The sequence below is a fragment of the Arachis ipaensis genome, chromosome B10, assembly GCF_059453495.1.
Source record: "Arachis ipaensis isolate K30076 ecotype BB chromosome B10, ASM5945349v1, whole genome shotgun sequence".
NCBI lineage: Eukaryota > Viridiplantae > Streptophyta > Magnoliopsida > Fabales > Fabaceae > Arachis > Arachis ipaensis.
This window is the reverse complement of record NC_142435.1, coordinates 120,456,238-120,528,326: the sequence shown is the minus strand read 5'-3', so window position 1 is coordinate 120,528,326 and position 72,089 is coordinate 120,456,238. Positions and strand designations below refer to the sequence as shown.

At 36.8% G+C, this 72,089-nt stretch overlaps 1 protein-coding gene and 1 non-coding gene across 3 annotated transcripts; one reads left to right on the top strand and one right to left on the bottom strand.

Annotated features, from left to right (window-relative positions):
• Positions 1-29,399: 29,399 nt before the first annotated feature.
• Positions 29,400-32,015, bottom strand: LOC107623953 (ras-related protein RABC1). Of its 2 annotated transcripts, none has more exons than XM_016326365.3 (7): positions 31,833-32,015; positions 31,535-31,684; positions 31,370-31,438; positions 31,212-31,277; positions 30,771-30,892; positions 30,099-30,227; positions 29,400-29,778 (listed from the first exon to the last, which is right to left on the bottom strand). In XM_016326365.3, exons 2-7 carry the CDS (start codon positions 31,665-31,667, stop codon positions 29,671-29,673), a joined length of 627 nt encoding a protein of 208 aa, XP_016181851.1. In that variant the 5' UTR covers positions 31,668-31,684; positions 31,833-32,015; the 3' UTR covers positions 29,400-29,670. The 2 variants fall into 2 exon arrangements, with proteins under 2 accessions (XP_016181851.1, XP_016181852.1); XM_016326366.3 differs by having other exon boundaries at positions 31,535-31,677.
• A 4,665-nt stretch (positions 32,016-36,680) lies between these two features.
• Positions 36,681-36,788, top strand: LOC148581500 (small nucleolar RNA R71). The gene has a single exon (XR_015899535.1). It is a non-coding gene; the product is annotated as a small nucleolar RNA R71 (small nucleolar RNA).
• The last annotated feature ends 35,301 nt before the right edge of the window (positions 36,789-72,089 follow it).

Sequence of the window (72,089 nt, the reverse complement as noted above, 5' to 3'; positions counted from 1 at the left end):
AAAGCTACCTATTATGCGCCCCCCTCAATTTGTTTACAAAAATAATAAAAAATAAAAGAGTGCCCCCTTAAAAAAATGTATGGCCTCCCCCCTTTGGCTTTCTGTAATTGTCATTCAAAAAATGTGTGCCGCAAAGAATAATTGAAAAGTAGTGTGTTATTTGAGCTATGAGTCATATGTTTAATTAAAAAAAAAGTCCTAATCCATATTAGAAGTGAAAAATCTGAAACGGCAGCAACAACAAGCTAACAAATCACTTCTTCAATTCTTCCCTTTTTGTTCAATTAGAAAACAAAACATCACTCCATATTTCTATTATCATTACAACTTAGAAGATAATAAGTAGTCTTTGGTCTTCCATCATCATTTCTCATTCTTCTTTCTTTTGTAAGTTATTTTGAATAATTTATATATTTATTTATTTATCTAGTTTATAATCTTATAATAAAAAATTAGGTTTTTGAAAAAAATTGAAGATGATAATCATGTAATTATAATGTTATCTTAGCATGTATTATTTTTAATTTTTTTCTCATTATTAATTATTTGTGACATTGATATTATTGATTTGTAAAATATAAAATAAATTAAGTTTAGTTAAGTTGCATAATGTTTATCTTATTATCTATGTAAATTCTCAATTGTAGGAATTTAATTAGTTGAATCATCGGCAAGATGAAAACAATAGACACTTTTTTTAAAAGACTAGCTAGAAGAGTGAAAATGTTCCTAATGTTATTACATCAACACCAACCTCTTCAATACTTGAGGCATCAAACATGAATACTTTAACTCCTCAACAAGATAGTTCAAAGTCAAAGTGCCCATGACTTAATCCTGAACAAATGAAAGTATGTCATTTGGTAAGAGATCCAGGAATTCGACCAATGATTTGGAAGTTTCATCCAAGTAAAAGAGATGAAATTCGTCGAGCTTATCTTAAAGTTGGACTAAATCAACCAATACTTGATAATTATCGATTATCGAGCGATACAAGTCATCGTCGTCATTTTCAAACTTCTTTTGGTTTGAATTATACCCTTCATGGTTAGGGTATTCTATTGAAGATGATGATGTATATTGTTTACCATGCTACTTATTTACTATGAAATCTTCAATCAACATAGGTTCAAATGCTTTCATTGAAAACGACTTCAGGAATTGGAAGAAGGTAAATAGTGGAAAAGATTGTCCTCTTTTGAATAACATTGGCAAAGGTCTCAATTCATTCCATCACAGGGCAACGAAATCATCATGTGATGATTTGATGAAGCAATCACAACATGTTGATACACTTATGGAAAATTGAGAATAATCGACATAGACTTAGAGCATCTATTGATTGTATTAGATGGTTGACTTTTCAAGGTTGCGCTTATAAAGGATATGATGAAAGCTCGAGTTCAGATAATCGAGATAACTTTATTGAATTGTTAAAAATTGTTGGGTTCTTATAATAGTAGTGTTTAGAAGCTTGTTTTGGAAAATACTCCTAAATTTGCTAAATATACTTCAAGTGATATTCAGAAAGAAATTCTACATGTTCTTGAAAAAATAGTGAGAAACTCAAATAGAAAGGATATTGGAGATGCCAAATTTTGTATCATCATTGATGAAGCTCGTGATGAATCTAAAAAAGAGCAAATGGCTATTGTTTTGAGATTTGTTGATGTGGATGGTTTTGTTCGTGAACGCTTCTTTGATCTTGAACATGTTAGTGATATTAGTCCCTTGACTCTGAAAAAAGAATTGGTGTCTGTGCTTTCTATTTATAATCTCTAAATTGAAAACATTCGAGGCCAGGGGGTATGATGGTGCTATCAATATGAGAGAAAAATGGAATGATTTACAAGCTTTATTTCTCAATGATTCCCAAGAAGCACATTATGTCCATTGTTTTGCTCATAAATTGCAATTAGCACTGGTGGCTGCTTCAAGGGAAGTACTTCAAATTCATGAATTTTTCACACAATTGACTTCTATTGTCAATATTATTGGTGCATCTTGCAAACGACATGATCAACTACAAGAAGCTCAAGAAATTAAAAATGTAAAATTGATTGCCAATGATGAGCTAGAAACAGGTCAAGGTACAAATCAAATGGGCACTTTACAAAGAGCTAGAGATACAAGATGGAGTTCTCATTTTCATTCTATTTGTAGCTTGATAAGAATGTTTGCAGCTACTCATACCATTCTTAATAACATTATTGATGATGGTACAACTTCTTCTCAAAGAGGTGAGGCTTATAGTGTCAACAAAGTGCTATCCTCATTTGAATTTATTTTTTCGTTACATTTGATGAAGGAAATTACGGGGATTACTAATATTTTGTGCCAAACATTACAACAAAAATCTCAAGATATTTTGAATGTATTGCATGTTATTTCTACATCAAAACTACTCCTTCAAAAATTGAGGGATAATGGTTGGTGCAATTTACTTGAGATTATTAAGAAGTTTTGCGAGAAACATGAAATTGATATTTCTGATACGAGTACATAATACACGGTTGGAAGAGGTCGATCTCGTCATCCAAAGATAACAATTGAGCATCATTATCGAGTAGATGTGTTTTTGGCAGCAATTGACTCTCAAATACAAGAGTTAAATAGTAAATTCAATGAGGAAATCATGGAGCTTTTGACTTTAAGTACTGCTTTGGACCCTAAAGACAATTTTAAGTTGTTTAGTATTAAGAATATATGCAAGTTAGCTGAAAAATTTTATCCTTCAGATTTTTCTAATCATGAAAGGATTCTTTTGAATGCTCAATTACAACATTATGCATTTGATATACCGAATCATTTAAAAGATGTTAGGACACTTTTTAAGTTATGTCAAAGATTGAAAGAAACAGAAAAATCAAGAACTTATCATTTGGTTGATAGACTGATTTGTAATGTTTTGACTCATGCAGTATCTACAGCAACAATAGAAAGAACTTTTTCGGCAATGAAAATTGTTAAAACAAGGTTTCGGAGTAAAATGACAGACGAATTTTTTGCAGATAATTTAGTCATTTACATTGAGAAAGAAATTACAGCTACTTTTAGTACAGATTTAATAATAGATGACTTTGAATCAAGAAAAAAACGTCGAGCTCAATTATCTATATAAGTTGCAAATTTTAATTTATTTCAGCTCTAATAATATTATTATATTAATTTTTTCATTGCATAAGTTATGGTTGTGATTTAAATTATTTACATGAAGCATAATATATTTTTTAATAATTTTACAGAAAATGTCTAAAAAAGAATTGAATAGTATTTGAAGATTCTAAAAGCAAAAGTATGTAACAACCTATATTTACAATATTTAAAATTAGTTTTGACATATTTGTGTTTAATTATTTTAATATACGATATGTTCAGTTATCTTATAAAAAGTAAATTCTAAGTCTTAGTTGTTATTTTTAATTAAAATTATATATATAGTTATTTTTTATTTTTTTGTTAAAATAAAAAACTAAAAAAAATATTGGCCCTACTAAATATTGTCTAGTTTCGCCCCCTGTTGGGAGCGGGTAGGCAATCGACATATGGACTCATGGTCTGCGTAGGGCTAGAGATGCATCATGCTTGTTTGCGTATATCTCTGTGCTGTGTAATTCTGTGATTGTGTGTGTGCTATATATTTGTCTGACTTCCGTATTCTTTTATTTATTATATTCGTATGTGTCCCCTGTTGTTAGTTTTGTTGGCTATCTATTGAAGATTGTGTGTATTATGTTGTGGGATTGCTGTATAACAAAGAATAAAATGAACCTAATTATCCACCCCGACCCTACTAAGAACTCCCCAATTTTTACCCCCTCTTTTCGACCCTTTTAGCTACAGGTACGGAGACTTATCGTAAAATTGTGGAAGCATAGAAAGAGTTTGCTGCGAGTTGATGAGTTACTATTAGAACTTATTTCTTTTTCTTTACTTTGTCAGTTGAAGTTTTATTCGAAGGGGTAGGTTTTTGTAATTGGTTTTGTATGCATTACTATAATATATTATTAATATTAAATATGTCAGTATGTGTTATTTATTTTTGATGAAAAATTTTTAACTTTTTAGTAAAACCATCGATAAATTAATGCGTAAAAGCTTAATACTAAATAGATAATAGAATTAGGCTAATAATGCCTTACTTTTGGTACGATAATGACATATTGGAAATTGGCCGTTACAATTATGATCAAGAAGCGGGATGGAAGTGGTGTGATTCCTCTTCTAAAACTTATTCTTGCTTGAAGACATTTGCTTGCTCCTCTGGTTGGCGCTCCACGCTTGTCTCCCAACAAGAGATTTTTGCCACCACCATAACTTGGCATCGCTGTAATGAGCCTATTAAATCGGCCCTGCATTGCCTAAGGGATTGTAACTTTGCAAACCGGGTGTGGGTGTTATTAGGTTCCTTAGATGCTGTGTTTAGTGTATGTGGCTGAGTAAAAATGGAGCCATTTTCAGCCAACAACATTGCTCGGCGTTTGAAGGCTAATTAAGGACATGAAACCCATGACTAGACTCACTAATCACCATCTCTTCTTAGCTCCGATTGCATTATGGTCTTTCTCTCTGGAAAGTGGATTATTAGATGCTCTGGACTGATGTATGGCAACGATGTTTTGAAGGCTGAACTTTGGGTGAGAGGGCTTTGTATGGCACAACAATAATGGTTAATAGAGACTTGATTGAAAAGGTGTTTGAGTTGAAGATGAAGTGTAATTGGATTGTCCCATTCTCTTTGATTCAGAGAAACGTAAATCGGGCGACGGATTTGTTGCCAAAGCTTAGTGCTAGGAATTATGATACTGCACTTCATTGGATCTCTCCTCCTGATGGCTTAGAGGACATTCTTCTCCAGCTTCGTGGCTAACAAAGCATCCATTCTTTGCTCTATTTTTTTAACTTTTTTCTTGTTTTTTGTTTACTTTCCTTTTTCTTTTATTAGTTTCAAATCGCCAAAAATATAAAATATATGATATAATAAATTAAAATTTTAGTCAAATATATACACATTTATCACTCTCTCAAATACATATTTTAGTGTTGAAAATTAAATTTTATTAATTCAAATTAAAGTGACTAAAGTACATTTAAGAGATAGGAAAAGAGAAGGGATGTCAAGGAATAGGATTAGGGTAAATATTTTAAGAGTATTTATTCAAATTAATCCTCAAAAATTTTAAATTAGACTTATTAGTCCTTAATAAATTTTAATAGCTTTATAGATCCCGCGACAATCATTGACCTCAGTCAAATTAGACCCTTTATTACCTTGCTCCATCAAACCCTAATAATTTGTCTAATGTGACACGTTAGTTACATGAGTAGTTAAACATTAACAGACATATGACTTGATGGCAAATTAGTCCCTGATTAGCCACACACAAAAACAAAGTTGTTTTTGTTAAGGATAAAAGTCAGACAGCCCCCAATCTAATTTTTTTTCTTAAAAAGCTCAACCCCTCATAGCTTCACCATCACTAAAGAAATCCTTCTCTTCCCTGATTTTGCCAATATCGTCATCTATTATAGATTCTTTTTCTATCCCCATTAACGTTTCTCCTGAAATTCATTTTTGAACATGGCGATCAAACAAGGAGCTGTTGTGAAGGACTTCCTTGCGATTGATCAAGATTAGTAGGTCTTTCTGATTCATGAAAAATACGAAACATGGAGTTTGGGGAGGTGCAGTTCCAATTAAACATGGGGTTTGCTATCCTTGACCATTCAAGAGAGTTTGAAAGGATTACACAGTATTTGAAGAAAGGAGGAATTTTTATGTAGAAAACAACAAGAGAAGGGTATAGTTTAAAAGAAAGGGATAAAATATACTTTTTTTTTTCCTAATGTTTGTGATTTTTTTTAAATTATCTCTAACGTTTAGTTGCATTTAATTTTATCTCTAATATTTTTTATTTATATTAAAATTATCTTTGAATGTTAACTTCATGTAAAATATTAGGGACAAAATTAAAAATTTTTTAAAATAATTTTAACACAAATAAAAAATATTAAAAATAAAATTAAATGAATTAAAAATATTAGAGACTAAATTAAATAAAATTAAACATGAAATTTTTTTTAAAAAAAATCACAAACGTTAAAAACAAAAAGTATATTTTACCCTAAAAAAATACAAAACAAAGAAGGCTGCTATTGCCGAATCACAGGGAGCTAGTGTGATAGCCTCTAATAAGCCTACCAATACAACCACAATGAAGGGTATAGCTAAGAATTCTATTAGAGATTAATCTACCTAATAATGAATATATTTAGGGACTAATATGCTTAATAATATAAATTTTAGAGACCATATTGTCTTATTATGCATAAAAAATTCGCAGGAGATAGGGATTTCCGCGGGAATCGCTCCGAATGGGCCCTGATGGTGCGGAATTTTTTTCGTGGGGATGGAGATGAGGAGAAAAATTCTCCCGAGACAGGCGCGGGACCCGAGCGGGGATTCCCGCCCCAACCCTGATAATTTTCCGAATTGTTAATCTTACTTAAATACCCTTACTTTATTTCTAACATAAGGGGTATTTTAGTAATTTCACCCATTAAAAAACTCTAACCCTATCTTCCCTTCTCACCTTTGTTGCTGCGCCGTCTCTAACTCTCTATTCCCACCCAAACCCCAACTCTCCAAACTCCAGTCACTCACTCACTCTCCATTTTGTTCAAACTTCAAAACCCTCACAGCTCGCCACCAGTCACTCTTGCGCTGTCACCCTGGCAACTTCACCGCGTCGTTCTCTCTCTTCAGGTGCGGCGTCCTTCCCCTCTCTACTTCTGCGTCTGCATGTTTGCTTCCATTCTCGTTAATGTATGTTAACATATTTATGTCTCTGTTGTTTTAACAGAGAACATGGAGATGTTTGTTGGAAGTTGTATACTGACAATGAAAGAATATTTGATGTTAAAGATTTTATTTTATTGCTTTCTTTATAATGAAAGTTATATTTTAAGATTTTATTTTATGCACTATGATTTGCTATGTTGTATTTCTGAACTTATAATCTTATATAAGATATGTTTGTGTGTTTGTAATAATATTTTTTAGTTTATTTTTTGCTTTTTTTGATATTTTTTACTATAGTTTTCATATGAATGTTAAACATAAGGAGATGGAGAATGGGGTCCCGCGGAGAACGCGAGAAACGCGGATGGGGACAATTATCCCCCATGACGGAGAATGGGGCGAGAACAGAGATTAATTCTGGAGGCGGAGACGGGGAGCGCAGGGAGGCATCCCCCGTCCCCGCCCTACTCCATTGACATCCCTAAAATTAAATAAAATTAAACATTAAAAAAATTTTTGAGAAAATCACAAATGTTAGAAACAAAAAGTATACTTTACCCTTAAAAAATACAAAGCAAAGAAGGCTGCTATTGCCGAATCACAGGAGCTAGTGTGATAGCCTCTAATAAGCCTACCAACACAACCACAATGAAGAGTATAGCTAAGAATTCTATTAGAGATTAATCTACCTAATAATGAATATATTTAGGGACTAATATGCCTAATAATATAAATTTTAGAGACCATATTGTCTTATTATGCATATGTTCTATTGTTCTTTGTGATAGTGATGATGAGTATGCATGTTTAATTCTATTCTTGCTTTTCAAGAATTGCTGCTTGCATTGCAAGAGATCATGCCAAATGGAGTACACATTATAATAAAACTCTTAATTCATCAATGACATCTTTGATTTTGTCCTTTTTAAAACAATTTTTCACCTCACTTAACGCATTGCTAGCATTCTCACTCTCACCACTATCATTCATACCTTTACCTACGATATGCAGATGACGAGCTTCCATCGCTTTCCATATTTAAGAATTTTGGGTGAATTTTTTATATAGTTAAAAAAAGAGAGCTTCATTTGGTGTCTTTTTATGAATGGAAGGATGAGGATTATGTCACAAAGAAGATGATGGTCAAACGCAATGTTTTAGTGTTTAGGGACAAAATTAATTTTGTTTTTGTGCTTGGCTAATCAGGAATCAATTTGTCTAACAAGCCATGTGTCACGTTAGACAACACTGTTAGAATTTGACAGGATGAAATAATTTGAGAATTAATTTAACTGACATCAATGATTATTAAAGATCTAAAAAGTCATTAAAATTTATTGAAAAATAATATGGCTGATTTAGAATTTTTTTAGAGACTAATTCGAATAAATACTCATATTTTAAATACTTGCATGAGAACATGTGTGAGTTCTAAGATAAAATAGAGTCGAACAAAATTGAATAATACCGAAATTCGTTCCTATTCGTCTTGATGGCCGTTAAACTAAAAATACAAAAGAAATTTAAACTTAAAGAGTTATTTTGACTTAGCATCTCTCATGTTATAGTAGGATATTAGCTTCTTAACAGCTATATGTAATACAGCCTATTATAATTTCTTTAACCATAGAAATACCTTTTTCTTCTGTTGTATTTTTCATAATAGCATTTTTTTTTCATTTTTAAAGGGAAGTCACGTCATTATATAGAAAACTTGTTATGGAATAACGTTCACTTTTATAGGTATTCAGATGAGTAACAATAAAATTAAATTCAATATCGCCACTCTATTAAAATTAATCGATCAGATAAGTTAAATTAACTTTCTTAATTCATAATCTGATAGAAAGACAGTCACTTGATGAAAAAAAAATAGTCTATTTATGAAGAAGTTAGAATTTTATATTCTATATGTAATTTAATTTGTTAATATAAAAATTAATTTAAATAATATTATTAATTACTAAGTAAATATTCTTTGATTAATTGTATTGTCAGTTAATAGCAGTTAACTTAATTTTAGTTCTTTGATAGAGAGAAAATAATTAAAAAAATTAGGTCTCAAATTTTAAGAGTAACTCTAATAAAGTATTTTTGGAGTATATAAAATTTAATTGAATTAAGACTAAACATTACAGTAACAAATCTCACCTTTAGTTTTAAATTACTATTTATAATATATGGTTTCACAAATACTAATGTGGTTGTTACGATGGGTAACCGGAGATTATTGGGTTGGATTAGTTTGGCTGGCCCAATCGTCTGAATGAGGAAGTATCCACACGTATTGATGATCCAAGGCCCCCGTTCGACTTCGGTATGAGAAAATGGGGGGTGGTACCTGCAAGACACTCTGATGCCAAAGTCAGCAAAGGGAGCAAAACAGGTCTAGAGAGTATTGGGTCTTAGTGATACCTGAGGAATGTCAGTGTATTTATAGTGGTGACCCAATAACCACCGTTGGAGTAGTTCCGCCATTTAAGGTGGATAACCGTCCCTTTATCTTAGGGAAGTTGAGATATGGCTCCTGGAAGTGGGTAGAGAGATTTTAGGGGCAGTTACTCATTTGAATGAGTGCTTATCTGCCAGCTAATCCTTGTCCCCGACTTCTTTAGGAGAAGTCGTGGTAAGAACCGACTTCATAGGGAGAAGGTCGGTGTAGCGCGAGGCTCAATCCTTCGGATTGGGCCTTTCATCTGGACCTGGGCCTTATCATTGGGCCAAGGTATGAACAGTGCCCCTACTCGAGCCTAATTTCTTTTAAGATTTGGGTTCGAGTATTCTACTCGGGGTCATAGCCGACTTGTGAGGGAACCGACGTGATTGTTCAGAACCGATGTGACTTTCGTGACTTTTGGTTTTCACAGTTACATCTAATCAAACGTTGCGTCCGTTAGAGGTTTGCGTAGGTATTAATTACCTTGGTAACGGTGCACCCATTAATGACCGCTTCCCGTTTTTACCATTATGCCCCTAACGTATCTATAAATACTTTTCCTCTCTTTCGTTGTTTTGTTTCTGCGATTTTCTAAATTTTCTTCTCATCCGTTCGTGGAGCATTTTTGCTTGAAGATTTTCATTTTCTTCTACCTTTTTTCCAGGCAAAGGTTGGTTCTTTCTCCCCTTCTCTTTTACTAAGTGCTTCTGTTTGCATGCTTTTTATTATTTAGAGGGAGGGAAGGTGACGTCGTAGGCTTTCTGTTTGATTCCATGCCCCCTTAGGAACTCTCGTTTTTGATTCTTTCCCTTTTCCTTTGTAGGTTTTCATCATATCTTAGGAAAGAATGTCTTCTGTAGAAGTTCTTGCTCAATGAGTCAATGTCACGGTCTTAGGAGAGGAACCTTTGGCCGATACCGAGTTTATCACCAACCTTCGCACTCATCACCAAATTTGTACTTCTGAGGAGGATGAGCCGAAGTATGAATTGGTGGTCCCAGGTCCGGAAGACCGGGTTTGTTTCGGGAGGGCTTCTGAAGTAGCCCCTCATTTCTTTTATATGTATGAGAGTATAATCACCCGTCTGGGCGTTTTTCTCCCTTTTTCTGATTTTGAGGTTGCCATCTTACGTCACTGCCGAGTTGCTCCTACCCAACTTCACCCCAACTCTTGGGGCTTTCTGAAAATCTACCAGTTTATCAGCCATGCTTTAGACTTTTCGACTTCCTTGCGAATTTTCTTTTATCTCTTCCACATGACCAAGCCCTTCAGTGGGCAAAATAACAAGCAACAATGGGTGTCTTTCCGAGCTATACAAGATCGGAGAGTTTTCACCCTTTTTGATGAATCCTTCCATGACTTCAAAAATTATTTTTTCAAAGTTCAAGGTGTAGAGGGTCACCACCCTTTTTTCCTGGATGAGAATTCTTCTCCTCGCTTCCCTCTATACTGGTTGGAGGCCTCCCCCTGTGAGAAATATAGTTTGGATGATCTGGATGAAGTGGAGGTAGCCATTGTGGGGTTCCACCGAGAAGTGTGGGGGAGGGCCCCATATTTGGATACCAAAAAATTTCTTCAGTGGTCGCCGACCTTTGTCCAGGCACAAGTAGGTAGCTTTTATTTTTCTACTTTGTTTCCGACTTGCGATATGTTTTTACCGACTTGTCTGACTTTTTGGCTACTAATTGTTTGTTACAGAGATGGCGAAAAAGAACTCCAGTGAGTCTTACCAGAGAGTCCAGGAGGCCAAGGCGAGGTCCCGTGCCAGGACCGGCGGCGCCAGGGTAACTGGTCCTCCTCTTCCTCCTCCTCCTCCCCTTCTTTCCGAAGTTTGGGGACTCCTTCTCAACCCATCGTCATTTCCTCCTCGGCTTCTTCTCAGCCGCCCCCTCCTCCCCGATCTTCTCCTGAGCCAGAGAAGAAGAAGCGCAAGACTTTAGAGTCTAGCTCTTCTTTTGAAGGTGAGGCTAAGGTGGATGCTCCTGCATTTATCCGGAAATACATCTATCCCCATACTCGTATAGGTATGGATGATGTTTCTATCCGGAACCACCTCACTATTTTGGTTCAGGAGAATGTCAGGGCGGCGGCGGTGTGCACCAAGTTTCTTGATATTTTTGAGAAGACTCCTCTTAGCTCTCTGGGTTCAACTTCGAGGGTTGAAGAGTTGGAGGAAAGGCTTCTTATATATCAGAAACATGAGAAGGAGTTAAAGAAGGAGGTCGCTGAGTTGAAGGAGGAGAGCGATGTCCTTCGGGAGAAGGAGAGCAAGTTACAAGCCCAATGCAATATGGAGGAGGGCTTGAGGAAGAAGGCCCAGGAGATTTATTCGAGCTTGTTCGAGGACCTCGTGGCGGTGAGGAAGGACTTGTTGAATTCTCGGACTGCTTATGCCGAGTTGGAGGACTCTATTGCTGAGGGAGCCGAGGAGGCCTGGAGGATTTTTAAGGAGCAGGTCGGAGTCCTTGCTCCCGACCTTGATCTCACTCCTTTGGATCCTGACAAGGTTGTCATTGATGGTGCCATAGTTTATCCTCCTCCCTCTCCTAAGCTTGTCACCGATTCCGATCTGAAGACTCGGGGGCAGAGGATAATCGATTCCCCTCCTCGTTCAAAGGATGCTCCAAGATCCTCAAGGCCTCATTCAAAGGATGCTCCGAGTTCCTCAAGACCTCATGGAACCTCCTCTCTGTCTCCTATGGATACTTCTCTCCCTGGTACTGATGGCGCTCCGACTATTCTTCCTGGCTCTAGTGGTGATCCGACTACTCTTCCTGGCTCTGGTGGTGATAATCTCTGAAAATTTGTTGGCTATATGGGGGCCCGGCCTGTGGGTCCCCTCTTTTTAAACTCTTTTTATGTTTTATTTTGGTGATTTGGTTGACATTTCTCTTGGCCTTTTGAGGCCGTAAACAAAATATTTATAAATACCCTTTTTTGGATAAGGGTTTAAGTTACCTTTTGTGTGCATGCTTTTTCTATTTCTGATACTTTAGGGAATTTCTTCGACCTTTTTGAAAACCTTTTTTTTTTGGCTTGTCTGTCTTCCTGAGCTTTTTGCTTTTAGGACAGTCTTTTGGCTTTTTGATAGGTTTTTCGATCTCTTTTTCACTATTCCTTATACTCAACTTTGTGATTTATTGAGTTTCTATGACTTAGGTTATTTTTGCGATGCGTTTTCCTTTCTACTCGTCTTTTCACTCCAACTTATGAGTCGGTATGTTTTCGAGTCTCTTACCATCAACTTTTATAACCTCTTTACACCGACTTGTACCTCGTCGTTTTATCCTGACGAGACCATCTAGGTCGGTTCATGGGATTTTTACGCTTTGTCGAGCTTAAGTCGGCGCGTTTCGTAGAAAGAAAAAATAAACGAAAAGGAATTTATAAGAGATAATGTAAAAGATCTTTATTCATTTGGGAAGGTACTTTACTGCTACTAAGGGTTTTTAATAGTTTATTCCCCCTTAGCCTCTACTATGACGCCTCATTAAAAACCCTTCTTCAGAAAAAACCCTTTGACTTTTGGGAAAAAATCGTGAAGTTGGGAAAAGAGTACATCAGTGAGTAGAGTTTGCTTTTAACTATAGTACCTTTTCATGTTACAAGCATGCCACGATCTTGGTAACTCGGTGCCACTTAGGTCGGTCACCTTATAATAGCCTTTTCCTAAGACCTCGCTAATTTTGTAGGGTCCTTTCTAATTGGCAGCGAGCTTTCCTTCCCCCAATTTGTTGACTCCAATGTCGTTTCTGATCAAGACCAAGTCGTTTGGGGTGAAACTCCTTCGAATGACTTTTTTGTTATACCTGGTAGTCATCCTTTGTTTCAATGCTGCTTCTCTTATCTGGGCTTGTTCTCGGATTTCGGAGAGCAACTCAAGCTCCTCTTTGTGCCCCCTTATGTTCCCGATTTCATCATGGAGAATCACCCTTGGGCTTTGCTCACTGATTTCCACTGGTATCATAGCTTCTACGCCATAGACAAGTCGGAAGGGTGTTTCCCCAGTGGCAGATTGTGGCGTCGTCCGATAAGCCCATAACACTTGTGGGAGCTCTTCTGTCCAGGCTCCCTTTGCTTCTTGTAATCTTTTCTTTAGCCCTGCCAGTATGACTTTGTTGGCTGCCTCGGCTTGTCCATTGGCTTGTGGATGTTCCACCGAGGTGAACTGGTATTTGATATTCATACTGGCCACTAGGCTTCTGAAGGTAGAGTCGGTGAACTGAGTTCTGTTGTCTGTAGTAATAGAATAAAGTATTCCATACCTTGTGATGATATTTTTGTAGAGGAACCTCCTACTTCTTTGGGCTGTAATGGTGGCCAATGGTTCTGCTTCTATCCACTTTGTAAAGTAATCTATTCCCACGATCAAGTATTTGACTTGTCCTGGCGCCTGGGGAAAAGGACCTAACAAATTCATTCCCCATTTTGCGAAGGGCCATGGAGAAGTTATACTAATGAGCTCCTCGGGGGGAGCCACGTGGAAATTTGCATGCATTTGGAAAGGTTGGCATTTTTTCACAAATTCTGTGGCATCTTTTTGCAAGGTCGGCCAGTAGAATCCAGCTCGGATTACTTTTCTGGCTAGCGACCTGGCTCCGAGATGGTTTCTGTAGATCCCATTGTGGACCTCCTCTAGCACTTCAGTGGTCCTTGAGGTCGGTACGCACTTCAACAATGGCGTTGATATTCCTCTTTTATAAAGGATATTTTTCACCAGAGTGTAATATTGTGCTTCCCTCCGGACTTTCTTAGCCTCTTTTTCCTCCTTGGGGAGGATGTCGAATTTTAGGTATTCGACCAAAGGATTCATCCATCCGAGGTTTAGCCCGGATATCTCAAGGACATCTTGTTTGCCCTCTGCTTTCACTATAGAGGGCTCCTGGAGAGTTTCCTGGATCAGGCTTCTATTATTCCCTCCTGGCTTAGTACTTGCTAACTTGGAGAGGGCGTCTGCTCTGCTATTGAGATCCCGAGTTATATGCTTAACCTCGGTTTCAGCAAAGTGCCCGAGGTACTCCAGAGTTTTTTCCAGGTATTTCTTCATGTTTGGATCTTTGGCCTGATACTCTCCATTTATCTGGGAGGTCACCACTTGAGAGTCACTGTATATCATCACTTTCGTTGCACCGACCTCTTCTGCCAGTTTCAATCCTGCAATCAGGGCTTCATATTCTGCCTGATTATTTGAAGCTGGGAATTCAAATTTGAGGGATACCTCTATTTGAGTTTCCCTTTCATCCACCAGTATTATGCCTGCGCCGCTTCCTGCCTTGTTTGAGGATCCATCTACATAGAGTTCCCATATAGTTGGTTTTTCCTCTTGGTCTCCTGCGTACTCTGCTATGAAGTCGGTGAGGCATTGGGCTTTGATTGCTGTCCGAGTTTCATACTTCAAGTCGAACTCGGAGAGCTCTATTGCCCATTGGACCATTCTCCCTACAACATCCGTCTTCTGGAGGATTTGCTTCATGGGTTGGTTCGTTCGGACTCTTATTGTATGTGCTTGGAAGTAAGGCCGTAGCCTTCGTGAAGCTATTACTAAGGAGTAGGCAAACTTCTCTAGTTTGTGATACCTTAGCTCGGGACCCTGGAGAACTTTACTGATGAAGTAAATTGGATGCTGTCTGACCTCGTCCTCCCTTATCAGGGCTGATGCGACAGCTTTGTCTGCCACGGACAAATATAGGACGAGATCTTTCCCGACTAGAGGTCGGGTTAGGATTGGTGGTTGGCTCAAGAACCTTTTGAACTCCTGGAACGCTCCTTCGCATTCTGGAGTCCATTCGAACTGGCGTCCCTTTCTTAATAAAGAAAACAGTGGAAGGGATTTGAGTGCTGATCCTGCCAAGAACCTGGAGAGGGCTGCAAGTCGACCATTTAACTGTTGAACCTCTCTTAAGCAAGTTGGGCTCTTCATTTCCAGGATAGCTTTACACTTATCGGAATTTGCTTCAATCCCTCTCTGTGTTAGCATAAAACCTAGGAATTTTCTAGCCTCTACCGCGAAGGTACACTTTGCGGGATTTAGCCTCATCCCGTGTAACCTTAGGGTGTCGAAGACTTGCGAGAGGTCTGACAAAAGGTCGACTTCTTCCCTGGTTTTTACTAGCATGTCGTCGACGTAGACTTCCATTAAGCTCCCCAGGTGAGAAGCGAACACCTTATTCATCAGCCTTTGATATGTGGCCCCTGCATTTTTTAATCCAAATGGCATGACCACGTAGCAAAAATTGGCTCTGGGCGTGATGAATGATGTTTTCTCCTGGTCTGGCTTATACATCGGGATTTGGTTATATCCCGAGTAGGCATCCATGAACGACAGGTATCGATATCCCGAGCTAGAGTCTACTAGGGTATTGACGTTAGGATTTTTACCAGTAAAGAGATTCATAGAAACAGTTGCGTTGTAGATATAGTCTCTAAACCGACAAAAATCCCTTCATACAAACGTTTTGGGTGTCACAAGTGGCAAACCCCTTTAAAAATTGTTAACCGAGTATTCAAACTTCGGGTCGTCTTCTCAAGGAACTGCGAGGAAGTATGTTCTTATTATTGGTTATAAAGGTTGTAATCGGGGTTTAGAAGATGAGAAGCAAGAAATTTAAATGACAAGTAAAGTAAATGGCAATTAAAATAAATAAATACTGTAAAGCAGACTTTTGGCAAGGTAAGAGAAGTTGGAGGTCCAACGTAATTATCTCTCTCTACTAGAATGAAAGTTGAATCTAAACTCCACTTGGTCAACCTTTACTAGGGTAAAGGAAAGTCAAGGGACTAATTAAATTGACCTTTGAATCCTATTTATTTCCTAAGAAAAGGTTGGGATTACTTAAGTTCAACTCAATTAGCAAGATAACGATTATAAATTATATTGAGTTTAATAACTGTTGAGTTACTAAATTCTTAACCAGAACCAAAAGGGAAAAAAGTAAAATTGCTGGAATAATAAAAATATCCTTAGATAGGAAGCAATGGTGACTTAAATCAAAGAGAACAATCATAAACTGAAAATACCTCAAATATCATTAATTCAAAGAACAATCTGTGACATGGAATAATTCATAAATCAAATTATAATAATCAATTCAAATGTTGGAATAAATAAAACTAAAATAAAGAACATTAAACCTGGGATCCAGAGTTACTCTTAAAACAAGAAGAAATCCTAAATCCTAAAAGAGAGAGAGAGAAGATCTCCCTCTCAACTAAATCTAAATCATTGAAAAGTAAAAATATGCGAGCTCTCTTGAATGGATGCATTCCCACACTTTATAACCTCTGGTCTATGCTGTCTGTACTTAGATCTGGGCCAAAAAGGGCTTCAGAATTCACTGGAGGCGTATTCTGTAATTTCTGGTGCGTGGCCTCTGTCACGCGTCCGCGTGGGTCATGCGGTCGCGTCATTTGGAGCTTTTCCTTGCCACGCGGTCGCGTCAGTCATGCGACCGCGTCATGTGCATTCTGCTTAAGGCGCGCGGTCGCGTCAGTCATGCGGCCGCGTCGCTGCTGATTCGTGCTTGGCACGCGATCGCGTCATCCATGCGATCGCGTGAATACCAGTTTCATTAAAGCTCCGTTTTGCTTTCTCCTTCCATTTTATATGTTTTCTTTTCCGTCCTTTAAGTCATTCTGCCTTAAAAAATTTGAAACTACTCAACACACTAATCACGGCATCGAATGGAAATAAATGTAATTAAATTAATTAATTTTAAAGCTTAGGAAACATGTTTTTCATTTACATCACATAATTAGGAAGGGAAAGTAAAATCATGTAATTAATGTGAATAAGTGGGTGAAGGATTGTATAAATCACTCAAATTAAGCACAAAAGAACTCATGAAATATGGGTTTATCAACCTCCCCACACTTAAACACTAGCATGTCCTCATGCTAAATCCAAGGTAAATAATTAAGGTTAAAGTGATGGAATGTCATGCAATGCAACCTAATTTAAATGCAACTACCTAAATGAATGATGCATCATGCAACTCTAATTTATTTACTCATATATAAAGCTTACATGTAGTCAAGTTAATTCACATTCTCAAGGAGTCATGTATATATATATATATATATATATATATATATATATATATATATATATATATATATAGCTAACCCTTAAATAATAAAGAATTTTAGCAAATGAGATGGGAAAGAAAATATTGTACAAACTTGCAAAACAATTAGTAAATTAAGCACAGATATATGTTGATGAGTTATAGAACCCTCACTAGATTTTGTGTTTACTCTCTAGTCACTCAGTGTTTATTGGGTTTATTCACTCTATTTTTCTTTTTATTCTTGCTTTCTATAGCTTTGTTCTTCATCTAACCAATCAACAATTATAGAATATAGTCATACCAAAAAGTCATGAGGTCTTTAATTGAGGTTGTAATGGGGTCAAGGTAAAGGTAAGGATTTATGTATAGGGTCAAGTGAGCTAATAAGTGAATCCTTAATTAGACTAAGATCTTACCTAACATACATATTTAGTAAAACAAAATCTCTTTACCTAATTTCCCATATTTCCCACTTATTGTTACATGCTCATGTTTCACTTTTAGCTTTTTCTATTCCATGTGCATTGCTTTTATTTTGCATTGGGGAATTTTTTTTGGATCCCCTTTTATTAAATGCTGAAAAATAACTCTTTTTTTTTTTCAAGGCACATGGCAATTAAAGCACTTTGATTTTCTCATGAACATGCTTCCCAAATTTATTTTATTTCTTTTAACTTTTCTTACCATTTTGTTTCTATCATCCATGTTTCCAAAAGGTTTTCCACATTTAACTCTATTCATGATTTTCTGTCTTAAGATAACCAAGGATTCACTTGGGATTTTCTTTTGTTTTTCTGCTTAAGGTTAGTAATTTGGCTAAATAGAATAAAGGGGTTTTAAAAGGCTGAAGGGGGCTAACAAGGGTGATGTAAAAGGTAGGCTAATTTGGGGGTGAGTGAGCTAAAGTCAAATGATGGCCTCAATCATTCTCTTGGTATGTATCTATTCTATATTCTATAATTGGACATATAGATTAAAGCAAAGGAAAGAATATCAGAATAAAAAGAAATGTAACACACAGAAATGAAATTATGGTTTGAATGCAACCATACAGTTTAAGCTCAAAACTCACAGGCTGTGTGTTCTCTAACTCAAGCATCATATATCATTTATATATTGTATGCAGGTTTAGTTAAAAATTCCCATTATTCTCATAAAAAAAATTATTTAGGGTAGCTTTTAAAGTTTTAATGTTCCTCCTTGATGAAATGTTGTCAGCTTAACTACATCATGTAATGCTATATATGCAAGGGTTCATGGATCTAAATCTATTATGTTCAAGTTCCTAGCTTACTCTTTTTTATATTTGTCAATTTAAACTAAGCTATAATTAAGCTATCTTATGTAAAAAGGGTAAACTATACTAATTGATCCACTAATAAGTTAGAATTGCAAACTAAACTAAATAACTAAAATGAGCTAAATAACTAAAATATGAACAAAAAAATGCAAAATGCAGAAAATAGAGTAAAATACACAAGTAGCAATGTATAAGTACTCAGAAAATAACAATAAAAGAAAAAAAATACAGAAAAATATCCAAAATAAAAGAAAAAGTATGTAGTAGTTCACCAAAATAAACGCCAGAGATGGCGACCTCCCCACACTTAAAATGAAGCATCGTCCTCGATGCTCAATCAAGCCGGGTGTGAAGGGGTGTCATCACTGGTAGGGATGGTAGCTGGGGTATCTGTGGCGGTGGTGGGCTGAGAGTCTGGCTGCTGTAGAGGGGGGACTGACTGGATCGGGATCTCCGGATCTGCAGCCTCAAGCTGATGTGGGGCCTCTTGCTGTGGTGTAGCGTGCTCTGTGCCTGCCTGCTGATGAGTCTCCGCATGGGAATGAGGCTCCTCCTCGTGCTCATCCTCCTCCTCCTCTGATGGTTCTGATGGTGTGTCGGGTTCGGATGGGATGTCGGCGCCCTGTCTGATCATCAGCTTCAGATGGGAATAGCGTCGCCTGCTACGGCGCTCCAGTCTCTCATACTGGCGCCTGTTACGGCGCTCCATCTAATCAAGCTGTCGGAATAGACGGTGCACGAGGCGATAAACCGGCTCAGAGGCGGGTGGAGGTGCAGTGGTGGCAGCAGGGGCAGCTGGGGCAGCTGTGGATGAAGAGGGTCCAGCAGACGGAGGGGCTGTCTCATCAGTAGCAGTGACAGGTGGTGGTCTGTAGCCCAAAGCAAGGAAGTTCCTGCTGTGAGGGATGATCTTCCTGCAGTCCGCTGCTGGTGGTCGCTCATCGGCATCCTCCCAAGGTACATCAGCTCCCAAGGTACATCAGCCTGACGGCCTAGCCGTGTAACCAGATAAGGAAAGGGGAGGGTGCCTCGGACGTGAACCCTGGCCATATAATGCCGGATAAAACGAGGCAAGTACAGGTCCTAACCCTCCAGCACACACCAGAGGAGGGTGATCATGGCAACCAGGATCTCAGTCTCATGAGTACTCGGCATCACATAGTTGCTCAAGATCTGATGCCATAGCCGAGCGGTGGGGGGCAGTGGTCACGGAGGCAGTGGTGGAGAGGGGAGGAGAGAGGAGGAAGGGAGAAGAATGGAGGGGAGGGGGTTGGGGCGGCGGCGTACGGGGTGGCGTCGGCGTCTGGGTGGCCGGCGGTGGCGGCTGGGTGGTGGTTGGAGGGATAGGGAGCAGAGAGGGAGAAGAGGGTTGGGGGTGGGGGGGCTCGCGACTGATAGGGTTCGCGGGATGGGGGGGTTATATTTTCGAATCCACGCGGCCGAGTGGGGCACGCGGTCGCGTGGTTGGGACGAAAATGGGAGTGACGCGATCGCGTGGGGTACGCGATCGCATGAGAGGGGGGGAAGAAGGGTGACGCGATCGCGTGGGTCGCGCGATCGCGTCGCTGGAATTTGTGCTAAACGCACGACTCCAGCGCCGTTTTAGCGCAACTCTTTGTCTCCTTTTGGGGTGATGTGCAATCCATGCGACGCGATCGCGTCGCTCACGCGGTCGCGTGGGATTGGTATTGTGCAAGTGACGCGGTCGCATGGGGCATGTGATCGCGTGGGCCAATTTGTGCGAAACGCACAGGGGCCGCACGATTCCAGCCTAACTTTTTGTTCGTTAGATCCTTACGCCAATATATATATCACGCGGCCGCGTGGGTCATGCGGTCGCGCGGGTGGTGTTTTCCGCGATATGATGCGATCGCATGGGGCATGCGGTCGCGTCGTGCATCTTTTTTTTTAAACTGAAAAATGCAGGATGCAGTGATTAACATGAATGCTATGCATGATTCCAGGTTAATGTAAAAATAAAAAAAGGATAAATTGAAAAGAATAAACAAGAAATAGATTGAGAAAGAAGCGACCATACCATGGTGGGTTGTCTCCCACCTAGCACTTTTAGTTAAAGTCCTTAAGTTGGACATTGGAAGAGTATCCTGTTATGGTGGCTTATGTTTAAATTCATCCAAAAATTTCCACCAGTGCTTGGAATGCCAATAGCCTCCGGGGTCCCAAACTAGGCATGTAAAGCTTCTGAGCAGCTTCAAACAGATATTCAGCCTCCCGGGATGACGAATGTCAGAATATAATCCATGATCCCAAGCTGTGTTTTTAGATTCGCCTCCGTTTTAATTTGCAAGTTTCCATTCGGGCGGGTTAAAAAGTAGAATCTCACCGTGGCGACCAAACGTTCTCGGTGATTCATGCAATTGAGCATGATACCAATCCGTGTACTTCGAGGTGAAGCGTGGAACCTTATTGAACCTAGTGCACCAGCTCTGAGTACGAGCCAATTCCCTTTTACTCTTAAAGTCGCAGAGAGCTCTAAGTTGGCCATCTGTTTCAAGCAAACCATACTCAAGTGAATAAGTAAAATTATAAGTTAAGGATTGTACCCACTTGAAGCTTGTATTAGGTGGTAATGGCCTTGGGGTAGGTGTTTTTGGTGGTTCTGCAAGTTCTGTTTCCTTGTGCTCCTCTGTGAATTCTTCCACTTCCTTGCAAAGATCTTCAATTGTATCTGTATCCTGGTCAAAGTCTTCTATGTCTTCCTCATCACTTGAGTCATAGATTGGAGGTTGAGAGAAATCTACCTCCGCATCATCTTCATATTCACATGGGGAAAATTCTTCGATTTCAGAGAATTCACTTGCAGACGCAAGTTCATCACTAGGAGAACTAGACTTGTGACTATCATCATCAAGGAAATTTGCTTCTTGGATTATTCCGTCTGATTCTTCGTAAACGACTTGCCTTGGAGATTGTACGGTATCCTCCTTAGAATCAACTGTAGCATCTTGGACGGGGTTTTCCTCAATTCTGGATTCGCAAGGAAGTTCAGCATCTCCTAGATCTTCAACCAATTCTTCTTCTTGAACAATGACAGCTTCTTCCACTTGTTCTAGTATGAATTCATTCTCTGTCTTGTCCACTGGAGTCTCTAGTATTTCTTTCATGCTACGCTCTTTATCGGGATGTCCACATGGAGCTGTGGTTGGTCCTTGTATATTTGAGCGCCTAGTGGCCCATTGAATTAGTGCTTGCTCCAGTTGTTGAATTGTTGTTTGAAATCTAATTACTGTTTCTTTTAGGCGATCCTCTGCTTCGCGGTTTGCCGGACTTGGACATGATACAAAGGAAAGTGGTGATGATTGGGAACGATTGGATTGGTATTGGGGTAAGGAAGGATCATATGATGGCGAATGGTGAAGAGAAGCTTGTGAGTGTGGTGGTTCGAGGTTATGTTGAAAGGATGGTTCATATGCACGGGGTGGGGCTTGTTGGTAGTTACAAGGTTGTCCACCATGTCTTTCAGCTGGGTATGCACGGTAGAATGGTCTTTGTCCAGGATATCTCGGAGGGTGTTGCTGCCTAAAGGGTTGATTAGATCCTCTTGGCTCCATCCATCCTTAATTGGTCTGACCTTGATGCACATTCCTGCTGTAACTTCTATTTCCTTTAACAATATTAGAACCAAACTCAAAGCGAGAGGGGTGGGAGTTCATAGTAGCGAATAAAGATAAAAAGAAAAAACAAAAATAAATAAACAAGCAAAAGAAAAATATTTACAATAACCAATAATAAGGCACACGTTAGCAGTTCCCCGGCAACGGCGCCATTTTGATGAGAGAACTTTTGCGTGGTCTAGAAATTTGCGGATAAATCCTCGTTGCAAGTATAGTTTCTAAACCTTCAAAAGTCCTTTCATACAAACGTTTTGGGTGTCACAAGTGGCAAACCCCTTTAAAAATTGTTAACCGAGTATTCAAACCTCGGGTCGTCTTCTCAAGGAACTGCGAGGAAGTATGTTCTTATTATTGGTTATAAAGGTTGTAATCGAGGTTTAGAAGATGAGAAGCAAGCAATTTAAATGACAAGTAAAGTAAATGGCAATTAAAATAAATAAATACTGTAAAGCAGACTTTTGGCAAGGTAAGAGAAGTTGGAGGTCCAACGTAATTATCTCTCTCTACTAGAATGAAAGTTGAATCTAAACTCCACTTGGTCAACCTTTACTAGGGTAAAGGAAAGTCAAGGGACTAATTAAATTGACCTTTGAATCCTATTTATTTCCTAAGAAAAGGTTGGGATTACTTAAGTTCAACTCAATTAGCAAGATAACGATTATCAATTATATTGAGTTTAATAACTGTTGAGTTACTAAATTCTTAACCAGAACCAAAAGGGGAAAAAGTAAAATTGCTGGAATAATAAAAATATCCTTAGATAGGAAGCAACGGTGACTTAAATCAAAGAGAACAATCATAAACTGAAAATACCTCAAATATCATTAATTCAAAGAACAATCTGTGACATGGAATAATTCATAAATCAAATTATAATAATCAATTCAAATGTTGGAATAAATAAAACTAAAATAAAGAACATTAAACCTGGGATCCAGAGTTACTCTTAAAACAAGAAGAAATCCTAAATCCTAAAAGAGAGAGAGAGAAGATCTCCCTCTCAACTAAATCTAAATCATTGAAAAGTAAAAATATGCGAGCTCTCTTGAATGGATGCATTCCCACACTTTATAACCTCTGGTCTATGCTGTCTGTACTTGGATCTGGGCCAAAAAGGGCTTCAGAATTCGCTGGGGGCGTATTCTGTAATTTCTGGTGCGTGGCCTCTGTCACGCGTCCGCGTGGGTCACGCGGTCGCGTCATTTGGAGCTTTTCCTTGCCACGCGGTCGCATCAGTCATGCGACCGTGTCATGTGCATTCTGCTTAAGGTGCGCGGTCGCGTCAGTCATGCGGCCGCGTCGCTGCTAATTCGTGCTTGGCACGCGATCGCGTCATCCATGCGATCGCGTGAATACCAGTTTCCTTAAAGCTCCGTTTTGCTTTCTCCTTCCATTTTATATGTTTCCTTTTCCGTCCTTTAAGTCATTCTGCCTTAGAAAATCTGAAACTACTCAACACACTAATCGCGGCATCGAATGGAAATAAAGGTAATTAAATTAATTAATTTTAAAGCTTAGGAAACATGTTTTTCATTTACATCACATAATTAGGAAGGGAAGGTAAAATAATGTAATTAATGTGAATAAGTGGGTGAAGGATTGTATAAGTCACTCAAATTAAGCACAAAAGAACTCATGAAATATGGGTTTATCAGGTATCAATACTTGGGAATGGATAAGGGTCCTTGGGACATGCCTTATTTAAGTCAGTGTAGTCGACACACATTCTCCATTTACCGTTTTGCTTCTTGACTAGCACTATATTTGCTAGCCATGTTGGATATTTGACTTCTCTGATGAAGCCGGCTTCTAGGAGTGCCTGTACTTGTTCTTCCACCGCTAGAGCTCGTTTCGGGCCGAGCTTGCGCCTCCTCTGTTGTACAGGTCGCGACCCCGGATATACCAAGAGCTTGTGGGACATGAGCTCGGGGTCTATCACAGGCATGTCGGAAGCTTTCCATGCAAAGAGGTCAGAATTGTCTCTTAGGAGCTTAGTCAACCATTGCTTTAGGATTTCCCCCAGATTGGCTCCTATGTTGGTATTCCTCCCTTCCTCTTAGCCGACCTGTATTTCCTCAGTTTTTCCTCCTAGCTGTGGTCGTAGCTCTTCTTTGGCCCTTGCACCACCGAGCTCTATGGCGTGAACCTCTTTGCCTTTTCCCCTCAGGTTCAGGCTTTCATTGTAGCATTTTCTTGCCAACTTCTGGTCTCCCCGCACCGTTGCTATTCCCGCAGGTGTCGGAAATTTCATGCAAAGATAGGGGGTAGACACCACCGCTCCGAGTCGATTTAGGGTAGCTCTGCCGATTAGGGCGTTATATGCTGACCCTACGTCGATGACTATAAAGTCTATGCTCAGAGTTTTGGATTTTTCCCCCTTTCCGAAGGTAGTGTGGAGGGGTAGAAATCCCAGTGGTTTTATTGGCGTGTCGCCTAGCCCGTACAAGGAGTCGGGGTAGGCTCTTAACTCCTTTTCATCCAACCCTAGTTTGTCAAATGCAGGCTTGAAAAGGATGTCTGCCGAAATTTCTTGATCTACTAGGGTTCTGTGGAGATGGGCATTGGCTAAGATCATGGTTATCACCACTGGATCGTCGTGTCCAGGGATTACTCCTTGTCCATCTTCCTTTGTAAATGAGATGGTAGGGAGGTCGGATGATTCATTTCCGACTTGGTAGACTCGCTTGAGGTGTCTTTTGCGAGCGAACTTGGTGAGTCCCCCTCCCGCGAATCCGCCTCAGATCGTATGTATATGTCTCTCCGGAGTCTGCGGTGGTGGGTCTCTTCTATCTGTGTCATCTCGCTTTCTCTTCCCATGATTGTCCGACCTTTCTATGAGATATCTGTCAAGTCGGCCTTCTCTGGCCAACTTTTCTATCACATTTTTAAGATCATAACAGTCGTTTGTTGAGTGACCATATATTTTATGGTACTCGCAGTAGTCGCTGCGACTCCCCCCTTTTTTATTTTTAATGGGCCTGGGAGGTGGCAGCCTTTCAATATTGCAGATCTCTCTGTATACGTCGACTATGGAAACCTTTAGAGGAGTATAAGAGTGATATTTCCTGGGTCTGTCGGAACCGAGGTCTTCTTTCTTCTTGGGCTTCCTCTCCCTCTCTTTTATCGAGGGAAGGTGCCCAGGTCGCCAACTCGACTCTCTCAGTCTGGCATTTTCCTCCATGTTGATGTACTTTTCAGCTCGTTCCTGTACATCACTTAAGGAGGTGGGGTGTCTTTTTGATATGGACTGTGAGAAGGGACCTTCTCTAAGTCCGTTGACCAGCCCCATGATAACTGCCTCGGTGGGCAGGTCTTGAATCTCTAAGCATGCCTTGTTGAACCTTTCCATATAATCTCGTAGAGGTTCTCCGACCTCCTGCTTTATTCCCAGGAGGCTCGGTGCATGCTTTACTTTATCTTTCTGAATGGAGAACCTCATTAGAAACTTCCTCGAGAGGTCCTCAAAGCTGGTGACCGACCCTGGAGGGAGGCTATCGAACCACTTCATCGCTGCTTTTGATAAGGTGGTCGGAAAAGCTTTGCAGTGCGTCGCGTCAGAAGCATCAGCCAGATACATCCGACTTTTAAAGTTGCTTAAATGATGCTTCGGATCTGTGGTTCCGTCATAGAGGTCCATATCGGGGCTTTTAAAGTTTCTTGGGACTTTTGCCCTCATTATGTCCTCACAAAAAGGGTCCTCCCCTCCTGGGGGCGACTCTTCTCGATCGTCACGGGAGTTCCGACCTTTGAGGGAGGATTCTAACTTTAAGAGTTTTTTCTCTAACTCTTTTCGTCGATCCATCTCCTCTCTTAGGTGCTTTTCTATCTCCCTTTGTCGCTCCCATTCCTGTTCTAGCTGTTCCAAGCGACTTTGGTGGACGTGGACTAGCCCCATTACTTCAGTTGCGTGGGGTGGTCCATCCTTTTCTGATTCACGCCCCTCCGAGAAATTTGTCTTCGGATTTTTAAATCCGGAGGTTCCTTCCCTGTGTTGGTCGTTGGTTTTCTGGTGGAGGGTCAGGTCTGCGTCGTTGTTTTCGGTATCCAGATTCTCTTGTTCGGAATCCGACGCCACATGACCATCCTCAGGGGATACATCCGCCATTACTGGCTGATCTCTCGGGTCCCCGGCAACGGCGCCAATGTTACGATGGGTAACCGGAGATTATTGGGTTGGATTAGTTTGGCTGGCCCAATCGTCTGAATGAGGAAGTATCCATACGTATTGATGATCCAAGGCCCCGTCCGACTTCGGTATGAGAAATGGGGGGTGGTACCTGCAAAGACACTCCGATGGCAAAGTCAGCAAAGGGAGCAAAACAGGTCTAGAGAGTATTGGGTCTTAGTGATACATGAGGAATGTTAGTGTATTTATAGTGGTGATCCAATAACCACCGTTGGAGTAGTTCCGCCATTTAAGGTGGATAACTGTCCCTTTATCTTAAGGAAGTTGAGATATGACTCCTGGAAGTGGGTAGAGAGATTTTAGGGGCAGTTACTCATTTGAATGAGTGCTTATCTGCCAGCTAATCCTTGTCCCCGACTTCTTTAGGGCAAGTCGTGGTAAGAACCGACTTCATAGGGAGAAGGTCGGTGTAGCGCGAGGCTCAATCCTTCGGATTGGACCTTTCATCTGGACCTGGGTCTTATCATTGGGTCAGGGTATGAACAGTGGTATTTGTGAAACTCAAAATAAAATTGAAATAAAAGCTAACATTGGAATTGCTTTAACTATCAAACAGACACTCCGGTTCTATATGTGAGTGGTAGTTAAAAATTAAAAGTTCACAACTAAAACTAAAAGCAAGAATAAGGGTGGACAAAGAGTAAACAAGATTGAATTGGCTATGGTTGGAAGTATGTTGATTACGGGTTTAATGAATTTACTAACATGCGGTATCAAAATAAAAAATTACATCCATCTAGTCATTCCAAAATTAAGTCACCATGCAAAAATTTGTTGTTGGAACGGTTTTCAAACGAAAATTCATGATCGTACATGGACAGTGAGATACATTTTATAGTCATAACACCTTTGATAATGATTGTATTTAAAAAAAATCACATAAAGGTTAATAAGATATCCTTGTAATTATGTTATTCACATAATATAGTGAACTTACCCACAAAATTTATTATGTTACTCACATGTAGTATCTTATTTTATAGTTTTAGCACTTCAGTTAATATAATGAATATTTGTGTATTAAAATTTTTGTCCATAAATAGATTTTAATCGCACTATGATTTATATTTTATTTTAATATGACTTTAATTGGCATGTATTTTATTATGAATTTTGATGTGCTTATATAAAAAGTTGAATTACATTAGCATGCTTTATTATTTACCATGGGAGTGATATTTGACAATGTATCAAAAATTTTATTTGCTAAGTGGTAAGTAGTAATAATTAGGTTTAATTACTCTATTCATCCTATAGTTTTGTGAAATTTTTAATTAGATTCTTATACTTTTTTTTAATTGGGTCCCTGCACTAATTTTTTTTTTCAATTAAGTCCTTAGTAGTAATTGGCGTAATTTTATAGAGACCTAACTAAAAAAAAAAATTGGTATAGAGATCTAATAAAAGGAAAAAAAAGTGTAGGGACCCAATTAAAAAAAAAATTTGGTGCAAAGACTCAATTAAAAGAAAAAAAAGTATAGGGACCTAATTGAAAATTTTGCAAAACTATAGGGAGCAGCAGAGTCATTAAACCTAATAATTATAAAGAGTGAAAAGATAAAATTCTCTTTTTACTTAAGACGTGCAGACTTTGACTATGTTTTTTGTAGGAAGAAGCTTCTAATATCTATTGATGTTAACACTTTGGATATGACATGTGGTAATATTATATGAATGATGGAAGAAATTCAACCATTTAAATATGATGCTCGTTAAGTCTCATATCTCAATTAGTATTTATAAATAAATTCTTGATTGTGGAAATGACCGGAATTATATGAAGACTACTAATTAACAGATTGAGTTCTAATAAAGCACTTGAAACGCCTTAATGATACAATTATCGTCCATGAGATTTACTATCATATGGAGTGTGCATAAGCATATCATGAGGACAGGGGACATCACATCTTTTTTTTCTTTTCTTATGGTATTATCGCTGTTGTTGTTGGTGGTGGTGAATTGTAAGAGAGTTGATTCGAAGTGGCAGAGTGACATGGTATGAAGGTGGAGGTGGAGTGGAAGAAACGATAGGTGATATTTGAGTGATGTGGATACTAATGAAAGTGTAGTGGTAGACTGCTGGAGTTGATATATTTGCCAGAAATAAAGGATGATGCCTAAAATGGGAGATGATGACTAGGAAAAGAAGAATAGTAGATTGGGGTGAGATGATTTTTTTAAAAAAAAAATTGTAATTTTTATAAGGGTAAATTTGTTCAAAAAATAATATTTTTTTAAACGATCATTTTAAAAATTTATTCTAACATTGAGGATGATTTTTTTTTTTAAAAAAAAAGTTAAAAATGTTTTCAATTTTTACTAACAATTTTGAGTGTTTGAGTATGAAAACAGTAGTATTTAACTATGAAAACAGTACTTAACCTAAATATTAATAATATCTACAAGCTATACTTAATTAGTTAATTATCATTGATTTTGGTCTCTTTTTGTCAATATTTGCTAATACTAATTATTTTTTTGGTCATTTAATACTAAATAGTCTAATGCTCAACTTTATATAGCGCAAATCAGCCCAACCTGATCTGAGTTAATATTTTGCTGTTGTTTGGGCCTTTGGACCCACTGTGAATAAAAAGAAGTAAAATTACGACTTTAACTTTTGGCAAGTAACAAGTAACTACATCCAATAGATAAATAAACAAAATGGTTTGTGGCAGCCGAGGCCTTGCACGAGGCCTTGCACCAATGGCAGCATCATCTGCCTCGCTGGGAGCTGCATCCGGGTTCGAATCCTCAATGAGGATTATAGAACCCATGTTAGTACTGTACCCATGTAGTGTGTGTGAGTATGTAATACATGGGTATAATGCTTAGGATTGGGAATTGTCCAATCCACTTTACCAAAAAAAAAAAAAAAATGGTTTGTGGAGTAAAAGAAAAAAACTTGACAAAATAAAAGCAGAAAAGAACAAGAAAAATCACGCAGCTTCTGAATTAAGAAATCATAAATTTTTAGTAAGTACTAATCAATCGCATATTGCTTTCATTGAATATGATTAACAGTTAGACCAACGCCATTGTCCAGACGTTATATACAATTTTCAAAACTTTCTTGACTTCCATGAAGATCTACATATAATAAATCAAATGCGATCAAACAATAAAATCATTATATTCCCCAGGTGCTAAATTGTGTTGGAAATCTGTTTATGACGATGGATTCAATGCCCTTTCTGTTGGAGACATTAAAAATGCAGTAAGTTCTGGAATGAAACTAGCATCAGCAACAACCACTTGTGGCTGCATCAGATTGCGGTGGCTTGTCCTTAAAAATGTTCTTCTTAATCCCCTTAGAACCCTCGGCTAAGAGGCTAGGTGTATCCAAAATCTGCATGCACACACACACAAGATGAAAAATTATTGTCATCTTTCATGATACCGTCTCCGCCCACTTTTATCTGGCATTGTTTACATTCTTGACTTGAGGTATCTAGATGCAGAAAGTGACAATGACAGATAAACAATGGAGGGAGTATTGATATATTGTTTTTTCAACCTTTGTGCCTTCATTATTTTAAAGACTGCTCTTTATATTTCAACTTTGGTCAAATAAAGGGTAAGCCCTTCAGAATTAAACAATACTGACTTTCAAAATTATATGTCCAAAGCTAGTTAGGAAATGGGCATATGCCTTGTCATTCAACATACCTTCAAAACAAGCTCTTCAAAGCATTGTTGTACATTTACTCGAGTTTTAGCACTGCATTCAATAAATAGGCAACCGTATTCCCTTGCAAAGTCAATTCCCTCTTTCTTTGTCACAACTCTATCACTCTCCTGAAAATGAAACATTTTTCACCTGTATGTGAAGTCCTCTAATGGAATAAATGAGAAGTTTTTTAAAAAGTACAACATGCATAAGTCAGAAGAATAAACAAGAGACATGTATAAGACTAGATACATGACTTGAAGTGTGGACAATTTGATTGTGTCAGGTGCATAATTAGAGTAGTCATCATGTAATTTACGATTTACATTTACCTAAACTACCAAGTAATTTGAAACGAATAGCTAGCCTCCTTATGTTTCTCCATTTTCTTAAAGAAACATCTAATTTAAGGTTAAGGTGAGCAATCTTGCCAAAGAAGTTGAAGAGAAAATAGTAAAACTGGAAAAATATCTAACAGTATTTTACTATTTTCATTGGTCTCTAGTCTGTAAACTTTTTATCCAGAAGGGAGTAAGTAAAATTTAAGTGAAGTAGCCAGCACAAATAGCAAGAAATATATGTATAGGGTTGAGTGCTGACATATGTATCTTCATGCGATTGAAGAATCCACCAGAAAGATGAAGAGTACACAATCACAAAGGTATAAATACCTTATCCACTTTGTTTCCTACAAGCATCTTGATACAGTCTTGGTTTGTTGAATAAAGTTCTATTTCCTTTGCCCACACTTCAGAGAGGTTTGTAAATGTTTCTCGCCGAGTTACATCATAAACTACATCGATTAGAGAGACAAAGTTAAGAAATAATCAATTAATCCAAAACAAAATCTTGAACAGTAAATCTATTGGCAGCCAGAAAGGAGCATAAATTTCTCAATTTACAAGATTAATCAACACACTGCAACCTCTCAATTTAGCCTAAGCATGGATCAAAAGCATCCATAAACTAATAGCATGAAATAAAAACTTGGCTTTAACTCAGGAAAGAGACAGCTTAATTCCTGATACTATAGCATACCACCATTAATTACGCCATTACAAAATGTATAACAGGGAGGGCGTTGAATCAAGGAATGGAGAATTGAAACTCACCCATAATGATCCCTTGTGCCCCTCGGTAGTACGAACTTGTCAATGTTCTGAATCTCTCCTGACCAGCTGCGCAATCAAGATCAAAATGAATGATATTATATTATTGTCGTTCTCGAAGATCAAAAATATCTACAGGTGAAACACGAATAAAGAAATACCTGTATCCCAGATAGCAAGCTTGAGCTTTTTACCATCCATCATTACATACTTGACCTTAAAATCAACACCTACGAATAATAATAATTCACTAAACCTTCCGTTGAAAAAAGAGGGGCAATGGGTGTTTTTGAATTCAAAAGGAGAAAAGGAATTTAGAAAGGAACCAATGGTGGGGGCGAGATCGTCGAAGGTATCGGAGGTGAAACAGAGAAGAAGGCTGCTCTTGCCGACGCCGGAGTCCCCAATCATCAACAGCTTAAACAGGTAATCGAATTCCTGGCTCGAACTTGAATCCATCGCAATTCAACTGATTCCTTCATTCATTCATATCAAAATCAAATTAATTATAAGAGTAATCAAATAATTCATTGTCCATTGCAATTTCACTGATCATAAACCGATTTCACAGAAAAAAGAAGAATAAAATTACAGAGAGAGAGAGAGAGAGAGAGATTCGCATACCCTAGGGAAGATCAAATTCAAGAGGAATTTGGTAGTAGAAGACGAAATGGAGGGGTAAATTATCAGCAACGAAAATAGAACGGAAGCGTGTCCGAATCCGAATTAACAGGTCGCCCTTCAAACTTTGTTGTTGTTCCTTCTTTCCTCAGATTTGTTCATTGTCTGATTTATTTATTTATTTATATACTACTTTTTTTTTTCCTCATCAACTTATTAGTTATTACTTATTTTTTTTTATCAAAGATATGAGACTCGAATTCGCAACTTTTTAATTCAGTATGGGAATATTAAGCTATTTGAACTATAACTCATTGGCTATTAGTTATTACTTATTACTAGTAGGATACCCGTGCAAATGTACTGTCTTAAATATAATTTTTTTATTAAATTTAATTATATATGTATAACTCTAAACGGTTATGTATATCAAACATATAAAAATATTTAAATTTAGTGTAATGGAAATATCTAAATTACAGAGATAATAACATTAAAATTTTAAGCACATTCAACAGTTTAATTTAAAATTTTGGCATTAACACAATCAATTTCTAAATATATTTATATAATAACTCATTTAAATTCAGTAACACACTTTTATATGAAACATCTCATTAACCATTTGATGAGAGGATAATTTATACCCTTTTGGTATTATTTTTAGTATGTTTTTATTATTTTTTATTATATTTTTATTAGTTTTTATTTAAAAATCATATTTCTAGACTTTACTATGAGTTTGTGTGTTTTTCTGTAATTTCAAGTATTTTCTGGATGAAAAAATCTTATTCAGAGGCTGAAAAAGGACTGTAGATGCTGTTGGATTATGACCCTGCCGCACTCAAAATGGATTTTCTGGAGCTAGAGAAGCCCACTTAGCGCGCTCTCAATTGCGTTGGAAAGTAGACATCCTGGGCTTTCCAGCAATATATAATAGTCCATACTTTGCCCGAGATTTGATGGCCCAAACTGGCGTTCAAAGTCAGCCTAAAACTTTCTGGCGTAAAATGCCCAAACTGGCACCAAAATTGGAGTTAAACGCCCAAACTGGCACCCAAGCTGGCGTTTAACTCCAGGAACAGCCTATGCACGAAAAAGCTTCAATGCTCCGCCCAAGCACACACCAAGTGGGCCCCGGAAGTGGATTTCTGCACTATCTACACTTAGTTACTCATTTTCTGTAATCCCTAGTAACTAGTTTAGTATAAATAGCACTTTTTACTATTGTATTAGAGGACTTTTGGCTCTTATGCTATCATAGACCATTGTTCACGTTTGGGGGCTGGCCTCACGGCCATGCCTAGACCTTTTTCACTTATATATTTTCTACGGTGGAGTTTCTACACCCCATAGATTAAGGTGTGGAGTTCTGCTGTTCTTCATGAATTAATGCAAGTACTATTGTTTTTCTATTCAATTCAGGCCTACTTCTTCTCCAAGATATACTCTCGTACTTAAATCAGTTAAGTCAGAATGAAGGGGTGACCCGTGACAATCACCCAATCTTCGTTACTCGCTTAGCCAAGATCGCGTGCCTGACAACCACAAAGCGGTCGACATGATATTCAACGTAGTCATTGGACGACAGTTGGAGTATATTCTCTTGGATATCTAATACACGGACCGAGTCCGTGAGATTAATATCTTCGTGATATAGGCTAGAATTATTGGCAGCATTCCTGGGATCCGAAAATTCTAAACCTTGTCTGTGGTATTCCGAGTAGGATCCGGGAAGGAATGACTGTGACGAGCTTCAAACCTGTGAATGTTGGGCGCAAGTGACAGTGTGCAAAAGGATCAATGGATTCTATTCCGACGCTAGCGGGAACTGACAGATGATTAGCCATGGGGTAGCTGTACCTAGTATTTTTTATCCGAGACGAGAAATCCGATAGTTGATTAGCCGTGCAGAAACCGTAGAGGACCATTTTCACTGAGAGGATTGTATAGCTTGCCATGGAAGGAGGTAACGCATGGTTGGAAGAAGGCAATAGGAAAGCAGAGGTTCAGAAGCAACAAAACATCTCCATACGCTTATCTGAAATTCCCACCAATGAATTACATAAGTAACTTTATCTTATTTTATGTTTTATTTATATATTAATTATCAAAACCTCATAACAAATTGAATCTGTCTGACTGAGATTTACAAGGATGACCATAGCTTGCTTCAAGCCGACAATCTCCGTGGGATCGACCCTTACTCACGTAAGGTATTACTTGGACGACCCAGTACACTTGCTGGTTAGTTGTGCGGAATTGTGAAAAATGTGAATCACGATTCCGTGCACCACCGTTACAGATGAATAACTTTTTTTTTTTTGATAATTAGTTACTAATAATGAGTTCTTTTCACAAAATAAAGATTCTCTGAGCTAATATAGTTGACAATAAAATATTAAACACCATAATTATCCATCAGCTCATGAAAATTTTAATTTAAATCTTTGCAAATAGAAATTTCTTCATCATCGGTGGCAATCAGACCCCATTTATCTTGTTCAACGGTTTCATTATAAGGGGTCCTCCCCGGCCCCTTTGATCATCAAAAAAAAAAAAAGTTTCATTATATGAAAAATTGGATTCTTGATGAATAACATCCTGAATAATATTTTCAAAACAAAAAGATTCAAAACAATGAGAACATAATTTAAACAACAAAATTAATTAATAGCTTTCATAATCAATAACTATTTATACATTTCATTAATTATACAATTTTATACCAACTACCTTGTTTTGTAAATCTTTGAGGCATTCAATCTCATTATTTTGATTATTGATAGAAACCTATCATATTTTAAGGAGAAAAATATTAACAAATATATATAATTCACTTGCAATGGTTAATAGTGTGAAAAAATTAAGAATAATAACATCTTTGAAACTAATCAAATCTAAAAGTTACTTTTTATTATTATTGTAAACTACATTGGAACTTTCTCTAAAATATAGAGACATGCAATTGATTAAAAAATATAATTTAGATCAACAAGTATTTATATATTTTTTATAAAAAAAATAAAGAAATTAATAATGATTCCTTAATCGTCACATGATGAATATTTTTTTTTAGAAATTGTAGTAAAATAAAAATGGACTAATAATTTGATTTTTTTTTGTATAATCAACTAAAACACATATTAATCAAAATAAAATATTTCATACAAAGTTTATCAACATCTTAATACAATTATAATAGTCTTTACTACATAAGAGATAACAAAATACATATTAATTCATTTTTGGATAATTTTACTCTAAATTTATGAAACCAAGACAAAATCCAAAAAGAACAAAATACAACTGGAAACATATTTCCATTTTAATGCATTGAGGTCGGATCATATTGATGCTTCATGAAGATTTTAAATGCATTTTGAAGCTCATGTTCAGTTATACCATAAGAAGATGAATCTGGCAAAGTCATGCTACTAGCACAATCTACTTCCTTATCCAACGAAGAATCATCCATCTATACAAAAATGAATATCAAATGCTAATAAATACAAATATATAATAAAGTTAAACTAATACTTACCATTTTTTAAAATCCAATTCCAATTCTTAAAATAAAATTATAGAAAATAGTTGTACATAGTAAGAAAAGAATTACAATTAAGACACCTTTTTTTCCATGTTAACAATTGCTTCTGATAGACAGCTGGTATGCGAAATTGCTACTCAGGTTGTGAATTGTTGTTCGAAATTGATTCCCTGGCAATGGCACCAAAAACGGATGCACAGAACCATGGTCTAAACATATCTTCACAACTTCGCATAACTAACTAGCAAGTGCACTGGGTCGTCCAAGTAATACCTTACGTGAGTAAGGGTCGAATCCCACGGAGATTGTCGGTATGAAGCAAGCTATGGTCACCTTGTAAATCTCAGTTAAGTTGACTCATATGGGCTACAATATATTATATAAATAGAACATAAAGTAAGGATAGAAATACTTATGTAATTCATTGGTGAGAATTTCAGATAAGCGAATGGAGATGCTTTCGTTCCTCTGAACCTCTGCTTTCCTGCTATCTTCATCCAATCAGTCTTACTCCTTTCCATGGCTGGCTTTATGTGATACATCACCACTGTCAATGGCTACTTTCGGTCATCTCTCGGGAAAATGACCCAATGCCCTGTCACGGCATGGATAATCGTCTGGAGGCATCACCCTTGTCAATGGCTTCATCTTATCCTCTCAGTGAAAATGGAAGACCTTGTTTCATTCATGAAACTTACAGTGGCCTTAGATAGATCAGAGACTAAGTTTGCTAAATTAGAAGTATTTCATTCAGAGTTCTCTGTCTGTTGCTGAGTGGATGATGGAAGAGGTTTATTATTGTTAAACCTGTTTTTTCCACCATTATTAAAGCCTTGTTGAGGCTTTTGATCCTTCCATGAGAAATTTGGATGATTTCTCCATGATGAGTTATAGGTGTTTCCATAAGGTTCACCTAAGTAATTTACCTCTGCTATTGCAGGGTTCTCAGGATCATAAGCTTCTTCTTCAGAAGATGCCTCTTGAGTACTGTTGGATGCAGCTTGCATTCCATTCAGACTCTGAGAAATCATATTGACTTGCTGAGTCAATATTTTGTTCTGAGCCAATATGGCATTCAGAGTATCAATCTCAAGAACTCCCTTCTTCATAGGCGTCCCATTATTCATAGGATTCCTTTCAGAAGTGTACATGAACTGGTTATTTGCAACCATATCAATGAGTTCTTGAGCTTCTGCAGGCGTTTTCTTTAGGTGAATGGATCCACCTGCAGAAGTATCCAATGACATCTTTGATAACTCAGATAAACCATCATAGAATATATCCAGGATGGTCCATTTTGAAAGCATGTCAGAAGGACACTTTTTGGTCAGTCCTTTGTATCTCTCCCAAGCTTCATAGAGGGATTCACCTTCTTTCTGTCTGAAGGTTTGAACATCCACTCTAAGCTTGCTCAGTTTTTGAGGAGGAAAGAACTTGGCTAAGAAAGCCTTGACCAGCCTATCCCAAGAGTTCAGGCTATCCTTGGGTTGAGAATCCAACCATATTCTAGCTCTGTCTCTTACAGCAAAAGGGAAAAGCATGAGCCTGTAGACTTCAGGATCTACTCCATTAGTCTTAACAGTATCACATATCTGCAAGAACTCAGTTAAGAACTGAAAAGGATCTTCAGAAGGAAGTCCATGAAACTTGCAGTTTTGCTGCATCAGAGAAACTAATTGAGGTTTCAGCTCAAAGTTGTTTGCTCCAATGGCAGGAATGGAGATGCTTCTTCCATGTAAATTGGAATTAGGTGCAGTAAAGTCACCAAGCATTCTCCTTGCATTATTATTATTTTCGGCTGCCATCTCCTCTTCCTGTTCGAAAATTTCTGAAAGGTTATCTCTGGATTGTTGTAATTTAGCTTCTCTTAATTTTCTCTTCAGAGTCCTTTCAGGTTATGGATCTGCTTCAATAAGAATATTCTTGTCCTTGCTCCTGCTCATATGACAAAGAAGAGGGTACAGAAAAATAATAATAATAGAGATCCTCTTTTTTTTTTTAAAAACACAATTAATGACTTGATTCACAAGAAATCACAAGATATGATCCTAGAACTCAAAGTTTGAATCTTTCTTAACAAGTAAGTAACAAACTTGAAATTTTTGAATCAAAACATTAATTGTTATTGTTATTTTCAAAAATTTGTGATAAAAATAAGAAAAAGATTTTTGAAAAATTTTTGGAATTTTCGAAAATAACTAAGAAATTTGAAAAAGATTTGATTTTTGAAAAAGATTTTGAAAAAGAGAAGATTTTCAAATTGAAAATTTGATTTGACTCATAAGAAACAACTTGATTTTTAAAAATTTTTGAAAAAGTCAACTCAAATTTTCGAATTTATGAGAGAAAAGAGGGAAAGATATTTTTTTATTTTTGAATTTTTAATGAAGAGAGAGAAAAATAAGAAAAATGATGCAATGCATGAAAGTTATGGATCAAAACAATGAATGCATGCAAGAATGCTATGAATGTCAAGATGAACACCAAGAACACTTTGAAGATCATGATGAACATCAAGAACATATTTTTGAAAAATTTTTAATGCAAAGAAAACATGCAAGACACAAAACTTAGAATTCTTTAATGCTTAGACACTAAGAATTCAAGAATGCATATGAAAAACAAGAAAAGACACAAAACATGCAAATGCAAAGATCAAACAAGAAGACTTACCAAGAACAACTTGAAGATCATGAAGAACACCATGAATGCATGATTTTTTTTTCGAAAAATGCAAGATGCACATGCAATTGACACCAAACTTATAACATGACACATGACTCAAACAAGAAACACAAAAAAATATTTTTGATTTTTATGATTTTCTAATTTTTTTGTATTTTTATTATTTTTTTTCGAAAATTATTTTGAAAAATAAAAATAAGGATTCCAAAATTTTTAATATGAATTCCAGGAATCTTGCCATGTTAGTGTTAAAGCTCCAATCAAAGGGTCAGGCATGGCTTAATAGTCAGCCAAGCTTTAATAAAAATATGAGTGTAATTCAGACATGACAAGCCTAACATGCTCTTATCCAAAAGAATTAGACATGGCTTTACAGCCAGCCATGCTTCACATGCTTCATGAAACACTAGAATTCATTCTTAAAATTTCTGAAGAAAAATATATTTTTGAAAACATTTTATATATATATATATATATATATATATATATATATATATATATATTTTTTTTTTTTTTTTTTTCGAAAACAAAAGAAAAAATTTTTGAAAACTTTTTGAAAAGAAAACGAAAAGAAAGTTACCCAATCTGAGCAACAAGATGAACCGTCCGTTGTCCAAACTCGAACAATCCCCGGCAACGGCGCCAAAAACTTGGTATGCGAAATTGCTACTCAGGTTGTGAATTGTTGTTCGAAATTGATTCCCTGGCAATGGCACCAAAAACGGATGCACAGAACCATGGTCTAAACATATCTTTACAACTTCGCATAACTAACCAGCAAGTGCACTGGGTCGTCCAAGTAATACCTTACGTGAGTAAGGGTCGAATCCCACGGAGATTGTCGGTATGAAGCAAGCTATGGTCACCTTGTAAATCTCAGTTAAGTTGACTCATATGGGCTACAATATATTATGTAAATAGAACATAAAGTAAGGATAGAAATACTTATGTAATTCATTGGTGAGAATTTCAGATAAGCGAATGGAGATGCTTTCGTTCCTCTGAACCTCTGCTTTCCTGCTATCTTCATCCAATCAGTCTTACTCCTTTCCATGGCTGGCTTTATGTGATACATCACCACTGTCAATGGCTACCTTCGGTCATCTCTCGGGAAAATGATCCAATGCCCTGTCACGGCACGGCTAATCGTCTGGAGGCATCACCCTTGTCAATGGCTTCATCTTATCCTCTCAGTGAAAATGGTCAACGCACCCTGTAACGGCACGACTATTCATCAGTCGGTTCTCGATCATGCTGGAATAGGATTTACTATCCTTTTGCGTCTGTCACTAACGCCCTGCAATCGCGAGTTAGGAGCTCGTCACAATCATTTATTCATTGAATCCTACTCGGAATACCACAGACAAGGTTTAGACTTTCCGGATTCTCTTGAATGCCGCCATCATTCTAGCTTACACCACGAAGATTCTGGTTAGGAGATCTAAGAGATACTCATTCAGTCGAAGGTAGAACGGAAGTGGTTGTCAGGCACGCGTTCATAGGGAATGATGATGATTGTCACGTTCATCACATTCAGATTGAAGTACGAATGAATATCTTGGAAGCGAAACAAGATGAATTGTATAGAAAACAGTAGTACTTTGCATTAATCTTTGAGGAACAGCAGAGCTCCACACCTTAATCTATGGAGTGTAGAAACTCTACCGTTGAAAGTACATAAGTGAAAGGTCCAGGCATGGTCGAATGGCCAGCCCCTCTGATCTAAGAACCAGGCGTCCAAAGATGGTCAAAAAGACGTCTAATACAATAGTTAAAGGTCCTATTTATAATAAACTAGCTACTAGGGTTTACAGAAGTAAGTAATTGATGCATAAATCCACTTCCGGGGCCCACTTGGTGTGTGCTTGGGCTGAGCTTGAGTGTTGCACGTGTAGAGGTCCTTCTTGGAGTTGAACGCCAGCTTTTGTGCCAGTTTGGGCGTTCAACTCTGGTTTTGGCTCCTTTTCTGGCGCTGGACGCCAGATTTGGGCAGAAAGCTGGCGTTGAACGCCAGTTTACGTCATCTATTCTTGGCCAAAGTATGAACTATTATATATTGCTGGAAATTCCTCGATGTCTACTTTCCAACGCAATTAGAAGCGCGCCATTTCGAGTTCTGTAGCTCCAGAAAATCCACTTTGAGTGCAGGGAGGTCAGAATCCAACAGCATCAGCAGTCCTTCTTCAACCTCTGAATTTGATTTCTGCTCAAGTCCCTCAATTTCAGCCAGAAAATACCTGAAATCACAGAAAAACACACAAACTTATAGTAAAGTCCAGAAATGTGAATTTAACATAAAAACTAATGAAAACATCCCTAAAAGTAACTAGATTCTACTAAAAACATACTAAAAATAATGTCAAAAAGCGTATAAATTATCCGCTCATCAACAGCCAATATCCATGAAGTATTTGTAATACCCTATCACATAGAGCTTTACACTTAAGTCGTAATACAGAGGTGGTGAGGTATTACAACCTCTAAGAATAAAATATATATGTAGATATAGTTGAAAAAATTTATAACTAGGAGTCTTGAAGAAAGGTTTAAGCAAAAACCACAAAAAGAAAAGCGCATTACACTCATAAACGTAAAATTGGAGAAAAGATAAGGGTAAGACGTGAATATATTGACGGGCGAAAAATTGACGATTAAGAATTTAATATAAAAAATAGCGTTGCAAGTACAGTTCTTAACCGATGAAAATTCCGCTTATCAATTTAAAAAGAGTTGTCACAATTTTAGAATAAAAATACTGGGAGTAGAATTCCCAGGTCGTCTCCCAACAAGTTGACAAAAGAGTGCTATTTTATTGGTCAGAAATTTTCCGAGAAATTTTAAGAGTTGGAGAATAGAAAAATAAATGATTGTAAATTAAAGCAATGAAAATTAGCAAGAGAATTTATATAATCAAAATAAAAACCCTTGACCGGGAGAAGATAAATTAGAAGTTCTGTCCTTGTTGAACTTTCCCAAGTGTAATAGTAAGAGGTTGTTGTTTTTATTTAGTTAACCCTTACCGAATAAAGGAAAGTCAAGTAATTGAGCTAACTCTTATTCACAAGTTCTAATCTTCTCCTGTGGAAGGATTAGCGTTAGTGAATAGAGAATTAGCCAACAACATCCAATTAAAATTAGCACTTGAGTATTCCAACTCAAGGGTCTCCTTTTAATCAACTCCCAAGTCAAGTTGGGAGTTTACTCCATTGACATGAATGCTATTTTCATAAATCATAAAAGGGAATAAAAAGAAGACATGATAAACTAAATAATAACTGAAAATCAATTAAAGGTAACAATAGTTCTTTGCATTAATTAATCCCAAAATAAAAAATATCCATACTTAAATCTGAACAGGGTTAATGGGTGATTAAAAGAGTAAAGGAATAAGAAAACAAACTAGAATAATGGAAACTTCAACAGAGGTAGTGACTCTTCTCAATATCCAGATCAAAAGCATAAAACTCTAAAACTATGAATGTGAAGAAACCTAGAGGAAGTAGTCTTTTCTCTCTAAGATTCAAAACTAAAACTAAAAAAAATATGTGAATGAGAATGTGTGTTGAGTCTCTACTTGTCCCCTAGCTCTAGTTTATGTTTCTGGGCCGAAAACTGGGTCCAAACTCAGCCTAAAATCGCCCCCAGCATCTTCTGAGATTTCTGCACGTGGCGCACGTCACGCGTACGCGTCGATGGTCATCTTCGCGTGTCACGCGTACGTGTCAGGTACGCGCACGCGTCGCTGTGGAAATCTCCAAATCACGCGCACGCGTCAGGTACACGCACGCGTCGATCCTCGCTGGTTATCTCCTTTATTTCTTGTACTCCTTCCATTTATGCGAGCTTCCTCTCCATCCTCTAAGCCATTACTGCCCCATATAGCCTGAAAACACTTAATACACAGATCATGGCATCGAATGGTATAAAGGAGAATTAAAATACACAATATAAAGGCTTAGGAAGCAAGTTTTCAACCATAAAATGAAATTTGGAAGGAATTGTCAAATCATGCAAATTGTATGAAAAAGTATGCAAAGACTTGATAGAAACCACTCAAATTAGCACAAGATAAACCATAAAATAGTGGTTTATCAATCTTCCCACACTTAAACATTAGTATGTCCTCATGCTAAGCTCAAGGAGACAAAAGGAATGAATGGGGGAAAGTAAGACTCATGAGATGCAACCTATGTATGTGAATGTGATGTTTCTATCTACTTGGTTAAAGGTAAACAAGTTCTCCAAGACAAAGAAAACAAATCAGATTCCACTAATTCAAATCACTCAATAAAAGACAAGTACTTGTAAGAAGATAGCTCATGAAAGCAGGGAACATAGAATCAAGCATTGAACCCTCACTGGTAGTGTATATGCACTCTAATCACTCAAGTGTCTAGGGTTAATCCACTCTACTCTTCTCTAGTCATGCTTTCTAAAACTTGTTCTTCATCTAACCAATCAACAAATATTTAGTATACCAATGCAAACATCATGAGGTCTTTTCAAGGTTGTAATGGGGCTAAGGTAAGGGTGAGGATATATGTATGGCCAAGTGAGCTATAATATGAATCTTTGACTAACCTAAGCTCTCACCTAACACACACACACTCTATGTAATTCTAAAATCATTCCTAGCTACCTAAAATTTCTCTTTTGTATATTTCACATACTCATGTATCAGATTTTCTTTAATTTCACCACATATGCATTGATCTTTTATTAAACTTAACATTGGGGTAATTTTGTCCCCTATTTATTTATTTATTTATATTGCAATAATTTTTTTTTGAACATGAAAGAAAACATAACATATCAATGCACATAGTTTTTCTGGTTTCACATGAGTATGCACCCAAACTCCCTAATACTTTTGTCAATAAAACACAGCACAATTTCATCATCAACCTAAGTTCCCACAGTTCTCCACACTTAATTAATACACAATCTCTATCTTAAGCTAACCAAAGATTCACTTGGGGTAATTAATTATTTTTCCACTTAAGGCCAGTGATGTGGTAAAATATAGAACAAATGGGGATTAAAAGGCTCAAGGTGGCAAACAAAGGTAATTGAAATGGTAGGCTATTTGGGATAAGTGAGCTAATAACAAATGATGGCCTTAATCATATGTATGCATGTAAATACACTAAACAATGGACATATAGAATGGAACAAACTATAGATTACAATCATAGAGAAGAAAACACACAAGAGTAAAAATTATGGTTAAATAATGTAACCATATAATTAAGCTCAAATCTCACGGGTTGTGTGTTCTTAGCTGTAAACTATGTTCCAAATTACAATCTTCAAACAAGTTTAACACGAAATTTTCAATTTAAATTAGTGAAATATTATAAAATAGGTCTTGAAAAGGAACTCATTACTTTAACCAAGCAGAACATTCATGCAAGCAATCATTATCATGCAATCTATCCTATCTAATAAAAGAAAAAGTCAAGTGTTGGTGTTAAGAGAGAGAGATTACCTTTGGAAGTTAAGGACTGACCTCCCCACACTTAAGGCTTGGCACGGTCCTCCGTGCCATCAGTAAGGAGCAAGGTAGGGCTGGAAGTATCACCTCTACTGTCTGGTTTGCCATAGCTCCCTGTGCTATTGGATGAAGGGGAATCCGGGGTGTCCTTCTGTTCCGGAGGTGGGTGAGTACCAACTAGGAGTTCCTTCAGATAGTTGTAGTGGCGCTTGTTACGGCGCTCCATTTGCTCCATCCACCGGTCTTGCTAGTCGAACCTCTCAAGGATCTGAAGGAACATCTGATGAGTGGATGGTGCTTGTGGTATGGATAATGGTGGAGTAGAAGAAGGAGGAGTATCCAAAGATGGGCCTGCAGGCCGACTCGCAGAGGGAACTGGTGGCCTGATGTACTTCCCATTCGGGACATACTGGTCGGTCCTAGGGATCATGAACTTCGTGTCTCCTGCCCGATAGGCAACACCTGCTGCAGAGACTAAATCTGAAACCAAGGCGGAGAAAGATAGGTTACCCACAATCTGTACATGTCCCATTGCTTGCCGGATGTGTCGGGGCATGTTGAGGGGTTGCTCTGTTAGGATGCACCAGATGAGGATAGCCATGTCCGCTGTGAAGGTGGACTCGTGAGTACTCGGAAAGATATAGTGGGATATAATCTGGGCACACACGCGAGCCTCCAATGTAAGTGATTGGGCTGAGATGCTCTTGGATTTTGACCGATGCTGCCCATAGATCCAGGTGCTGCCAGGTTGGGCTATAACTCCAAGAATGCTATCCCAGTCAAACTGATACATCTAGCGCTTAATAGAGGCTTCTTGATATGCATCCAATCCCTCTGGACTAGGTGGAAGATCCAGTGCTCGCTGTATGGCACTCTCGGAGACAGGAACTTGCTGCTGACGAACATAGACAGTCTGCAGGGTAGGCGAGTAGAAGTTAGAGTAGAATTCAACTACCCATGATAAGTTGGCCTCTCGCGGCTGCCTCTTCAAAAATTTTCACTATCTCCTCTCTATGCGGGGCTCCACAAAATCAACAAAGTGTGTTGGGACAATGAGTATATGCTCATTGTTGTAGTTTCTCTCGGCTAGGATGGGGAACATCTGTTCGCAATAATGGTTAGTGAACCGTGTGGAGTCCCATGCGGGAAAGGCTTTCTCTGCTTCATCAAGTTTAATGATCCTCTTCACCCTCTTTGTTGGTGGCTTGACGCTTGTAGATAGAAGCGCCTTAGCTGGAGTTCTCTTGGTTCCTCGCCTTGCTGGTGTCTTGTCAATGGCTTTCTCTTTTCCTTTCTTGGTACCCATGCCTAAGGAAGAAAGAAAGAGGGGGAATGTTAAATATAGATAACTAAAGAACCGGAAGGAAGAAATTCCAAATGAGAATGAATGCCAAAGAAAAGATGATAGCTTAAATACATGGTAGCTACAACATATAGGTAAGACATCAATTAAGATCAAGAAGGCAATTCATAATAATTAGATGCAAGAGGGTAAAAGCATGCAAGTAATAGGCATGATAAGCATAACTTAAGCATCAAGTATTAAATGTGCCAAATTAAGAGCACTTGTATGATGACAATTGTGAATGATAATCTCAAATATATGTGGAGAACAAGTGTTGTGAAAAAGAGGCATTAAAGTATAAGAGTAAAATAAAATAGGATTCAAAATGCCATAAAAGCTTTTTCACAAACACTTGGTGTGCAAGTGAAAATAGAAATGAAAATAATGTATCCAAATGTGTATGAGAGCCAAAATTGCATGTCAATTGTCAAATTACTCCTCATAGTGTCCACAAGTTCCAATAAAATAAAACAATACCCAAATAAAATTTCAACACCAACATAAAAATGCATGAGAAAAGAATGAAAAAGAAACCATCAATAACTGAGCTAAAAGAAAAATTACGAAGAAAGAAAAATAAATAAATGCAATAATTTAAAGAAGAGCGAAAGACTAAAGGAAGGGAAGAAAAGAACCTGAGGTAGAAGATAAAAAAAAGGGGGAAAGAATGTAGGAGATAATAAGAAGGAATAAGGAAGAAGAAGGAAGAAGGAAAAAGAAATAAGATTGAAAAAGAATTAGGATTGGGGGAGGGGATAATTGAAATCTGGCGGTGCACTAGTTTAATTGTGCGTTGCATGCGACGCGTACGCGTGCAACACGCGTACACGTGGGTCGCGAAAATTGGATAGTGACGCGTAAGTGTCTGGCACGCGTGTGCGTGCCTTTGGTTGTGCGAATCGGGCGAAGGCAGCCACGCGCACGCACAACTCTCTGTTTGTTCTGGGCTGGGGGCTAAAATTGCATACGACGCGTGCGCGTCAGGCACGCACATGCGTGGATGGCCATTAAGGAAAAATGATGCGCACGTGTCAGGGACGCGTACGCATGATGGGGTTTGTGCTTCTAGCACAGTTCCAGCCTCAAACCATCATAACTCTCTGCCCAAACACCCATTTATGCCGATTTCCAGGGTCACGCGTACGCGTCAGGAACGCTTACGTGTGGACTGCTGAAAGCACAAGCGACGCGCACGCGTGAGGGATGTGTACACGTGGGCTTGCATGTGCGCAAGGCACGCTTCCAGCGCCACTCCTGCCCAACTCTCTGTTCAATTCCTTGGTGGTGCAAATTCACGCATGACGCGTACGCATCGAACACCATTTTTTTATGCAGAATACAGAATACAGATGATTATGCAGAAATTATGAATGAATACTGTGAAAAATAAAATAAAATAAAACTAAGAATGAAAAGGGACGATCATACCATAGTGGGTTGTCTCCCACCTAGCACTTTGCTTTTACGTCCTTAAGTTGGACGGTCCACAAGCTCAATCTTCTGCTATTGGTGGATCCTCCAAGGGGAAGACCTCTAGCTCTTTATTATCCTTCATTTTCTCACCATAATACAGCTTTAAGCGATGTCCATTGACCTTGATGAATTTGAAACTTGAAGAATGACTCAGGTGAAAGACTCCGTATGGCTCTGCCTTTTCCACCCTATAGGGGCCTTCCCATCTTGAACACAGCTTGCCTGGCATGAGCCTCAGCCTTGAATTGTAAAGGAGAACTAGCTCCACAGGTCTGAACTCTCTTCTCTTGATATGCTTGTCATGCACAGCCTTCACCTTCTCTTTGTATAGTTTGGAGTTGTCATATGCTTCGAGTTGAAGGGTCTCCAGTTCTGCTAGTTGTAGCTTCCTTTCAGTACCAACCTTCTCAAATCCCATGTTGCATTCCTTTACAGCCCAGAAAGCCTTGTGTTCCACCTCCACTGGGAGGTGACAAGCCTTTCCGTATAATAGGCGGAAGGGACTCATCCCGATGGGTGTCTTGTATGCTGTTCGATAAGCCCAGAGCGCATCAACAAGTCTGGTGCTCCAGTCCTTCCTATGAGGCTTGACTATCTTCTCCAGTATGCGCTTTATCTCTCTGTTAGACACCTCAGCTTACCCATTAGTCTGAGGGTGGTAAGCTGTTGCTACCTTGTGCACAATGCCATATTTCTTCAGTAGACCTGTTAATCTCCTGTTACAAAAGTGAGTGCCTTGATCACTCACGATTGCTTGTGGTGATCCAAAGCGACAGATAATATAATTTCTAACAAAGGAGACAACAATGTTAGCATTATCAGTATGGGTAGGAATTGCTTCCACCCATTTAGAAACATAATCTATAGCTAACAATATGTATAAGAAACCACTGGAGTTTGAAAATGGACCTATGAAGTCAATACACCAAACATAAAAAATTTCACAGAACAACATCAGTTTTTGGGGCATCTCCTCCCTCTTGGATATATTTCCAAACCTTTGGCATGGGGAACAAGATTTACAGAAGGCAGTTGCATCCTTAAAAAGAGTGGGCCACCAAAATCCACAGTCTAAGACTTTTCTAGTTGTTCTTTGAGGGCCAAAATGTCCACCACTCTCAGAGGAGTGGCAGGCCTCTAAAATTGACTGGAATTCTGATTGAGGCATACACCTTCTAATTATCTGGTCAGCACCATACCTCCATAAATATGGGTCATCCCATATATAATATTTGGACTCACTTTTCAGCTTGTCCTTTTGATGCTTAGTAAAATTAGGAGGAAATGTATGACTAACTAGATAATTAGCTATAGGTGCGTACCAAGGAACTACTTCAGATGTTGCATGCAAGCTATCAAATGAAAAAGCATCATTGATAGGAGTGGAGTCACTCTTAATGTGCTCTGAGCGACTCAAGTGGTCTGCCACCAAATTCTGGGAACCACTCCTATCTTTGATTTCTAAATCAAATTCTTGCAGCAAAAATATCCAACGTATTAACCTTGGTTTGGACTCTTTTCTAGCTAATAAATATTTTAGAGCTGCATGGTCTGAGTATACTACCACTTTGGTACCAAGTAAATAGGCTCAGAATTTATCCAGAGCAAAAACAATAGCTAGAAGCTCTTTTTCAGGTGTAGTATAATTAGACTGAGTAGCGTCTAAGGTCTTAGAATCATAAGCAATTATGAAAGGGTCCTTACCTTTGCGCTGAGCCAGCGCCGCTGCTACTGCATGGTTGGAGGCATCACACATAATCTCAAAAGGCTGGATCCAGTCTGGTCCTCTCACAATTGGAGCTTGAGTCAAGGCGATCTTCAGCTTATCAAACGTTTCCATGCAGTCCTCACTCAACTCGAACTCAACATCCTTCTGTAGCAGTCTGGATAAAGGCAAGGCTACCTTACTGAAGTCCTTGATAAATCTCTGGTAGAAACCTGCATGACCAAGGAACGAACGGACTTTCCTCACAGAAGAGGGGTAAGGTAAACTAGAAATCACATCTACCTTTGCTGGATCTACAGAAATACCAGTATTAGAAACAACATGTCCTAGAACAATACCTTGTTTTACCATAAAATGATATTTTTCAAAATTTAATACAAGGTTTGAACTGACACACCTGTCTAATACTCTAGCTAAACTATCCAAGCAAAGGTTAAATGAATCATCATACACACTAAAGTCATCCATGAAAACTTCCATACAGTTCTCAATAAGATCTAAAAAAAATACTCATCATGCACCTTTGGAAAGTAGCCGGTGCATTACATAAGCCAAAAGGCATCCTCTTGTATGCATACGTTCCAAAGGGACATGTAAAAGTAGTTTTCTCCTGATCTTCAGGAGCTATATGAATTTGAAAATAGCTAGTGTAACCATCTAGAAAACAGTAGTGTGATTTACCTGACAGGCGATCAAGCATCTGATCGATGAAGGGCAGGGGGTAGTGATCCTTGCGAGTAGCCTGGTTGAGGCGCCTATAATCAATGCACACTCTCCAGGAATTCTGCACTCTAGTTGTCAGGAGCTCTCCATGCTCATTCTTCACTGTTTTGACTCCAGACTTCTTGGGCACCACTTATACTAGGCTGACCCATTCACTATCTGAGATGGGGTAGATGATGTCAACTTCAAGCAGCCTGGTCACTTCTTTCTTGACAACTTCTAAGATGGTGGGGTTCAGTCTCCTTTGAGGCTGATGGACAGGCCTTGCTCCCTCTTCTAGAAATATTCGGTGCTCACAAACTTGAGAGCTGATGCCTACTATATCCGCCAAGCTCCACCCAATCGCTTTCTTGTGTCTTCTCAGCACACTAAGCAGCTACTCCTCCTATTGGAAAGTGAGTTCCCTTGCAATAATGTTTGGGAGCTTCTGATTATCCTCAAGGTAAGCATACTTGAGGTGGGGTGGAAGAGGCTTCAATTCCATTTTCTGCTCATGGCTAGGCACTTGATCATCTGGTGCTAGTGTTGGTGACAAGGTGTCTTCATCTTGTTCAGAGGGTTTCCCCACACTTGCACCTTGCTCCATGTGCATCTCTTCTACTTCTTCTTGGTGAACTGTAGCTACAGTTTCATCAATGATGTCGCACTGAAAGACAGAGTGATCTTTTGGAGGATGCTTCATGGCTTCATCCAGGTTGAAACTCACTGCTCTGTCATCTATCTCAAAAGAGTAAGTTCCTGATAAGGCATCCAATTTGAACCTTAAAGTCTTCAGAAATGGCCTTCCAAGGAGGATGGAAGATGGTCTTCCTGAGTCATTAGGGGACATCTCCAAAATATAGAAGTCAATAGGGAATATGAGCCCCTTAATTCTCACCAGCATGTCCTCAGTAATTCCAACCACCGAGATTATATTTTTATCTGCCAAAACAAAACGTGCTGTCGAACTTTTTAAGGGAGGGAGCCTCAAAGCATCATATACAGATAATGGTATAATACTCACACACGTGCCTAAATCACACATGCAGTCAGAAAATTTTACACCCTCTATAGTAATAGTAACCATGCATGGACCTGGATCACTACATTTTTTCGGTATATCACCCATTAAAGCAGAAATAGAGCTACCTAGAGGAATAGTTTCTAAATCTTGTATTCTATCTTTATTCATGCATAAATCTTTTAAAAACTTTGCATATTTAGGTACCTGGCGAATGACATAAAAAAGGGGAATAGTTACCTCAACCTTTTTGAAGATCTCCACCATCTTGGGATCGAGCTCCATCTGCTTTTTGGACTTTCTAGCAAGGTGTGGGAAGGGGATGGGAATCACTTCTCTTGTAACTTCATCTTCATTTGGTGTTCCATCCCTTGGTTGAACTACTTCTTCTTCAACCATGTCTTGTATTTCATCTTCCTCTTCAACATCCTCTACCTCAACAATGTCTTCAACTTGAATGTCTTCCTTTGAGCTTGGCTCCTCATGATTCCTCTCTTGTAGCGTGGTTCCAGACCTCAAAGTAATGACATTGATTCCACCCTTTGGGTTAGGTAAGGGTTGAGAAGGAAGTGCACTGGAGCTTGAAGGTTGATTATTGGGGGTAGTTAATGAATCTATCCAGGATATGAGAGCTTATATGGTGGAGCTAAGACCATTTATGGAAGATTTAATTGTATTCTGAATGTCTTGTTGGCCTTGCGCAATAGAGTGAAGCATCTCGTCATAGAGGAAGAAGGGGGGGTAAGTGATTTGAGGGGCCTGCTGTTGGTTGTTCTGAGGTACCTGGGATTGTCTTTGGTGAGGTGCTCGGTAAGGCTGGTTTTGGTTCTGCTGTCTGTTGTTGTTGTTCCACCTCTAATTTTTACTGTTGTCTTTGCCTCCTCTGTTGTAGTTGTCCCTCCATCCTTGGTTGGAATTGTCTCTCCATCCCTGGTTGAAATTATCTCTCCATCCCTGGTTGGAGTTGTCTTGCCAACCTTGATTGTAGTTTCCACCTTGGTTATAATTGCTACCTTGTTGATAGTATCCTTGATTCGGGTGGTCATAGAAATTATGGGTAGCTGCCAAGGTGTTGTCTTCTTGTTGGAGCTACGGATACTCAACTGTGTAATGAGTATAGCAGGCACATATTCCACACACTCTCTGAGGAACCAACTGTTGACACTATTGTTGTGGGGGAGGTTGAGGTTATTGTTGATTTAGCTGTAGCTGCTTCAGTATGTTGGTCATCTCTCTCAGAGTCTGTGTGAGAGCAGCAGTCTCACTACTAGAGAAAATCTCTGCAATAGCCTTAGGATGGTTGTTCCTGTGCCTGACATTCCGTGTAGACTCAGCTAGATCGGTGATTAGTTGCCACGCTTCTGTCGCCGTCTTGTATTTCTTCAGAGAGCCATTACTCGCAGCATCTAATGTAGTATTGTCTTGAGGCTTCATGCCTTATGTGAAATAGCTAATCAACACCAACTAGTCGATCTTGTGGTGGGGACATAAGTCTAGGAGATTCTTGAAGCGTTCCCAATACTCATAAAGAGTCTCTGATTCGCCTTGAATAATGCAGGAAATTTCTTTCCTCAGTCTATCTGTAACTTCAGCCAGAAAGTATTTTTCCAGGAACTCCCTTCTAAGCAGATCCCAATCAGTAACAACTGCTTCAGGTTGCGTGTAGAACTACTCCCTTTCCTTTCCCTCAAGAGAAAACGGGAAGGCATATAGCCAAATAGTAGTCTCATCTGCACCATGACGCCTAGTAGTTGAGCAGGCTGTCTAAAAATCTCTGAGGTGCTTGATAGGCTCTTGAGCAGGTAAGCCATGAAACTTGGGCAGTAGGTTGATTAGTGCAGTCTTTAGTTCAAAATCTGTAGCCAGATTTGGGTGACGCGCTTGATACGGTTGCAGTGTAAAGTCTGGAGTTCCTGCTTCCTGGAGAGTAATCCTTCTGGGCTCCGCCATATTACCTGCACATAAATTAGCAGAATTAGTAGAAGAGGAGCTTGTTTCTTCCTCAAATGGCACTTCAGATTCGCTCTCAGATAAGACTGGTGAATTGGTAGTAACCACTTCACCACCCTCAGAGGCTAACCGACACCGAGCTCGCCTAATACGTGAAATAGTTCTTTCAATTTCAGGATCAAACGTGGCTAAGCTCGAATCAGGTAGTGAACACGTCATTCAATGAAAGAAACATACAGCTCATGTAATAAAATAAAATATGCAAATATGCAAAATAAAAATATTTACACCAACCAATAATTTAGCACACTATTGCAACTCCCCGGCAACGGCACCAAAAATTGACGGACGGAAAATTACCGATTAAGAATTTAATATAGAAAATAGCGTTGCAAGTACAGTTCTTAACCGACGAAAATTCCGCTTATCAATTTAGAAAGGGTTGTCACAATTTTATAATAAAAATACTGGGAGTAGAATTCCCAGGTCGTCTCCCAACGAGTTGACAAAAGAGTGCTATTTTATTGGTCAGGAATTTTTCGAGAAATTTTAAGAGTTGGAGAACAGAAAAATAAATGATTGTAAATTAAAGCAATGAAAATTAGCAAAAGAATTTATATAATCAAAATAAAAAGCCTTGACCGGGAGAAGATAAATTGGAAGTTCTGTCCTTGTTGAACTTTCCCAAGTGTAATAGTAAGAGGTTGTTGTTTTTACTTAGTTAACCCTTACCAAATAAAGAAAAGTCAAGTAATTGAGCTAACTCTTGTTCACAAGTTCTAATCCTCTCTTGTGGAAGGATTAGCATTAGTGAATAGAGAATTAGCCAACAATGTCCAATTAAAATTGGCACTTGAGTAATCCAACTCAAGGGTCTCTTTTTAATCAACTCCCAAGTCAAGTTGGGAGTCTACTCCATTGACATGAATGCCATTTTCATAAACCATAAAAGGGAATAAAAAGAAGACATGATAAACTAAATAATAAATGAAAATCAATTAAAGATAAAAATAGTTCTTTGCATTAATTAATCCCAAATAAAAAATATCCATACTTAAATCTGAACATGGTTAATGGGTGATTAAAAGAGTAAAGGAATAAGGAAACAAACTAGAATAATGGAAACTTCAATGGAGGTAGTGACTCTTCTCAATATCCAGATCAAAAACATAAAACTCTAAAACTATGAATGTGAAGAAACCTAGAGGAAGTAGTCTTTTCTCTCTAAGATTCAAAACTAAAACTAAAAACTATGCGAATGAGAATGTGTGTTGAGTCTCTGCTTGTCCCCTGGCTCTAGTCTGTGTTTCTGGGCCGAAAACTGGGTCCAAACTTAGCCCAAAATCGCCCCCAGCATCTTCTGAGATTTCTGCACGTGGCGTACGTCACGCGCACGTCAGTCACGCGTACGCGTCAGGTACACGCATGCGTCGCTGTGCAAATCTCCAAATCACATGCACGTGTCAATCCTCGCTGGTTATCTCCTTTATTTCTTGTGCTCCTTCCATTTATGCGAGCTTCCTCTCCATTCTCTAAGCCATTACTGCCCTATATAGCCTGAAAACACTTAACACACAGATCACGGCATCGAATGGTATAAAGGAGAATTAAAATACACAATTTAAAGGCTTAGGAAGCAAGTTTTCAACCATAAAACAAAATTTGGAAGGAATTGTCAAATCATGCAAATTGTATAATAAGTGTGCAAAGACTTGATAGAAACCACTCAAATTAGCACAAGATAAACCATAAAATAGTGGTTTATCATATATACAAAGAGTTGAATACCAAAATATATAATATCAAGCTCCGGATGCAACCTGCAAAACTAAGACTGGACAGAGTATAAATACATATATAACCATAAGTATATATCCCAAGATAACCCAACATGCATAAAGAAAACACCTAGTTCTCCAAAAAGCCTCTAAGAGGTTTTTACATCATTTATCTATATATACACGTAGGAGAATCTATGAACAGAAAATATATGACAGACAATTCCAAAATATAACTTCCCAACATCGCTTGCCAGAGAAGCCTCCAGATGCTCACCGAGGCACATCTCAACCTGCATCTGAAAACAACAACATAGATGTGGAATGAGAACCGGAGATTCTCAATATGGTAATGGTGCCCACATACATAATATATAAGGTCCCGGGAAAGCCAAGGTGATTCTAGAACTTCGACACTCAGATTTAAATCTTAAAGTTTATAAATGAAAAACCATAAACATGGTAGGTTATCTAAGGTTCTTATTTCTAATTCCTTTCTAACTTAAGCCCTAACTTTCGCCTTCCTCCAATCCTCCAAAACTCCGATGCACAGACAAGCAATACAGACAAAGCAAACACAAGTAGGATACAGATATAACAGGTAGCAAATATAGCAGGTAAGCATAGTAATTACATAGGCAAGCCCAATTAATACACAATCAAACAAAACACACATATGCATATGATGTATGCCTGCTCTATGAATGATGAGTCTCATCTGTCGGTTATACAGCCAACTCGACATATCCGGTAGCTAACCCGGATATCGTCCTCTTGAAAACTGGTGAGCGGTACAGTACCACGATCCTCACCTAGTGGGCGGTAAACCACCTCGATCCCCACATACATTTTCAATTGGAAAACAGTACACACATGGGCGGTAAATAACCACGATTCTCACAAAACAATTTCTTATCAAATGTGGTGGGCGGTAAATAACCACGATCCCCACAAAACAATTTCATATCAAATTCATCATCTTCATCATTCAATTCATTCAACAATTATCATCATCACACCTCCCATTCTGTTCATCAATAATTTATACTCAAAACATAATTCTCTTCTTAACTAAGTAAAACTCAAAACATAATACTTTTCTTGATAAATTAAACTCCAACATAATACTTTTCGTAATAAATCAAGTTCCAAAACATAATGCATTTCCTTTCTTTATAAATCAAAGTCACATAATATAATTCTTTTATCCATACTTGTCTAAATAATACTTCAAACTAAATCTCTAATTTTTATAAAAATTTCAGCAGCATCTCCTTTAAAATTTGGACTTTGCCATCCTTCTCGGGTCCCAACCAAACCACCTTTCAAATTCTTTTCAAATCATTTCTAATAAGACAAACCAATTCCAATATCAAAATCATTTCCAACTCTCAATTCATTCATTATTCAACACACACACACACACACACACACACACACACACACACAACACATATATATAAACATATAACTCAACCAATCCTCAATCTTTCATTATCAATACTCACATTCATCAATAATCATTCATCAACTCCCATCAACAACTTTAATTAACATAATTTCTACAACCAATTCAATAATATCATCATTCATAAACTCATTCACAATATAGTTTCATATTTCCATCAAGGTTACTAGCATTAATATATTCCCACATTTCCAACCTATCCTATGGTCAGTTAGCCTATATTTTGACAAAACATTATATATTATCTACGAGAAACCAAAACCATACCTTGGCCGATTCCTCCCTAAGTTTGAAACACCTCAAAAACCTCTCATTTCACAAGCTCTAAACTTCCAAACGTCAATTCCTCAAGCTTAATCACCCGGATTTTATTCCAAACCATCCAATTAAACTCCAAATCAATAAGAACATAATCTAATTCATACAATATCACTATAATCAACATAGAGTTCACTAAATTGAAAATTTACCAAAGAAATAGGAGTTTCTTACCTTACCCACAACTCAAATGAATAAAACTCAATAGTTTTCTCAAGCTAACTCAAGCCTAAAACATCAAAATCACATAATCTATCAAACTCAAAACCATAAATTTCGAAATTAGGGAAGAGTGACTGAGTAAGAAATTTCTAGGGATTCTTACCAAATTGATATATAGTTTTTGTAGAGAATTTTAAGACAAACGCGTGGTCGCTGACGGCTCGTCAATCGGAGCTCCGGATTGAAAGTTACGGACGATTGAATTTTGGAGACGTTAAGGGTTTCGATTACGCTCTTTCTCCTCTCTTCTTTCAGCGTATTAAAGTGAAAAATGAAGGAGAAAGCTTCGGTTGGAAGCTTATATAGGTTGGGTCTCAGGCCGGTTTAGCCTAGTCTAATTGGTTCAGTCCGTTGACTCGGTTTTGGACCAAAATATTTAAAATTAGTGTCAAAATTCGTATTTTTAATATTTCTTTTTCTCTAAACTATAAAATTTAATTTTCTAATATCTTTGAATAATAATTAATTTATTATCTCATTATATATTAATTTTCTAGAGTTTACAGTATTCCTACAACCACAAAATAAATAATTTTAAAACTTATAATTACTAATTACAAGATGAAAGTAATAAAAAAATTAACTTCTAAAAGGAATAAAAAATTTAATCTTATACTTTGCTATCTATCATTTGATATAATTCTTGAAAATCATTCGTTGTCAGCAAACGTGAAGATGAGCTCTCAACTTTTCTATTTTTAGTAATACCATCAGGAAATCTAATCTGAATTAAACCTTTCTGAAAATCGACAGACTTAAAAATTTTAAAATAAACCAAATATTTAACCAAATTAAATATAAATAAAAATAGTAACATAACTAAAGCATAAAACAAGGATTTAGATTCTAAAAATATTACACCGATCACCTTTTTATCATGCATGAAAGCAGCAGCTTCAAAAAGATTAACCAATGATATATCATCACAAATCCAATGAACCATATACATACTTGTGTTATACTGATATCCTAGAGGTCGAGGATCAATCATGAAAATTGTAACGACCTACATTTTTAAAAATCTAAATATAAAAAAGTTAAAATTTATTTTATAAATTGGAGTTTCTTATTTTTAAAAATTATTTTATTATAAGTAATTAAATTAATTTTATAACTATTTAAGTTCAATTAAATTTAGATTCTTATATATATTTTTATTATAATAAAATATTTTATATAATTAAAACTATAATCTTAGTAATTTATAAATAATAAAATTATATATTTTTTTTAATTTGAGTAATTGATATTTTTAATTTAGAAATAAAGTTTAGTTAATAATATTATTATCAAGCTATATATCCGCCGATATGAGTAAATATCGATACTTTTTGGTGAACTTAGTTTTGCTAATGCTTCACTGTATATCTTTTATGGTTATATTACTAATGTCATTTATATTAGTAACTTGTATATTATTACTTGTATTTTAATATATCCAGTTTATATAGTTATCCGTTTAAGATATTTATAACTTGACCTGCTGACTCAGCAGCTTAAGAAGGTGACACCCAAGCTCTTGTGACACCTAATCTAGTTTCATTCATTAATCATCATCACCAATCTCTCATAATCACTCTTAAACGTTACAAGAAGGAAGAAAAGAGAGAGAGAAATGGACCGTGAGTGAGAAAGAGAATCCATGGCACCTCCGAGCTTCGGACTTCGATTTCTTGAGATTTGTAACTCCAATAAAAAATTTAATTCGATAAAAGTATTCGTATCCTCTTCCTCTACATATTGGCATCACTTTTGTTCGGTAGAAGTTGACAGTAACATAGCTCCCTTCCCCTTGAGTTTGGCTAATTTGAGTTCTAGGAGGCACAAACGATTTCTGACATTTTCTTCTTCAGCAGCTCGATCAAAAAGCTTCTCCAGAGTTTTCGTTATTTTGATTTCATATGAAGGTAGGGTTTGATAATTTTATAATAATTAAATATGAATTTTATCAGTGAATGTTGGTTTGATTGATTATTGTTGAGTTTGATTGAGTTTTATGTCGAAATTTTGTTGAATTATGGTTGTTACTTGTGAATTGTTGTTCGACCATGAAGAACAGCCCAAATGGGGGTTATTTTGATAATTTTGGGCCTGTTGTGAATGAGAATTATTGATTAAAATCGATGAGGTTTGATGACCGAGATATTAAATAAAAAACGGTGAAAGATCGGTAATAGTAAAGTTTAAAAAATGGACTTAAAACTCAAGTTGAAAACTTGAAGAATTTTGGAAATGAGATTCAGTTCTTTAGTAAAGTTAAAATTAGAAAAATAAAGTTTATATTTGAAATTAAAATAGTAATTTAATAGAAATTGAAGTTAGTTTTGTAATTATATACGTTTTGGGGTATTTTGGTTAATAAATAAAGTACAGGGATAAAATGGATATTTTATAAAAGCATAGGGTTACTTTTATAAATATTGAGATATGTGAGGTTTCAAATATAATTTTATAAAAATTTTGGGTTAAAAAAGAAGTATTTAAAAGTTTGGAGTTTAAAACATAGATAATAAGAGTTTAGAAATAAAAGCTTTAAGAAGATAAGTTTTTAAGAAAATATATACATATTATTTGTTTACCATTTAAATTATTCTATTTATATTATTGTTAATATTTTATTACGAATAATAATTAGTAAAAATATTATTAATATTATTATAAGTCAGAGAAGGGTAAACAGAGTGATCTTAAAAGATTTAGAGAACGCAAACTTAATTAAAGTACTTTATAATTCTTTTTCATAAGACACTTAGGGAAATGCGAGGGAATAATGCGAAGATAAATTATATTATGGAATGATAGAAAAGAAAAGAAAAGGAAAAAAAAATATTAAAGAACCTCTACCACAGGAGAGCAGAGAGTAGAGAGAAAATATTAAAAGAATCTAAAGAACCTCTGCCACAGGAGAGTAGAGAACAGAAAAGAAAAGAAAGAAAGAACAAAAAGAAAATGAGATAAGCAGAGATATTGTTTGGCACTGAGAAAGAGCTGAGATGATTGTTTACCTGCTGAAAACGAGCAGAGATATGGTGGTGAGTCTACTGAAATTTACTTTCCAGAGATACATCGGCCAATCCAGGGGATGGTCGCACCTGTAAAACCGAGGTTGCTTATAGAGGTTATGTTTGCATACATCGGCTCAAGAGAGTCGCACCTGTAAGACAGAGGTTGCTTACAGAGGTTATGACACTGGAAACGAAACTCAGACAAAGGTTGTTGGGTTACGTCGGGAGCGAGTCGAACTTGACAGATGAGCTCATTACCTACACTAGGGATAAACATGCATCATACTTGTTTGCGCATATTTGTTTGTGAGTGTGTTTCTTGTGATTGTGGGTGTGCTATATGATTGCTTGATTTCTGTGCGTGTCCTTTATTTTTTAAGTCTAAATATATTCTATTGCCCGTTGCTGTTGGTTATGGTATTAAAATGAGTATAACTATACACCCCAACCCTACTAAGAACTCCCCAATTCTTACCCCCTATTTCCACCCCCCTTTCAACTACAGGAGCATAGAAGATTATGTTTACAAGTGGAGTTGTTAGATTTTATTTTTCCTTCATCGTTTATTATTTTGATTTTTAGAGGGGTATGACTTGTAATTGAGGTTCTTTGAATAAGTCTATGTATGTAATATATATATACTTTTGTGATTAAATGATTTAAAATAAAGTCTCCTCTTGTTTTCTTAATTAAAGTTTCAGTTCATATTCGCGAAGGCTCAATATTAAATAAAGATAGTATATAATAAAAAGATTTAGAGGTAAGTAACGCCTGAACTTTTGGTACAATCATGTAGTGCTAAAAGTTAGGGTGTTACAAAAAACCATCTTCCTTTGAATCAAATAGTTACCCAGCTCGGGAGGAACTTATGTTCAGTATTAGTTTAAATTCAAGAAAATTAAATAAGAAATGAAACAAATCTTGAGAAGGAATGTAATTACAGTGAGTCCAATGAGAAAACACATTCTATAATTAATATCAACCTACGTAAAAAATTTAAAAAATCAGGAAAAAACCATAAGAACATAAATGAACCTATTTCAAGTGTGGATTTTCATTTAGCAAAGCAGAGTATGTTTTCTTAATTATTTGAGTAATCTCGCGATCATGAAGCAGGAACACATTATTACTACCATTTGCATGAAAAATAATCACCTTAATTCGATAACTATATAATAATAACACAAAAGAAATATATAAAGATCATTTTTATGATTTAACATCTATCCAAAAAGTATGTAATTGAACAACATAAGGAATCACTTGATTTTGAAAAATCATTGGAATTAAAACAAAATTGATAGAATCAACTCTTTGTGCAAACCTGGGTATAACATCAACACATTCTAGCTCACACATGTCACAAAAAAAAAGATCCTTTAACCGCACGAGTAACTCCACCACAAAGACAAGATGAGTACCACTATTTTTGTTCCTTTATGAATGTTAGAATATAATTAGGATCAATTAGGATCAATTAGTATTATTTAGTACATAGATTGTTTTTCTTGCGGTGAAATCACCGTAGTTTTTGCACTTTTTTTAATAATAAAGATGTAATCTCATATAATAAATATTTAGATATACTAAATAATACTAATTGATCCTAATTATATTCTAACAATGGCAGAAACTATAGATCCAAGCAACAAACCATATACATCTTACATCCTATGCAGATTCCATTTTTAGAAAAGATAAACATATGATTAATAACAATAAATATGACAAAAATGCTCAATTGATAATTTTTGCAAACAATATTTCATTTTTTATGGCAGTAACAAAAAACAATTAACATTCTTAATTATTTAATAAATAAAAAAATTCACATAATAAATATTAGAATATACTGGATTGGGAGTTGCACAATTGAAACTAGTTGAAATAGAATCCAGCAACATTTCATCAGTATTGTTAGCATCAATAGAGGCATCAAATGGAATTCAACTTGTATATTTTTCTATTTCAGAGTAATAAAGATGAGCTTTACATATTGGAGTGTACATAGGTGCTTGAAAAGAATCCTACAGTATAAAGAAAAAACACCAAATCAGTACATTTACATAAAAAAATAAACGGAAAATACATTGCAAACAAAAATTGACAAATTTATATTTATGAAAGAAGCATGATATAAAGTTACAAATAGAATGTAAACATCCATTTATATGTAAATCAATACTCAACCCTAAACCTGTCTGTCTGTCATCTAGTATTGTAATAACTTTGAACATTCCACCAAATTCTTCCTTAATCAACTCCGTGAACTCAATTTTGAGAATTAATTATTTTCCAACAACAAGCTCAAAAAAAGTAGGATGCAATGGATGATTAAAATTCTGACATACACAAATAAGAAGATATAAATCACATAATGAACTAAATATAAAGACTTGAAACTGACATACAGATGGTTTTTTTAAAAAATAAACATAACTCACATTCAACTCTTTCTCAAATAGATCCATAGCGATAAAGCAAGATTTTCCAAATAACTTAGTTACAGCAGCATTAAAGAGAACAAAGATTCCACTTGAAGTGCTATCTTCTACAATTATTTTTACTCTATAGCTAAAGAAATGCATAAAAATAGTTATATATTATATTTTAAACATATAAAAAAAAGCAAAAAGCAAGAACAAATTTTGCCAATGCAAAGTTATATATATTTAAAACAATTACCTAGCAATGATAATATATGTGAATACTTATGAACGCTGTGTCCACAAACACATGAGAAAGACCACTAATGACCATCACCTACAATTTTTTTAATTTTACCCACAACAAAGAACAATCCATTTTGGAAAGAATTGAGCACATAAAATGAAATTATAAAAGTTTGGCAAATAAGACTGGTTTAAAAAATGAATTCAAGTTGAAAATATGATAGTATGAACTACACAAACGAAAAATTACCTCCATCTTTTGGTGAATTAGTTGAATTGTACGGATATGCCTCCAATCAAATGAATCATCATCAATATAGGAAACTAATGAACCATGAATATTCCTCTTAAAGCTAAAGAAATGATAAGAAGCAACATCGAGCCTATAAATAACAACAATAAATCATTAATTTATAATACTAATAGAAAAAACTTCAAAGATAGAATTAAAACAGAGAAAAATTTTAAATCAAATAACTAACCTCTCAAGAAATTTAATAGTTTCTTATAAATTTGGATTAATAAGAATATCTGAGACATTCAACACATTTTGTAGACATACTTCATCTGAATAATAAACCTAAAGATAAAACAAAAATGTAAGTACAATAACTTATTTTACAAAATAATTCAAAGATTAAAAATCCTAAGACAAAATTATTCGAGAAATCATTTGAACAATAACAGGTAATCTTTCAAATTTCATCAGAATGAAATTATCCAAAGAATCATAGCATTTTCTGAACACGTTGCATTGGACCTTTTTCCTATAAAATTTGGATTAAGAAATATCAAACTGAAAGGTATATAATAAAAAAATAATTAAATTTAAATATGATTTTTCCACAATAGAATACCCATCAGCATAGATTTCCAAAATCATTAGCTTAAGCTTCTTTCTATAGTACTCAACTTCTGTTTGCTGACGAACCGAAGTAATAACTCCTATGAAATCTGAATAGTAAAGAAATAATAGTATAACTTTAAATTAGATAAATAAAAGCTGGAACATATACCATAATCATTTATATCGACATGATTAAAATAAAAAAATTTACAAATAAAGTTAGTAGTATTACAATAACATACCTATTAGATAATCATAATCTGATTTTTTTCAAGTATTTCGAACATTGAACAAAAACTGAACCTAGAATCACAAATTTAGAGACTTGGTTCTCGTATAACACTGGTTCCTTTTTGAAAAAGTAGCTTAAAACGATGATGAGTCACCCTCATGATCCCAATATTGGGCACAATAGAGAAACTTGTCATAAAAAAAGCACCACCAACATATAAATCATCAACAAACATTGATATGTAAGATTCCTTAACGGTAGCCTGTATTTTATCCAGCTAAACTCAAGATAAAAGAAAGAAAAAAAAAAAACACAGTTATTATTTCATATTACAAAAAATATGAAAACAAAAGATTTTTATATCAATATGAATATAAAGATTTTGTAAACTTCTTACAAAAATGAAAATAAAGCTACTCACATTTTGATCCATGAGTATCATATGAAGTAATTTATCCTTATCTTCTATTAATGGATTTGTATAAAACCACAGCCTAACAATTTTCACTCTTAACCTCCATGATTCCTTCCATGCTGTAATACACTTGATCGAATCAACCATCTGTTCCATATTGTTCTGAAGTTGCATTTTGATAGTAACGGTATGAACTATGAAAGACTTTTTGTAAGACAAATAAAGAACGAAGTTTTTTTGAGAGTTTTTCTTTGCACTCTTTGAAGTCTGAATCTATATAAATAAATAAATTCACTTTAGTCAAATACTTGAGTGCAATTTTTTTATTTGATATATCAACAGCTCTTCTGAAAAACCTTCTCTACACGTTTACACCAACTCACACTAGTTCAAAAATGTGGACACTGTACACAGTTAATATGACTACACGTACCTTCTCTGTCATCTGATGCACTTCATCAAATATTGGGAAAGAACAAATTGGTTGGATAGTACCACTTCTACTTATCTTTTAATAAAAGAAAAAAGAAAAAAGAAAAACAGAAATAAATTAATTACATACATCTTCTCATGAACAAACACATAATAGGATGTTTAATTTTTTAAATAATTGATATTTTCTTTTATGAATAATAAGCTTTTATGATAATTGTTGACAAAAATATAATGTGTATTTAGATTGAAATTCATAAATGAGAGTTTGCATAAAATAGACTTTACAAAATTATTTTTTACTAAATAGATAGTAGTATAAGGGCGGATTTAGAGGGGCCAGTGGGGTCATGGGTCATGGTCCTCAAAAAATTTAAAACTTCTATATATTATATGATGATATATTTAAATTTAAAAAGTTGTTAGTCTAGTGACTAATTAGAATATTTTTTTACATTTTTTTAGGTGAACCATTTTGATTAATAAATCTTTTTTAATTGTTCCTTCTATTCTTTATTTTTTCATTAACCATTTATTTTGATGAATTCTTTTTTTATTGTTCCTCTTGGGCATATGAGAATGTACCTCCTGGGTAGACGCAATGGTTGTGGTTTCGCCCCACTTGCTCCAGGTTGGTTAGTATAGAGGCTCTCCGGGTAGACCCAAGGATTGTGGTTTTGCCCCACTTGCTCCGGGTTATGATAAACTATGTATAAAGATGCAAACATATGATGTATAAAGTGACTTTACATCCATAATGAATGATTATGAGATGTCAATAAATGAATGTGAAATGATTATCTGAGATACGAGTTTCCCTGAGTAAAGTACCGTGGCTTGCCACCACGTGTTCTAGGTTGAAACTCGATACTCTGTTGACCTTACGTCATAAGGGTGATTGGGGACGTATAAATTCCCGGGAATGGTAACCCCCATTGAGTAAAGTTATATATATGAATGTATGAATTATGAATAACAAGAGAAAAAGTTATGCATAGACTCATGGGGATGCGCGATGGGGGACAATCCAGGGTTTAGCAGCTGGACTTGTAGGGTTGGCTTGATAATCGATAGATGAGCCTCATCAGCCATAGAACAGGCATGCATCGTATGCATATTGTTTGAATTGTTTGATTATGCATTAACTGGGAATGCCTAACTGCTTATAACATGCTAATTGTTATACTTGCTATTTGTACTATTTGTATTCTACCTGTGTCTGCCTTTGTTTGCTTGTTTGTCTTTGTGATTTCATCGGAGATGGAGGAACAGAGAAAAGGCGGAGAGATTTAGGATTCTAGTTCAGTTTTAGTTAGATTTAAGGAATTAGTTTAGTTTACAAAGCCTTAGAGAACCACCCTGATTTATGGTTTCTATTTTAGTTCTTTAAGGTTTATAATCTGAGTGTCGGCGTTCTAGGATTGCCTTTGGCATTTCCAGGACCTTATATCTTATGTGTGTGGCACCTTTACCATGCTCAGAACCCTCGGTTCTCATTCCATACAATGTTTTGTTTTACAGATACAGGTCGAGAGCCACCTCGGTAGGCGTTTGGAGCTTCTGCAGCGAAGTGGATTAATCTTGGGATTTTTACTTTTGATCATTTTCTATATGTACATAGACTCTCCTCATATATAGATATACTTGTTTTATTTTGTACATCCTAGAGGTTTATGGAAAACTAGGATTTTAAACATGTATTTTGGGCTATGGGTTGTATATTCTGTATGTAAGTATTCTCCGGCCAGCATTAGCTTCGCAGGCTGAGTTAGGAGTTTGTTATTTTGTACTCTTGACCTTCTATACCTTTTCCTATATAGTTATGCTTATGAGCTTTAGATTTCTTCACACGCAAGTAATCTTGGTTCCGGGCGTTGCACTTTTTATTTTACGATTCTGCTTTATCCATTTTTTCAAGGCTCCTCGTATACTGTATCTTCTTCAATATTATTATATATATTTTTATTTTAGAGGTCGTAATACCACGCCACCTCTATTTTACATCCTATGTGTAAAGTTCTGTGTGGTAGGGTGTTACACATCACCCAATAAAATTTTCAATCCCTTTTTATACCTCACACGTGATATAGCCACATAAAATTGACTATGTGAAAAAACTGGGCGACGTAAAAATAATCCGACAGTTGATAAAGTTTGACCTTGACTTTTATTAATTGTCATCGCGAAGTACAATGCCAATGGAAACTGCCTACATTGAAATTTAAAAGGTAAACTAGAATCACTTGGAATCAAATTTACTCGGGAAATGAACACTCTATCCCTAACATTACTACCAGAAATAATATCTGCAGTAATCACATTTCTTTCAAGACTGTGAACAATAAGTTGAGTACCAATACATAATCCACCAGTAGGATCAATATTTCTCAATAAAATAACAGGAACACCTTTTTTCAACTTCAAAGAATGATTTGGTAATCCAGAGCATTTGATCTGATTTAAGAATTCAATATTGATCCAATCAATGTCAATGTCAACATTTGCATCACTACCATATATGCTATTTGAGCTCAAATATTCTGTCATCTCCCTGGTAGTAAATTCACAATATGATCTTTGATTTCCTGAACAATCTCAATAGTCACAGCAAAAATAACTCTATTTTAGAAATATCTAGAATCACCTGAATTCTCTGAGATATTTGGATATATTGCAGAAACAATATCATGAATTGGACATCAGTAATAGGAATCAATAGATCTGAAGGAATACGAACAAAATGTCTATCATTAATTATTATATCACATTGAGCTTCCCCGATTTGAAGAATCCACTCTGAGAATAATTTTAACTCATCAACATCTGAATTCTCAATACCACTCTCCAGTCATATATTCCTACTCAAATTCAACACTTCACAATGCTTCCATAGATAAGATGAATTTATTGAAGCCATAACAATTTCAGCACGTGAACCTTTAGGTATAACTAGTAACACTTGTCTAAAATCTCTGCCTAGAACAATGACTTTTCCCTCTAAAAACTAAATTTTCATTGGAAGCACAAACAATCTTCATTAAATCTCGAAAAGTTCTATCAACAGCTTCAAATGCTAACTTATTTGTCATTAGAGCTTCATCCCAAATGATTAAAGCTACTTGACGAATTAAATCTACCTTTTGTGAATTGACTCTAATTCTACAAACTGATTCCTCATTCAATTCAATAAGAATACTAAACATAGAATGCGCCGTCTTACCACCTGGTAATAATAAAAAAGTAATACTACTTAAAGCAACATTAATGACAATCTTTCTCTCAAATCACAATCTAGCTGACAATATTTTATACAAAAATATTTTTCCCGTACCACCAAAATCATGCACAGAAAAGAAACCATGCTCTTTATTTGGAACACAATTAATAACCCTATGATATATGTTCATTTGTTCTATTGTCAATTGATCAAAATATGTATCATGTTGCTTCTGAATTTCTGAGATATCATATTGCAATTCACGCACCACATAGAATTGGAAAAGTGAGATATTGAGTTAACATTAGGAACCAGCATTCCAGCATAATCCTTCAAAGATTTACCATTATTTCGAAGAAGGTTCTCAATCTCAACCAAACAAAAATTCTGTAACTCTTCAGATGTCATTCTTAGTCCTATAAAAAAATTCATACAGTGAAATTTATATTTTATTACTTATTATAAACATCACACAATAAATATAAAAAATATTTAAAATTTTATTTCAATGAATAAAATTTTCTTTTCATACCTAGATATTGTAACTAGAGTCTTCTATGATAAAGGATATCTTCAGAAAAATACATCCAAGTTTGATTCTAAACAGAGAAAGGCCACTCATTGAACCTGATAATAATAAAGTTACAAATAATCGCCTAAGTTGAGCACCTGTACCTAACTCAGCAGCTTCTTTAATAGCTTGAATGAACTCATTATCATTAGTCAACAAACCCAAGGATGAACAAGCTTCTTGGAATGTATTATACGTTGTGCCACAAACTGTTCTAAGGCTCTTAAAGCTTGTACAACCTCTTTGCACGTTTAGCAATAGGCGCATATAAAACAATTCACCAGCTGATGGCGGAACAAAACTTAACCTACCTACTGAAAATCCCCTTTGTCGTGGTCTCCATTCTCTATTGTCAACAATGTAAACAAAATGTTGTGGGAACTCAACATATGTTAAATGTCTTCCCTCCAAATAAGTCCTATAAGCTAACATCCAAGCAATAAACATAGTAACCAAATCTTTATTTCTAACTAAAACTGAGCTTATTGAGTCACAATCATAAAAAATAACATGTTGCTCTTTCGGAAAATGAAAACTTAACCTTTGAACAAATGGCCATTGATGATGAATATCATAAGCAAAAAGCCTCCAAATAGACTCACATGGAGATAAGTACCGACAATCAAAGTATTCTCTAATCTTATCAATTGCGTGAGAGTGTTGATTCCCAATATTACTATTACCCAATGTTGCTGTTATGCGATAAGGACCTTTATTAATATATTTGAATAAATATTTAATAACATTCGATTTGTTACAAAACTCCAAATTAATATGAGCACAATACTTCATCAAAAGTAGTGGATTATATGGCACAACAAATTTATTATCAACTTCAACACCATATTTTTTATAAGTCACACCAAGATCACGCCGTTTATATATGGGATATCCTTCTTGATCAAAGTAAGTTTCATTAACAAACTACTTAGGATAAAACTTAGAACATCTACCATCTTGCATGCAAGTAGAATTAAACTGAAGTTGACCACACGGACCATGAATCATAAATTTCGTTGCCACATCATAAAGTAGAGGATATTTTGTAGGATTAGGTAGTTCTGCACATATCAATTCATCTATTATTTCACTTGATTGCAATCTACTGCTACCATCAAGCCAAAGCAAAATATGTGCATGCGGCTGGTTGGTGTATGAAATTGTGATCCCTGGTAATGGCTCCAAAAACTTGGTGCTCTAATCTTAATTCATAATTTGTCACAACTTCAATACAACTAACCAGCAAGTGCACTGGGTCGTCCAAGTAATAAAACCTTACGTGAGTAAGGGTCGATCCCACGGAGATTGTCGGTATGAAGCAAGCTATGGTCACCTTGTAAATCTCAGTCAGGCGGATATCAAATGGTTATAGAGTTTTCAAAAATAAATAATAAATAAATAGAAAATAAAGATAGAAACACTTATGTAATTCATTGGTGGGAATTTCAGATAAGCGTATAGAGATACTTTCGTTCTTCTGAACTTCTGCTTTCCTGCTGTCTTCATCCAATCAGTCCTACTCCTTTCCATGGCAAGCTTTATGTAAGGGCATCACCGTTGTCAATGGTTACATCCCATCCTCTTGTGAAAAAGGTCCAAATGCTCTGTCACAGCACGGCTAATCATCTGAGGTTCTTGATCATACTAGAATATGATTCACCCTCCTTTCGCGTCTGTCACTACGCCCAGCACTCGCGAGTTTGAAGTTCGTCACAGTCATTCAATCCCTGAATCCTACTCAGAATACCACAGACAAGGTTTAGACTTTCCGGACTCTCATGAATGCCGCCATCAATCTAGCTTATACCACGAAGATTCTGATTAAGAGATCCAAGAGATATTCATTCAATCTAAGGTGGAACGGAAGTGGTTGTCAGGCACGCGTTCGTGGGGGAATGATGATGATTGTCACGTTAATCACATTCATGTTGGAGTACGAATGAATATCTTAGAAGCGGAATAAGTTGAATTGAATAAAAAACAGTAGTACTTTGCATTAATTCATGAGGAACAGCAGAGCTCCACACCTTAATCTATGGAGTATAGAAACTCTACCGTTGAAAATACATAAGTGATGAAGGTTCAGGCATGGCCGAGAGGCCAGCCCCCAAACGTAACCAATATGATTCAAAGATGAACCAAAAATCATAAGATGTCTAATACAATAGTAAAAAGTACTATTTATACTAAACTAGTTACTAGGGTTTACAAAAGTAAGTAATTGATGCATAAATCTACTTCCGGGACCCACTTGGTGTGTGCTTGGGCTGAGCTTGAAGTTTACACGTGCAGAGGCTTCTTCTGGAGTTGAACGCCAAGTTGTAACATGTTTTTGGCGTTCAACTCTGGTTCGTGACGTGTTTCTGGCGTTTAACTCTAGACTGTAGCATAGAACTGGCGTTCAACGCCCTTTTGCGTCATCCAAACTCGGCCAAAGTATGGAGTATTATATATTGCTGGAAAGCCCTGGATGTCTACTTTCCAACGCAATTAGAAGCACACCATTTTGAGTTTTGTAGCTCCAGAAAATCCACTTTGAGTGCAGGGAGGTCAGAATCCAACAGCATCAGCAGTCCTTCTTCATCCTCTGAATCTGATTTTTGCTCAAGTCCCTCAATTACAGCCAGAAAATACCTGAAATCACAGAAAAACACACAAACTCATAGTAAAGTCCAGAAATGTGAATTTAACATAAAAACTAATAAAAACATCCCTAAAAGTAACTAGATCCTACTAAAAACATACTAAAAACAATGCCAAAAAGCGTATAAATTATCCGCTCATCACAACACCAAACTTAAATTGTTGCTTGTCCCCAAGCAACTGAAAATCAAATAGGATAAAAAGAAGAGAATATACTATAAATTCCAAACTATCAATGAAACATAGCTCCAATCAGATGAGCGGGACTTGTAGCTTTTTGCCTCTTGAATAGTTTTGGCATCTCACTTTATCCATTGAGGTTCAGAATGATTGGCATCTATAGGAACTCAGAGTTCAGATAGTGTTATTGATTCTCCTAGTTCAGTATGTTGATTCTTGAACACAGCTACTTTATGAGTCTTGGCCGTGGCCCTAAGCACTTTGTTTTCCAGTATTACCACCGGATACATAAATGCCACAAACACATAACTGGGTGAACCTTTTCAGATTGTGACTCAGCTTTGCTAAAGTCCCCAATTAGAGGTGTCCAGGGTTCTTAAGCACACTCTTCTTTTGCTTTGGACCTTGACTTTAACCGCTCAGTCTCAAGTTTTCACTTGACACCTTCACGCCACAAGCACATGGTTAGGGATAGCTTGGTGTAGCCGCTTAGGCCAGGATTTTATTCCTTTAGGCCCTCCTATCCACTGATGCTCAAAGCCTTGGGATCCTTTTTATTACCCTTGCCTTTTGGTTTTAAGGGTTATTGGCTTTTTGCTCTTGCCTTTTGGTTTTAAGAGCTTTTGGCTTTTTCTGCTTGCTTTTTCTCTTTTTTTTTTTCGCTATTTTTTTCTATTTTTTTCCGCAAGCTTTTGTATTCACTGCTTTTTCTTGCTTCAAGACTCATTTTTATGATTTTTCAGATTATCAAATAACATGTCTCCTTGTCATCATTCTTTTAAGAGCCAACATATTTAACATTCATGAACAACAACTTCAAAAGACATATGCACTGTTCAGGCATTCATTCAGAAAACAAGAAGCATTGTCACCACATCAATATAATTAAACTAAGTTCAAGGATAAATTCGAAACTCATGTACTTCTTGTTCTTTTGAATTAAAACAGTTTTCATTTAAGAGAGGTGATGGATTCATAGGACATGCATAACTTTAAGACAAAGTTACTAAATACTAATGATCATGTAATAAGACACAAACATGGATAAGCACTTAACATAAAGAAAACAAAAAACAGAGAATGTAAGAACAAGGAATGAGTCCACCTTAGTGATGGTGGCGTTTTCTCCTTGAGGAACCAAGGATGTCCTTGAGCTCTTCTATGTCTCTTCCTTGTCTTTGTTGCTCCTCCCTCATTATTTTTTGATCTTCACTAATTTCATGAAGGATGATGGAGTGCTCTTGATGTTCCACCCTTAATTGTCCCATGTTGGAACTTAATTCTCCTAGGGAGGTGTTGATTTGCTCCCAAAAATTATGTGGAGGAAAGTGCATCCCTTGAGGTATCTCAGGGATTTCTTGATGGTGAGCTTCCTCATGCGTTTCTTGAGCTCCATGAGTGGGCTCTCTTGTTTGCTCCATCCTTTTCTTAGTGATGGGCTTCTTTTCCTCAATGGGAATGTCTCCTTCTATGAAAGCTCCAGTTGAGTAACATAGATGACAAATAAGATGAGGGAAAGCTAGCCTTGCCAAGGGGGAGAGCTTTTCGGCTATTTTGTAGAGTTTAAGGGAGATGACTTCATGAACTTCTACTTCCTCTCTAATCATGATGCTATGGATCATGATGGCCCAATCCACAGTAACTTCAGAGCGGTTGCTAGTGGGGATGATGGAGTGTTGGATGAACTCCAACCATCCTCTAGCTACAGGCTTAAGGTCCAGTCTTCTCAGTTGAACCAGTTTGCCTTTTGAGTCAATCTTCCATTGAGCTTCTTCCACACATATGTCCATGAGGACTTGGTCCAACCTTTGATCAAAGTTGACCCTTCTAGTGTAGGGGCGTGCATCTCCTTGCATCATAGGCAAGTTGAACGCCAACCTCACATTTTCCAGACTAAAATCTAAGTATTTCCCCCAAACCATTGTAATATAATTCTTTGGATTCGGGTTCTTACTTTGATCATGGTTCTTAGTGATCCATGTGTTGGCATAGAACTCTTGAACCATTAGGATGCCGACTTGTTGGATGGGGTTTGTTAGAACTTCCTAACCTCTTCTTTGGATTTCATGTCGGATCTCCGGATACTCATTTCTCTTGAGCTTGAAAGGGACCTCGGGGATCACCTTCTTCTTGGCCACAACATCATAGAAGTGGTCTTGATGGGCTTTGGAGATGAATCTTTCCATCTCCCATGACTCGGAGGTGGAAGCTTTTGTCTTCCCTTTCCCTTTTCTAGAGGATTCTCCGGTCTTAGGTGCCATAAATGGTAATGGAAAAACAAAAAGCTTATGTTTTTACCACACCAAACTTAGAA

Coding starts and splice junctions, on each gene's coding strand:
- LOC107623953 (XM_016326365.3), bottom strand. CDS start 31,667: ATGGATTCAAGTTCGAGCCAGGAATTCGATTACCTGTTTAAGCTGTTG. Junction 31,278..31,369: donor GCTTGCTATCTGGGATACAG/GTATTTCTTTAT, acceptor TTGATTGCGCAG/CTGGTCAGGAGAGATTCAGA. Junction 29,779..30,098: donor TTGAAGAGCTTGTTTTGAAG/GTATGTTGAATG, acceptor GTGTGCATGCAG/ATTTTGGATACACCTAGCCT.